Source organism: Phalacrocorax carbo, chromosome 19 (genome assembly GCF_963921805.1).
Source record: "Phalacrocorax carbo chromosome 19, bPhaCar2.1, whole genome shotgun sequence".
Lineage (NCBI taxonomy): Eukaryota > Metazoa > Chordata > Aves > Suliformes > Phalacrocoracidae > Phalacrocorax > Phalacrocorax carbo.
In genome coordinates, this window is record NC_087531.1 from 6,597,358 (window position 1) to 6,659,819 (window position 62,462).

General features: G+C 54.0%; 1 protein-coding gene and 1 long non-coding RNA gene across 3 annotated transcripts; both read left to right on the top strand.

The window, feature by feature from the left end:
* Positions 1–10,089: 10,089 nt before the first annotated feature.
* On the top strand, positions 10,090–12,103 carry LOC135316332 (uncharacterized). The gene is made up of 2 exons (XR_010375719.1): positions 10,090–10,934; positions 11,945–12,103. It is a non-coding gene; the product is annotated as an uncharacterized LOC135316332 (long non-coding RNA).
* A 20,998-nt stretch (positions 12,104–33,101) lies between these two features.
* On the top strand, positions 33,102–59,048 carry LINGO3 (leucine rich repeat and Ig domain containing 3). Of its 2 annotated transcripts, none has more exons than XR_010375723.1 (2): positions 33,102–33,292; positions 44,322–44,419. XR_010375723.1 is itself a non-coding variant. In XM_064469544.1 (2 exons), the coding sequence occupies exon 2, from the start codon at positions 56,524–56,526 to the stop codon at positions 58,339–58,341; it is 1,818 nt and encodes a 605-aa protein (XP_064325614.1). In that variant the 5' UTR covers positions 33,139–33,292; positions 56,490–56,523; the 3' UTR covers positions 58,342–59,048. The 2 variants fall into 2 exon arrangements, 1 of the variants encoding a protein (XP_064325614.1); XM_064469544.1 differs by lacking the exon at positions 44,322–44,419 and adding an exon at positions 56,490–59,048 and having other exon boundaries at positions 33,139–33,292.
* The last annotated feature ends 3,414 nt before the right edge of the window (positions 59,049–62,462 follow it).

A 62,462-nucleotide genomic window follows, 5' to 3' on the forward strand; every position in this document is an offset into this window, starting at 1 on the left:
TCACTGTGTACACCCGACTCGCTGACAGTACTTCTCAGCTGGTTCAAGATTTTCCAATCAAGAGGATTATGGTGTGCTAATAAATTTTGATTGTTAGCAGGGTCCGGTTGAGAGATGACAGGGAAAGCCTGAGCTAACAAATCGGCGGTCTCTAGGTCCCCGTTCTGTAATGCCTCTAACCCGATTTTTCGCCAGTCAACCTGGCTACGCACAGCAGGCACAGAACGGTGACTAGACGTGCTCGGCTTATTTTCCTTCACCGGAGAGACTACATCACATGAATTTTCAATATCTTCACCTCCCTTTCCCAAGCTTATTCCTTCTCCGCTAGTTTCTACAGATGTAGATCTACCAGGAGGGGGAGGAGGAGGAATAAGGGGCCTTCGAGGTACGGTAACTGGGATCCCCGAGAAGGGAGGCGAGGGATTGTCTAAGCCAATTCCAATCTTTCCAGCATTGGGGTCACAGTTGTCTAGCCGATCAGAGGCGGCTGTTGCTAATCTTTTTTCAGTTTTATATTTTTTCATGCAGTTAATCACTTCCCGCCAAGGTTTCATTAGCTTTTTCGCTGTCTTATTGTCATCTATCACCAAATCCCACAAACAATCACCATAGGCTCTCCACTCCTCTACTTCAAAAATCGACTCCGGTTCTTTAAAAAACCCTTTCACTTTGCCCACTGCAACTAGCCCTGACAAGTCCTTTAACTGACTTACTCCCCGCTTTTCTAAAAAGCGCTTTAATAATTCAAAAGCTACCTCGACCTCCATCGCCCGATGTGAGGAAAATCAGCGTCTTTGTACGGCTCTCGCTCCCGGGTTAGCTTCAACTACGGAAAGCGGATCCCCTCTTGAATTCCGAGGTTGGGTCCAGGCCGGAGGGTCGGGACGTATCAGAAATGATGCATAAATCGACTCCTCTTTTGCCCCCTGGCTGCCGTCTGCCAGTGCGTCTCCGTCTCTCGCTGCCGTATCAGAAATAGTCCTTTTCAGGTCCCTGTTCGGGCGCCAAATGCGGCGAGCGAGGAAAGCAAGCGGCCAACTCAATGTGAGTGATAGAGCAAGCTTCAGCTTTATTTTTAAGTCGCAGTGCTTTTATATGCTCTTGTAAACAAGCTTCAATAATTGCTTAATACGGGTTGCGACACCTCCTTAACAAACAGTCTATTTCTGCACTTCGTGCCAAAATTCCTTGTTCTTGTTTATCGTTTGCTCTCAAGGCCGAGATATCCCTCGCCTTTCTTCCTCCTCCTGGTGACTTGCAGATTCTCTGTAATTTTCCATCAGCGGGTCTGACGCCGGGTCTGTAGTCAAGCTAATTCCATCGCATACCCATAATCCTCCAGCCCGCTTTCTATCTCAAACAACTTATCATGGGACCCACATGTTGATTCAAGCCTATAGTTTCCCACACTGAGCAACCTGATCTAGTGGAAGATGTCCCTGCTCACTGCAGGGGGTTAGACTAGATGGCCTCTAAAGGTCCCTTCCAACCCAAACCATTCTGTGATTCTATGATAAACCCCATCTCTAGAGATATTTGAATATATTCAAAGCAAGAGGAGCTGCTTGAAAGTTACTCAGATATGACTCTCAGCTCTTCATGAAGAGCAACAGATGATCACACTGGGGTTTAAAGGAAACCCCAGGGAGGGGAACACAGCCAGTATTCCTCCTAATCGCAACTGGATCAATCTCGCCATGGTTGGCTGATGCTGAGCCAGAGTAGGTAGAAAAGTGGTTTCTCCATGCAAGCGCAGCTGAGCAGAGAGCAGCTGCTGCCATGTGCCTTGCAGAGGCTCACATGGCTCTGCCCGGCAGGAGTGCTGAGCCTTTTCCCTGTGCCCCGTGCAGCTAATGAGCACAGCTTGGCTGACAGATGTTTGCAGTAATGGAAAAAGGCAAACAAATGAGAATAACAGCTAAATCGGACGCAGTCGCTACCTGGTCACAAACAGCCTGCCAGCTGAGGATGTGAAATCTAAACTGCTGGAGAAGTTGTTATTCTTGTAGCATCCAGGCACTGATGAAGCCTGGAGACCAGCCAGGCGCCTGCAGCATGGAGCGGGGTGGTGAGAACCTGCACACTGCTGGCGGGCAGTGGAGGGTGTTTCAGGTGGGGTCAGCAGGGTGACGCACAGGAGGGCCAGGCTCCAGCTGGGCAGGGGGATGCACATGGTTCCCTTTGCTTGAGAAACCAGGTGGGAAAGTGCATTCCCTAATTCCACTGGAGTCAATAGCAGAACATCCCAGTCTCTGGCCCCACTTGCCTCCCTGCTTTCCAAGCTGAGACTCCTAACTGCGGCAGACTGTCTCATAGCTAGAGCTTGACCTTTCCAGCAACAATTAGCTGGGAGAGGAGCCATGCAGCTAATGAGCACATGAAGGGGTTTATCTCACCCAGCAGGCATGGACACTGACTATAAAATTCTTGGCAAAGACAGCAGCTCGGTATTGATCTCGGGAAGGCCAGGTGCTCCATCACACAAAAATCCCATATAGAAATGTTTGTTGCTCCCATCTGACTCCTGCTGCTGCTCAGGGCCTGGTGTCCATGAGACTGACACCGCTCTGTGCCCAGCATGGCAAAGGGCCCTCATCGTGCAATAGGGGATGTTTGTTGCACCCGAGCTTGTCAACAGCGAGAGACTGGCATCCCCTTGGGGGTCTCTGCTCTGCCCCCACAGAGCCTAACGGAGGGCGCCAGCCTGCAGTGCCGATGGGACCGGCAATCATAGCAGCCTGGCCAGGGGCAAGATGGGCTTGTTTGATAAGAAAAGGGATATATCCTGATTTCCACAGGTTGCAGTGGAAATGCTGGAGAATAGGGGAGATGATAATGCTGTCAGAGAGACCTTGACAGATATACTAGATCCACTGAGATCAAAGGGAAGGTCTGTTTATTTTTCTTGATACAGAGTTTGCAGGAATGAGGCATTGGGAAATGCTCTCAGCATCCGCCCAGTTTGTCTGGTTTTCTTTCAAATAAACTGGCCTCTGCAATGTCTGGAGCATCTGACCTTTCAGAAGGGTCAGCGTGGAGGTAAAAAAGGATCTTGGCATCACAGGAGAGAGTCCCAGCTAGGGACAGGGCTGGGGGAGGCTGCGGCATGGTGGGGTGGCAGCGCCTGGCTCTCCAGCTGTGACAGCGGAGACCTGCGGGAGGGTCCCAGGGAAGATGAGACCTGGAGCAGTTTTAGAGAACTGTCACCAGTCCAGCCCCTCACGCTCGGGAGGTTTGAACTGGTTACTTTTCTGATTCCACCTACTTACAGCCAAGCATGGGTAGTGCTGCTAAAACCACTGTACGTGGGATTAAGAGTGGATAATTAGCCCCAAGCTTTTCTGCTGTCTGTACCTGCAGGAGGCTGGAACAAAATTCTGAGTCAGACAAAAACAGCATTTAGAAAATGTACCAGGCCTGCGCAGGATAATCAGACGCTGGAAACAACTTTTTATCTTGCCACGTCAGTGATGTCTGCCATTGTAACGGCCTCTCTGCCTGGTGTGGGGTTTGCAAGGAAAGGGCAGCCCGTAAATCTCAGAAGCACGTTGCTCCAGTGGGAGATATCGTCCTTCCCAATTCACAGGCTGGAGAAATGCCTTGAGCTGTAACCTGGCAGTGAGCAGAAATATGGCAGAGAGGCACAGTTTCACCGCAGAGCACCTTTGCTGTGTTGCAGGGAATTGATGTTTCCTTCCCAGCTTAGCCCCGGCTCCACGCCTGCCACATAGCAATCCCCACTGCAACCATTTTAAACAAACCTTTAATTTGTGATTCTGTCAGGGCTGATACCCCCCATGCTGGCACATCCAGAGGAAATGAGTCTTGTACCACAGCAGGCTGTAATAACATATAATAATATTTTTTCTCCTTGGGAAATCCTGCCAAGGGCACCAGAGATGTCTTGTGAACAAGGATGCAATCCACCTGTGAAGCAAAGCAGATTTATTCCTATTTTGTAGACAGGGTAAGGGGCACAAAAAGGTTCCCAGGAGCTCAGGAAGGTCACCGAGCAGGGAATAAAACCCAGGAGTCCTAGCTCCCGGTCTCCAGGTTTAATTGCTAAATACATCAGGCTCATCATTTCAGTGAGCTTCCATTGAGGATTTGTCCCCATGCTTTCCACAGGTGATGAGGCAGTTAGAGCCACTACTATGTAGTAGCTTAAGCATCAAAAGGAAAAGGAGAGAGGTTTACAGAAGCATGCCTTAATTCACATTTGCCTGTCAGCTTGGAGCATGCGCATGTTCAGATGTCACAACTCAAGTAACTGATAACCACTCATTTATTAATCTCTGGTAACTCAATCTGCTCTCTCAGCCTTAAGTGCTGAACAGAGACGGTGCCCTCAGGAGCTGGAGATCAATTTAAATTTTCAGAAGCATTTGTCCCTGACTCGCTCCATAGTGCCAGTGCTCCTTATAATAACTGTTGAGTAGATTTTCTGTCACATAAGTGATCCCAGCTCCCTTTCTAGCAGCCCTGGCTGTGATATTCTCCTGTGCTGGAGAAAGTGTCTTTAACATCCATGCCATGAGCCATGCAGGAAGAGCATGTATACGCCTGGAGAATTTTGGGGTTTGCACTATGAAAAGCTCCCATCCACCTTTCATGACAACGCCGAAGTCCTCTGGGTACTGGTCCTTTCATGCAGCATCATCTGGAGGAGAGCAGGGGCTCTGGGGCCCCACGTCTTGCTTCTTGCTCATCCTTGTTGCTGGGTGGTGCTCAGACATACTGGGCAAAGCTCCCTTGAAAGTGGCAGTTCCAGCAAAGGGCTTCTCTTCGAACTAGACTGAAGAGATGGTGGAAACCAAGCCACCAAGTTAGAGCAGGATGTGGCCCAGATCACACAGCCAGCCTGGCAGGGATGGGATTCAAACTGAGTTTATTAACTCCTTGTTTAATGGCCCTGATGTAAAACCTGATTGCTGCCTGCTCTGTGTGGTCTCATCACAGGGACCTCAGCTGACTCCTAGGGGCCCCCAGCTGGCTGCACTCCAGCTGCCCACCTGGACTGGGACCAGCCCTCCCAGTTCCACTTCTCAGGGATCCTCATTGAGAATTAAGAGCCCTGAAGTGACTGTGGCAGCAGCCCAGCACCTCTGACCCAGGAGGCTCCGCTCCATTAGCCCCAAAACATTGCTGACCATGACTGCTTTAATTCTGGCATTGCAGGTTGTGCTTCTCAATAAATGCAAAAAGCAATTTATGAGAGCACGGCCAATATTGTGAAACTCACTTTAGCGCAGCTGGTTAAGAGTGGTTGGCAACTGTACCCTGTGGATTGGTGTGGAGTAACTATGTCAGGAAAGCTGCTGTGTCCTGCAAGCAGAGGTCCTGGCTGGGAGAGGGACCCCAGCATGTGCAAACCTCTCACCCTACAGCCACAAAGCTGGAAACTGGCTGTAAAGTGGATGTGATCATCACTCTCCTCTCCTAGCCTGCTGCAGCTCATGTCTTGGGGGGCTCAGACAGTCTCCTGCTCTGTATTTCAGCAGTTTCAGCCCATTGAGAATCTGCTCTCATGTGGAGATAAGCAGCAGGAGCTACTGAGGCTGGGGTTACAATGTGAGGGAGTGCTGGTGTGCACTGAAATATCCTATTGGTACCTAACTGAGACAGGCAAGAAAAAAGGAGAGGTGCACTGTCATTTGCAATGTTTCCATTTTTTATTCAGACACCATATGGTTACAAACCTGCAGCCCCCCCTCCTCCCCAGCCTGCCCCATGCAGCTCCACCACTGCTCCTGTCCCTCCTGCCTCGCGGACGTCCTGCCCCGGCCAGCAAAGCCCCCGGCCCTGCAGGGGTCTCCTGCTGCAGAGCACTTCTGATGCCCCAGCCAACAGCAATGCCATTTTAACATTTGTTTTTCCTCCAGGTACAGTAACATATCTGACGCCCTCATGTTTGAGCCTGGCTCCATGGAAGTCTGAGGCATTTGCAAAGAGTACCTCTTCTGCAAGTCTTGAGGGAACCTCTGTTTCTCAGAGCTGCTTTGCAGGATCAATGGAAGGTGAAATCCATAGGCTGCTGAGGGTGGGCAAGGTGCCTCCTGAGGATCCTCTGGAGCAAGTTCTTCCCTGGCGTCCCAGTGGGGAGCTCCAGGCTGGAGCTGCTCCTCTGATAGCCCACCTCCAGGAGCCTCCTCTCTCTCTTCTCTGCCTCTTTGCTTTCCAGCACATCCATTATCTGGATGTCTCTGAGTGGGCTGGCACATCTCCTGGGCAGGGGAAGCTCTGCTGGAGTCCTGTAGGCCTGGCTGCCTCCGCCATCCTTGTGACTGCTGGCATGGGGACTCAGCTGCTGGCAGTCCCTCAGGCCTCCACCCGTCTGGGAGCCACCACTTCCCCCAGCAACAGGCATCCTGGGAGGTCTGCAGCATCCCAGTTCCTCCTGGGAACTGGGGCGTATCTCAGCAGCAGGACCTCGAGGGGAGCCTGGGCCCGAGTGAAAAAACGACGTCTCTTCACTGATGACCTGCGGGCTCTGCCCCAGGGTGACAAAGCCATATGGGGTGGTGACCTTGGGGAGATGAGGCAGGGACAGAGCTGCCCGAGCAGTGGGGTCTGGGATAGCCTGCACAGTGGCAGTGAGCCCGGCGTTAGAGCAGGATGGGCTAGAGCTGGGCACGTCATGCTCATCCTCCACGGCTAGGTCCGGCCCACTCCTCCAAGCCATTCCCGCTGGCTGCCCTGTCCCCTTGCCTGAGTGCCTGTGCTTCTCGTGGATGTCCAGAGAGGGGATAGTAAACTGTGGGATGCAGTCAGGGGTCACCATGTGGAGGAAGATGGCCCTGGAGCTCTTGCCCTGGAGCACACGGGGACAGAGCATCCCCTCCCAGAGCGACATGGTGGGACTGACAGGGCTTGCAGGAGCAGCGCTGTGTATTTATGCTCTGCGGCCAGCACTGATTGCTCTCCGCACATGTGACGGCAGCTGCCAGGTCCCTGCACCTGCTGCCTCTGGACCAGCAGCAATTCATCACCCACCCAGGCACAGGGGAGACAGATGGAGGGGGTCGGGCAAGGAGACACTCATCCCCAACCTCTGCTCCTGCCCTCCTGCTCACGTGCAGGGCCACTGGTGCCGGCCAGCTCCCATCACCTGTGAGACAGGAGTGGGGGCACCCGAGGAGAAGACCTGCATGAGTGGTGTGAGCCAGGGCTGCAGTGCCCAGGGTGGGCGGGAGCCATGCGCCAGGAGCAAAAGCAGGTACAGCAAGCGGTGGCCTGCGCAGGATGAGCCACCCTCCACGGGCATCAGGTGAAGCTCAGTGGAAGGGGCAGCCGGAGCTAAGAGCAGGAGACAAACACTTCAGCTCTGTCTAGCAAAACTCCCGTCAGGAAAATCTCCACCTTGGCCCATGCAATTACCCAGAGAAACCAGTAATTTCAACCATTGGGGCCCCCAAGTCCCTCCTACCACCTCTGCTATCACTAGGGCTGTGTGCTGGCTTGTCTCTTGCAGCATCCCCATGTTCCTGTCTATGCTGGGCATGGGGCTGTGGGTGGGAATGGTCCCGGGCAGCCCCCAGGCATCCTCCAGGTGGGAGCATGAAACCTCTCTCCCAGCAGAGCCTCAGCCAAAGGCTGCTTTGTCTTTTCTGCCTCTGCAGCCCAGCAGCAGCAGAGCTGGGTTGTTGCCCTGCCACCCTCCCCTTGGCTAAGCCTCCTCCACTAGCAGGTGGATAACAGCTGCTTTATGTTGGTTCCTGCTCTGCAAATGACGCAGAGAGAAAAAGCAGCTGTTTCTGTGTGGTGCAGGCTCTGTCCCTGCAGCAATGCAGCCTGTTGTAATGAGCCATGTTTTCATCCTGTCCCGCACCAGGAACTGAAGAGGCTTTGCCCTGGGTTTCAGCAGGAACAGGAGCAAGGCCAGGCTTGGTTTGGCACAAAGATGGGTTGGGAGCCTGGACAAGCCCAGGAGATCATCTCAGAGCATCATAAACAGCCACATCCCAGCTCTGCTCAGCAGGGCTCATGTCTGTCCCCCAAATGCATGGCCTGTGGAGGGCTACAAGTAAGATCTGCAATGCTGGGTGTGGGTCCCCGTGTCTGCAGGGTCACCTCTGCCACCAGCTGGATGGAGCAGGGAGGTTAGGGCCTGGTCACCCTGACCCTGTGCCCTTCACCCAGAGGGCAATGCCCACACACCACGCCCGCTCCCCAGGCCTCGCCAGCGTTTGCAACAGGGTGTCTGTTACCTTGCAATGGGGAAAAGTGACACCCAAACACTAAATACCCTTCTCCACTCTAAAACCACCTGCTTGGTAGAAATAACAGCTGAAAATCCCTCCTAACAGTCACAAGGCCCAAATCGGTCAGTGACACAACCCCAGCCCATCTGCACATTGCAGTGCCTGGCTTGGTGAAGCACAGAGCTGGGGGAAGGAGTGACACTGAGATGCACACAGGGGTCAACAGGTCTGTCATCCACATGATGCCCAGCACAGCCTTTGGGTGTACAGTCTGCACAAAGTTAAAACCTCAGAGAGTGCCCAGAGCAGGGGCTGAGAGAATCTGCTGTGAAGCAGCTTCTGGAAGGTGCTTCTGGGGACTCAGCTAAGCCTGTTTTACAAAGGGAGCTTGCATGCATGTACGTTCATGTGCACACAGAACTGCTGGCTAATTGAATCAGGCTGGGGTTTCAAAGAAGCAGGCTTACTCCCTTTCATCCTTATTGACTAAAACAAATCCCAGCTCCCATCTCCATCCCCCAGCGTGGGAGCAAGGGGAGGGCATGGACCAGGGGGGATGTTGAGGGACCTCCCCTCACCTGGGGTTTAACTTCTCCCATCACTGGGGGGGCTCAGTGGGGCAAGCTTTCCAGCATCTTGTTACCCTCTGCCTTCAGCTATTTGCATCAGCACAGGGTGAGGGGAGACATCCCAAATTAGAAGCTTGGTTTAGCAAGTTACAACCCCCTGAGAGGAGACAGGTACCCCAAACTGAGAGAAAATAAATACCTAATTGAGAGCTATCAGCCCTTGAGCAAGGCACTAGGACCAACACTCATACCAAGGGAACGCCTACAGGAGGACATAGGGCTGCCCCACTGATTAATGAGACCGGCAGCTCATCAGTGCAATAAGGAGCAGCTGGGCCAGTAGCTACAAGTAGCTTGAGGGCTGCAGGCTGGGCTAAGCTAGGTTTCTCTCTAGACTAAATTTTTAGGCTTTATGGAGCAGCAAATAAGAGCATATACCAGCTCAGAGCAGGTAAAGATTCTCCAGGTGCTAAAAGGGTTGTTTTTGCTGTGGGTACTGTCAGAGCTGGTGTGGTGGATGTCTGACCTTTCTTTCTCTGTATAGGGGAGGCTGGTTACCTGTAAGGAGCCCTATTCCTTCTTTAGCAGGTTCCTGTGTTGGGTTTTTCAGCTGAGTTTTGTCAAGTACCTGGTAGGTGATGTTCTTGCTGCTGGAGAAGTTTGAGACCAAGGGGTTGGGATGATAAAACCTTGAGACTGGTAGTTCCTTTGGCTTCTCTGCCAGATCATCCTCTCTGCTTTTTCAGTCTCTTCTATCTGCACTGTGTTCTGTGTGCTTGTCCTCTGCTTTTCTCCCCATCCTAGCTTTTGCCCTCTGCCTGGTTTGGTCTTGCCTTGTCCCCCTTCTGCTAATGACTGTTGCAGCATTCATGTGTCTCCCCTTCTCTAGGCCAGGAGAGATGGGAGGTCTCTGGGGCAAGGTACAACCTAAGCGGTCCTGTTTTACCTGGCTGAAGTTGGTCCCAACCTCAGCACCACTCTGGGACACAACAGGGTTTAAGGGTTTCACTGAGGACTTTAAATAGCTGGAAGTTATCACATAGCCTAATGTAGGTTTCTCTTGTCTACAGCTGAAGATCCTTCAGAAAGCATCAGTCTGGGTCTCCACAAGGACTACAAGTCCAATCATTATCAGTAAAGTCTACTCTACCCAGCCTCCTACCAGGCCTGGAGGACTTGCCAAGAAGCACCGGGGGAGACTAACGAGGCTCCTCCTCTCTGTTGTCCCCACCAGGATCCAGAAAATCCTGGGCTACCTACCAGCAGATTGGGGCCAGAGCAACATGCCTAAGGGTAAGAGCTGGGGCTTCCTGGAACACCTGAAGGCTTTGCAGCTAAGGAGCAAACAGCATGACATCAAAACACACTAGATCTGGAGCTCCTGTGCTGGGCAGAAAGCTGGGAAACACATGGATGTATGTGGGGTTTTTTTAAACTATGGTAGGGGTTAGAAGGGACCTCTGGAGATCATCTTGTCCAACCCCCTGCTTGAGTAGGCGGGCTCATTCTGTATGGGCTCTGAATCCTTGCAGAGATCCGAGAAGCTCTGATCAACCCATCTAACAAAGCAAACGAGGAAGTGTGATGTAGCTCTGGAGGAGCAGGAGTCCTGGTTGGTGGTACTGGAGAGGGACCTGCCAGATGATGACTCTGAAGACCTCATATATGAGGTATGACATTCTGGCTGCTGAGCAGATTTGTTCCTTGGGGCTGAGCAATTTGGAGATAATTGCCTTTAGTCTCTGTGCCCCTGGTAGATGGGGAATGTCTACATGAATATGCAGAGGAGCCTGTGCAGGGAGCTGTAAAGAGGTCTCCTTTATTGTACATCCTTTGAGGGCTGCAGACTGTCCAAAGATCACTTGAACATCACATCATCAGTGTCTGAAAAGCGTGGGTGCTCTCCTTGTCCCGTAATGCTGAAGTTTCCCTTTGGTTGATTGTTCCTGCAAAGCAGCACCTCTGTCACCCTTGGCTGTGGCTCCCAGTGCTATCAGGAATGGGGCCAGTGAATCCCTCCTCAGACTGCCTCTTCCCCCCCCCCAGCCCTCAGATGTGGAAACAGATAGTGAGGAATACATGTTCCAGAATGACCACAGGAGACCTGGAGCTTGAAGAGCAGGATGACACCATTATGCTGAAGGAACCATCAGACCTCCAGGTGAGTGGCCCTGCCCTGTGCTGGCTGCAGACTCAGTCTTGGGTATGCTTGCAAACACTGGGCTGGAAGGATGTACTTAAGTCCTTCCCTCAGCTACAGAGGGAGAGGTTTCTGTGGTTACTCAGACTACTCTGAACTTCATGAGATCACTCGGGTCTTGTGCTACCCTTCCACAGGGGTGCAGTCTGACCATGGCCCTGTCTCTGCAGGTGGAGGATGTACAACCTGCTGGGGTTAACAATACCCCAGAGCTGCCGGCTGCAAAGACAGAGCTGGGACCAGAGGATCCAGCTGAGCCCAGCAGTGGGGAAGATACCTTGGATGTTGATAGTGCTGATGGAAAGCCAGAAGATGTGAGCAGTGGGAATGGCAGTGAGCAGAAAGTGGCTGCAGACTGTGATGGCAGCAGCAGTTTGTCACAGTAGGGGGTAAGGACTCCTCTGTGCTGAGCTATAATCCCACCCACCCTCCTTTAGTGTGGAGCAGGAGAGGTGTTACAAGCTCAGAGGTATTTCATCCTGGGAGGATATCCCCAGCCTTTGACACAGCTCTCCCTTCTCTTAGCTGCTAAGTGATCTAGGGAAGGGCTATAGGAGGTCTAGTTCTTTTCCCTCAGTCCCTGTATGCTGTTGATGATGCTGGGTGTGCTCAGTGCTGTGGGCATCTTGTGCCTGTGCCCAGAGCAGCCACCTCTGAACCAGAGCCTCTACCAGCATGTCTGTCATGACTCGCTCACCCAGACATCTTGTGCTTTAAAATGGGGAGGATCTGTGGAAGTCTCCAGTGCTAGCAGCTTCACATGGGGCCTCTCACTGCTCTAGACACATCTGCTGCCAAAGTACTGGTGGATACCCTCCCAATTCCCTTGAAGCTGGTGCTCAGCTGCCTGGCTTGGAGGGAAATGGAAGGTGAGAAGAGGTGCAGGGTGGGTTGGTTTGTACTCAGTGGCTCACACCCCCAGTGTCAATGCTGGCTGGCCAGTTACAGGTTAAATGTTCTGTGTTTTCTAGGGCAAGCAGGGACCCTGACGCAAGGACCTGGACCTCTGCTGTGGCTGCAAAGTGCCTGCTTCTCTGGGGTGACTGTGTCCTTGAGTAAGCTGTCTAGTTAAATGCTATGTTGATATTTTTTGAACTTTCTAATAAAACTACCTTATTTTTTCATGTGAATTGGGAGACAATTGGCTTTCAGTACCTGGAGCTGGCAGGTTCTGCTTGTGCACCAGATGGCATGGATATACTGTTGCAGGGAGCCCAGGGTATGGGGCTGCCAGCTAGGCCTTACCCTCTGATCCCTCCTGTGGAGAGGCTTTTCATGGCTCCTGGGAGGGTGATGACTTTGGGAATGCTGAAGTGTGTGATGGGAAGGAGAGGGGTGCAGGCAGTGGAGCTGCAGACTCAGGCTGAGTAGAGCAGGGTTTCCATGTGGCAGCACTGACCACATGCTGACTGGTCCCCAGATGTCCCTGGGCTGGCTGCAGAGGTGCAGGACAGGTGCCTCAGCAGGATCTCCCTCCACATGCATGACACCTGGAAATATAGGAGTAGCAAGTCTCTGCCCTTGGGCTCCACATGAAGGTGGTTGTCTTATCCCATGTTGTGTAGTAAACACTCAGGTCTTTCATCTCCTTTCTGGCTTCTTTATACCCAGATATTTCTGTATAGAGCACTCTCCCACCACACAGATCCTACAGAGGACCTTGGCTCAGTAGAAGAGTTGAGCAAAGGGTGATTCAGGGTCTGAAAAGGCAGGCTGGGATCAGAAAGTGACTGGAGTGACTTGAGATTGGCCAACACTTGATGTGTTCTTTGGAACAAGTCACAGTACCTGAAGCTACAAAGAGCAGTAAATATTCCAAATGTGAGTCTAAAAATGGGAACAGCTCAGGGCATTTGGCTCTCTTGCTTGGGGCTTGCCTGGAGGCTGTGTCTGATGGCACAGCTGCCTTGAGCTGGATTTGTGTGTGTATCAACTTGGACTAACAATGCTCTGACAGTTAAAAATAACTGTGGCATTCTGCAGCAGTGATGCTCTGCTGAATAAGCTGAGCTCTCAGGCAGGTCTAACCTGGATGGGCCAGGGCAGCTCTGCTCTGAACACAGCAGCTGACAGTAATTTCTGCTTACCAGCTTAGTAATATCTGTGCTTGACCCCTGCCACAGGCAAAGCCTCTTAAAAAAAAAAAAAAAAAAAAAAAAATCCTTCCCAGCTCTGAAGGGAGGGAGGTGTTGCGATGCCCTGAAGTTTTGTTCTTGTTTCCCACTTCATTCATATGGGCTGCAAGAAAGAGTGGGAGTTAAACCTGAGGTAGTTCAAAAGCAGGGTGGTAATGAAGATGGAGGTGTCCTTGCTCTCTGTCCCTGCTGTGATCAGGGATGCTAATGTCTTTCTAATTAAAGATAGTTTCTTCTATCAAAAGCAGCTCTGGGGCACATTGTGCTCTGTCCAGCTTTTCCTGCTGGGCTACAGTGATTGTGCAAAGGGCTGCTCTGGCCAGCAGTGAACTGTTTAAAGGAAGAAATGTTTGTGCTTTAAACTCCTGGCTGGGTCAGGACACCTCTCCTCAAGCTGCAGCCCTCAAATGCCTTCCTGGCACTCTAAAGCTGGCTTTCCCTGTACAGATCTGGCCAGAGACCTGGCACTGGCTCCTCATGCCTCTGCTTCAGTGGGATATGTTTTAGACTGGGCAGAGCATTTTTCTCCCAGGTTAGACCAGTTATTTGTACACCATCAATATGTAGAACAGTCCTGAGTCATGAAGCTAAGTAGTTAGAAAGCTGCTCAACATGCTTCCCCATGGCAGTGTCTCTTTAAATGCAGGTGTGCCTCTTATCTGGCATTGTCTGTAGCTGCAATAGCACTGGTTTCATTGCTGCTGAATAATAGCAAGATTTTTCTGAAGATTGGTTAAAAGCTGATATTGCAACTCCTGGATATTATATTGGGCTCTGCATTAATTCAGATGCTCCTTGTTTGTGTTTGATAGCTCTCCCATTCTCTGCAGCCAGAGTTTTCAAAGCAGAGATTAATAAAACATTCTTTAGTGGCACATAGCTAGGTAAGGGCTTTTTCTGAAATCTGTGCAGACTTTTCCTGCTTGCTCCTGAGCTTTAGTGTCACTGGATATGAAGATAAAGAGGAGGCTTTGTTCATTGTCTGGGTGCCAGGCTGCAGAGTGATTATGCCTTAAAATGTGGTGAGGAAACAACTAGCATTAAACCTGGCTCTTTGAGTTCACCTGAAAATTAATTCTGTGTGCACCTGTCTGCAATGAGGGGTATGCCCAAAGCTTCCCAGTGACTTAAGCCCTGATTTAGGAAGAGACCTCCTCAGATAAGCATGGAGGAAGGAAATGGCTTGGTGGACTGAAAACTAGCTGCCGAGCTGCTTTATCCCAAGGTCATCACCTTGAATCCAGCCTGAGTAGGTAGGTATTGCATGTTTGTATTGTCAGCAAGGCAGGGTGAAAAGGAGGGAGTCGATGGTCACACTGCTGTCAGTGTGCAAAGGCTCAGCCCAGAGAGAGACAGATGATCAGCTGGGAGGTGCCTGAATGCTGCTGGTGGCCTGACAGGTGTCACTGCTGCCAGTGGGTAATGGGTTCTGTAAGGATGTGAATGAGCTGCTCTAAATACCTGCTTACACATGGGCTTCATCTAGTTGTAGAAGGATAAGGCTCATGCAGAAATAAACGTTGTACCCCATGTTGGTGGCTAAAAGGCCATTCAGGGTGGATCAGTGGTACTGCAGTCAGCCTGTTTGCTGGGATGTATTACAGAATCTGATGCTTTTTGAGGACTTAGCCCCTTTTTACAGCTGGTTGGAGCAGGGGGATTGAGGGCAGGGCATGGGAGGGATGGGAGAGTCTGTCCTGCTAAAAGGCAAGAATCTGCTAAGCACCTTTAAGCATCTCTTCCCTTCATCTTCATTGTCCCTCTTCTTCCCTGTCCTGGTCTGCAGTGGAGTTTTTTGCCTGTTTTTTCCCCCTGGTGTGGGGAGGTAAAGTGCAGGGACGTGCCCCAGGCCATGCAGGGTGGCTGCAGCCCAGCTCAGTTTGGGGATGGGTGAGGTGAGAAGCAGCCTGATGGAGCAGGTTATTGAACTCCAGTTGGGTGGAGATGCTCTGAGTCCCTCTTAGCATCCTCTGTTCTGGGAAAAGGCCCAAGAGGGGATGTGGGATGTGCCTGGCTGAGCCTCTGCTGTGCTTGGGCACAACACTATGCATCATCCAAGCCCAGCTTTTCTGTTGTTCTCCTTCATCCTTCCCCTGGGTGCCAAAAGCTGGGCAGATAGGGTGGCCGTGGTGAGAAGCAGGGTGCTGAGGCTGTAGTGGAGGGCTGTGGTGAGGAGCAGGTTCCTTCCTCTGCTCTTGCACACACTGGAAATCTCCAGTAGCTGCTGCTTAGGCCAGGTTTCCCTGGCTGCTCCTGCAGACCAGAGGAGTTGGGATGGTGGGAACCACATAGGCTGAGGGCCCTGGAGCTGAAGTCTGCACCTTCCCCAGCCCTGGGGTCCATTTAGTCTCAGTGGCTTTGTAGGTGACACCAGGGCCAGTCCCAGCTCCTTGGAAAGGGCCACCAAAGAGCAAACCAGGTGCTGTGAGAGAAGGGTGGGAAGGAAGGGAATGGGGAGAGGGAGAGACACTGAGGGGTTAATGCGCTGGTAGGGGGATGAAGAGACAAACATGTCCCTTGAGGGAGCCTGAAGGGGTAAGTGAAGGTGACCCTGATGGTCAGGGTCCCCAGAGGACATGTGGACCAAGCAGCATGCAAAGGGCTCTGCTAGACCTATGATGAGGGAGTTGTGTGGGAAACAAATGGCTTAATTGAGGCAAAAATGATCATAATTAGCATGAGCAAATCCAATTAGGAGCCATGGGTAGGTTACCTTGGGCCTGTCATTGGGAGTGTGGGGGGCTGGGGTGGTACAGGAGCAGCCCCGTGGCTGGCACAGGCAGGGAAAGGGGGTGGCGGGTGCTCCCTGGGGCTGGCGCTCATTAGCATCCTCTCCTCCTCTGGCTGTTGGCTCTGTGCCTTGGACAGAGCCTAATTAGGATGGTGAAATGGATTTGCCAGGCTGTGCTCAGCAGAGGGGTGAGCTGTTGGTAACAGGGCTGATGGGCAGAGTTGCAATTGCCTCCTGCAGAGCAGCTTAGTAACAATCACTGTTGGCTGTTCGAAGTGGGTAATCAAGAGGGTCAGAAACCCTATTTTGCTCTTTCCTACAAGGAGCAGAGAAAAATTGTTCTTGTTTGTCTTTTAGGGGTGACTACCGGGTTCCTTGTGTGCCTGGGGGCTGCGGAGGGGGGACGTGCTTGGCTGCAGGGCCTCTGCCCTAGTATGCTGGAAATAATAAGGTTAAATGTTAAATGTGACTTTAAAAATTACTAGGAGGCATTCCTTTTTCATCACATGCACACAACTGCCAGGGACTTAAAACACTCATTTCCAGCAAAATCATCTTTACGGGTTGACGGAAAACCAGCGGGAGACAGGCACCATCCGATGATGATCATCAAGTCTCGTTTATTGGCAATTAGCAAATATCTTTTATACCGTTTGTAAATTAGCTCATACCTATTTGCAAAAGCACAGCTCATCCTTGGCTGGGAGGTAGATGCCAACTCCTCCCATGCTTATCTCTTGTGTTCAGCCTTGCAATTAGCAGTTACTTGTTTCTCACACTCCTTTACCGGTCAACAGCAGCTGGGCTCACACTCCCTTGTAAAACACCAGCTGGCCTCACATTCCTCTGTCGACCAACAGCTGGGCCCAAGGTTGCTCTAACTCTGAGCCTGCTTTTCTACTTCAATGCCCTCTTTCTGCTAGCCATTCCCGGGCTAGGCTCTCCCACATTTCCCCCTTTTTCTTTTGTTCCTTGAGAAAGGAACACGGCACTCATACTTCTTTCCATCATTCGTTGCATACATTGCGATATACAAGGGACACACATTAATATAATAATAAACAGTATAAATATTATTAATCCCATCTGCAAAATACTCTTGATCCCATTGCCAATGCCCATCCATTAAACAAGCTGTTAAACCAATGCCATGGATCATCCTGTCTTACAGAGTCTACATCTAGTAATAAGTCAGATAATGCCTTTGATGTGGCATTTGTTTGCTTAGCTAGCCAACACCCTAGCTTGTTTAATGTCGTGAGGCTTTGAGCAACACCAACTCCAGGAGCCAAGAAGGAAACAGCTATGATCTTTGTAGGATTCCAAAATTCAGCTGTAGAGTCACAGTTATCCTCAAACTTATGAGTGCTCCTTTCGCTTCTCATCTTTCTATGATGTTGATAAATCATTGAAGTGTTAGGGGTAAGAAACGTTAGGCGACCTATAGAGCAAGGCCCTCCCTTTATATGTGACGGGATGCCAGGCCAAGCCCGATCTCCACAAATTAAAAACAAACCTGCAGGTAGCGCAATAGGCATATTGTTAGAGCGTGATATATTTACAGAGGTATAGTTACACCAAGCAGTAGCATTAAGAGAGCCCGCAAGGGCAAGCTCTTGTGGTTCTGGGCCTACGGGGAGTACATCATCCCAGATATCATACTCAACAAACACCGAAGGGGCGTCACGCCACTTAAAGGGAAGCTTCCAAGTTATATTATGCTGCTGTTGCAGCTCTGCTACGGACTGAGTAAAAGTCATAAAGGTTGCATTACTTAAAGGCACTCCAATAAGACATGTGATAAATGGGGAGTCGGGCGTTGCTAGGCTGGCACAAAAGCTAGTTGTATTCAATGATCTAGCTAGCGTGACCCAGATATTTTCTCGTGGGTCAAAAACGTTAGGTACAAAGGCAGTGCTACATACACTTAAAAGGGCTAATACCCATAATTTCTGTTCAGCAGAGCTCATTATCAGTCCGCCTTGTATTCTCGGTCGAAACCAGACCAAACCTCGGGCGCTATGCACCCTCTGGGACCTTTGTTCCTCCTGGACCGTGGTTATTCACTGGTGAGTGCTGCACAGCGCTCCTCTGGGTTCCTTCCGCTGATCCCAACCGTTTGGGTGCCGCTTCGGCTGGTGCCGCGGTGGGCAACTGTTCTGCGTCGCGCTGTGTGGGGGAGGTGGCGGGTCTGGCACATCTAGCTGGAATCCATTGCGGCCCTGTAGGGGTAGAAACACAGAGATACCCCCTCCCCCAATATAAAACCTCCACAGGCCCTGACCATACACCCGTACGCGGGTCTTTGTATTTGACCCAAACTCGGGGTAGCTCCCGTTCGTCTTTTTTCTGTCTATAGTGAACGATGACAGCAGGCACTCCCTCAGAGCCAAATACACACAAATAGTTTAACACAAACAGTGCTTTTACCAGCCGCTCTTGCGGGTCTTTTATATCTGCATACTTTTGAACATAGGTTTTCAGCAACCCATTAGCTCGTTCCACTATTGCTTGACCCGTTGGGTTGTGAGGGATACCTGCAATGTGTTGTACTGACGCACCCACGCAGGAGGGTTATCGTGTTCTGCAAATAGGCATAAGTGATTTAATACAAACAAAACTTTTGCACAAACAAAACTTTTGCCATTCCAACACCCTTATCTTCCCCCCCTTTTTCTTTTTGCACTGAGTAAGTGCACCCAAAATGTGAGTAGAACCATGGAGTATGGGGAGATCGATGGGGAGATCGGGGTCCAGGCGGTCTACTGCTCTCTGGACGATCTCGGAGCTAAGACGTTGTATCGTAGTGTGTTGTTCAGCAGTCGGTCGGACCGGCGCGGCAGGGTCAGTGCCCTTTAACATTGGGTGAAAAACTGAGAGTCACTGATGCGCCACCCGAGGTATTTCCATACCGGTGAACGTTGAACCTTCTCTGCTGCTATTACTAGGTCGTGTAGCTGGAGCTGTTGCTGTAAATATAATTCTTGCTGTGCTGAGAAAGGTTGTACTTGTGCAAACAAGATGTCATCCATGTAATGGTAAATTATAGTGTCCGGCCATTGCTGCCTCACTTCTTTCAATGCAGCATCTACAAAGAGTTGACACAGAGTAGGGCTATTCTTCATGCCTTGTGGCAATACTGTCCACTCGAAGCGTAAGTCAGGACCCTCTCTGTTGATTGCCGGTAACGTAAATGCAAACCGCTGGGTATCCTGAGGATGCAGCTTTGTAGTAAAAAAGCAGTCCTTTAAGTCAATAATTAGTAAATGCCAGTCAGTTGGTAGCATGGCTGGATTTGGAAGGCTAGGCTGTAAAGCTCCCATCGCTTGCATTTGCTGATTCACTGCCCGTAGATCATGTAACAGCTTGAGATGTCCTTTATCTAATTGTTCTTTTATTAATATATGGGCTTGTTGTAGACTTTCCCGTTTGAGCGGTCACTGCCCGACCCATACTGGCTCTGCTGTGAGCCATGTCAGTGGGATTGGGAAAGTCCATGTGGCAGTGACCCTCTTTGGTTACTGTTGAGAGTTTTTGGCTGGACCCAATGGGGTGAGAGCGGCACAAACTTGTTGCTGAACGTGTACCATTCCCTGCCCAACTTCCCTCAATGCTTCAACTAACATAGCTCGGGGGCCGGGAGGTACCCGACTCATGCGTTCAAGCATCACCTCAATGCCTGCGTCTAGGGGAAGTGTAATTAAAATGCTTTTAGTAGCATGGTTGGAGTTTTCCATAACACATTGACACAGCAATGGGCCCTTCATAAAAATTTTCCAATCAAGAGGATTATGGTGTGCGAATAAATTTTGATTGTTAGCAGGGTCCGGTTGATAGATGACAGGGAAAGCCTGAGCTAACAAATCGGCGGTCTCTAGGTCCCCGTTCTGTAATGCCTCTAACCCGATTTTCCGCCAGTCAACCTGGCTACGCACAGCAGGCACAGAACGGTGACTAGACGTGCTCGGCTTATTTTCCTCCACCGGAGAGACTACATCACATAAATTTTCAATATCTTCACCTCCCTTTCCCAAGCTTATTCCTCCTCCGCTAGTTTCTACAGATGTAGATTTATCAGGGGCGGGAGGGGGGGGAATAAGGGGTTTTCGAGGTACGACAACTGGGATCCCCGAGAAGGGAGGAGAGAGATTGTCTAAGCCAATTCCAATCTTTCCAGCATTGGGGTCACAGTTGTCTAGCCGATCAGAGGCGGCTGTTGCTAATCTTTTTTCAGTTTTATATTTTTTCATACAGTTAATCACTTCCCGCCAAGGTTTCATTAGCTTTTTCGCTGTCTTATCGTCATCTATCACCAAATCCCACAAACAATCACCATAGGCTCTCCCCTCCTCTACTTCAAAAATCGACTCCGGTTCTTTAAAAAACCCTTTCGCTTTACCCACTGCAACTAATCCTGACAAGTCTTTTAACTGACTTACTCCCCGCTTTTCTAAAAAGCGCTTTAATAATTCGAAAGCTACCTCGACCTCCATCGCCGATGTGAGGAAAATCAGCGTCTTTGTACGGCTCTCGCTCCCGGGTTAGCTTCAACTGCGGAAAGCGGATCCCCTCTTGAATTCCGAGGTTGGATCCAGGCCGGAGGGTCGGGACGTATCAGAAATGATGCATAAATCGACTCCTCTTTGCCCCCTGGCCGCCGTCTGCCAGTGCATCTCCGTCTCTCGCTGCTGTATCCGAAATAGTCCTTTTCAGGTGTGGGTTACTAAAGTGTCCCTTCTCGCATCCCCAGCTTATGAGCAACGGTAGTTCTTTGCGTAGATCTATACCCTTAATGCTACGCCTTTCTAAGAGGGATGTAAAGAAATCATATGCTGCTTGCCTCTGCTTTGTGCTCGTCGGCGCCGTTGCAGCTCCCAAGGTCTCGGCAGCACGTATCGGCTGAGCCCACCTATGTGGTCGCCCAGGGCACGCAGACTGAGCCCACCTATGTGGTCGCCCAGGGTACGCAGACCAGCTGCGCTGTCTGTTTTGCCGTCCCTCTGCTTGCAGGACCCGAACCCTACGCTGGACCGTCCGTGGTATCACGTCGGGGTCACCATTTGACGGAAAACCAGCGGGAGACAGGCACCATCCGATGATGATCATCAAGTCTCGTTTATTGGCAATTAGCAAATATCTTTTATACCGTTCGTAAATTAGCTCATACCTATTTGCAAAAGCACAGCTCATCCTTGGCTGGGAGGTAGATGCCAACTCCTCCCATGCTTATCTCTTGTGTTCAGCCTTGCAATTAGCAGTTACTTGTTTCTCACACTCCTTTACCGGTCAACAGCAGCTGGGCTCACACTCCCTTGTAAAACACCAGCTGGCCTCACATTCTTCTGTTGACCAACAGCTGGGCCCAAGGTTGCTCTAACTCTGAGCCTGCTTTTCTACTTCAATGCCCTCTTTCTGCTAGCCATTCCCGGGCTAGGGTCTCCCACAACGGGTCATAATTTTGCTTACAAAATTCTTTCCTCTATTTTGGGAAAACATGAAACCACAGTGTTTCTCTTCTTGCCAGGCTTCTCTTTCCTGTTCAGTCTCCTGGTCCCCCCAGAACTGGTTATTCACACCACTCCATCAGTGAGGGGCAGGCACTGCACGCTACCTGAACCCAATCCCTTGCCTTTTCCAGCCTACTCCTGCTGTGCCAGCCCAGGGTGAGCCATCACTCTCCTGTGGGACTGGGACCCCTGGGAGCAGGGACAGGGCTGGGCTTTGCAGCCAAGGGCTGCTGTGACTCTTATCTCTGTGCTGGGGCAGCTGTCAGAGCAAATCTGCACATCAGGGATGGCAGGATGGGTGCTGGGCTTTGGGACACCACTGTTCTTGGCCCAAGAAGTTTCCCTAGCTGCTTCAGCTGAAGGAAATGTTGCTGTGGGAGAGCTGCTGGTGTTACCACAGCTCCTCTGCTCCATGAACCTTTGCAAGGAAATGGCCCAACATTTATTCTGCCTTCCAGCCCCAAGAGTTGAGTTTGCAACAGCTTTTGTGCACAACTGCTCTCTAAGGGACCCTACTGTGTGAAAAGTAAAGTGTGAGCTTATGAGCCCCAGGAGATGTTGGGCTGCGGTGCTGTGCCTGGCATGGTCCCAGCTCTGCCCCAGCGAAACCAGTATCTCTGCCAGTGAGAGGAGCAGGCAGGTGGTACTGCAGTTCCCAGAAAGCATCAGGAGCAATCGAGGCCTGGGAGCCTCCTTCCTCACAGGCAGAGGGGGTTATTCAGGGGTTCCCTCTGCCCGTCCTGCTCAGCCTCCCACCACCTCCGCAGGAGATGAAAGCCCTCAGTGGTGCAGGTGGATGCCTGCTCTGTGCTGCCATTCATGTGAGGCTCCTGCCTGCAACTCCTGGCAGCTTGCAGTGATAATCCTGGCCTTACATTCTCCATGCTGGAACAAGGGAGTCTTTGTGTCCCCGGGGAACTCTATGAGCTCCAGGCAGTGCCAAGGGCTGTGTTGAGGATCTGGCTCTGCTCCATGATGCAGCCAGCAATGTCAAAGCACAGTAGCTGCCCTAAAACCAGCAGGTTTTACAGCTAGTGTTCCAGCTGCATGTCTGCATGGTCAAGAAATAAGCAACTGTCCCCATATCTGCTCATCTCATAAAGCTGTGGCCATTGTCATCACTGGATAAGGTACCTGCTCCTGGGGAATTAATTTATGCCTTTTCTGAGGACACAGTGTGGTCCCAGTCACACACAGTGGTTTGGAGGCAGGGCTGTTGGCAGGCTCTGCTTTGCTCAGGGGTGTGCGTGGTGAGACCCAGGCAGCCTGCCCTGAGGTGCCCTTTGGGGATTTCATTGTTGCCAGTGAGGGTTTTCTGTCAGGGCTGACCGCTGTTCCCAGCAGTTTATCCAGATCTGAAAGTCCAAGGATGCCTTGGACTGACTAATCAGTGGTTTAGCCCTGAGCTGGGCACACAGCCCCCTTGTGAAGAGGGCTGCTTCCAAGTGTATAACTGGGAGCAGATTATCAGTGACACGGTGCTCCTGGCCATCACTGATGCTGCTAGAAACAGAGCCATCACCTAGGAGGTGCACAGTTTCCAGGCCAGATATTTTTGGCTTATGTGTGCTCTGAATGTTGAAGTTTTCCAAAGCCCTTGAGCTGATATTTGTGCTGCTGCCCTTGTAGTCTCCTGAACCAGAGCCAGGCTGTTGGTCACAGCTGGCTGACACAGAGAAACCAGTGCTGTACTGGATTCTGTGGCTGGGCTGATGACCCCCCCTGCTAATGACCACGTTCAGCTGAACTGGGAAATGAGCTGTGCCTCTCCCATGGTGCTTGTGGTGTGTGTCTTTCTAGCTTAACCCCCAGTGAAAGCTCTTGAAAACAAAGATGGGAAGGAGAGCATGCTGCAAGCATTAATATGCACATACATTAGGTGTGTGACTCACACAAGAAAGGAGAGTAATTTTCAGGTCCGATTAGCTTCATCCATGCACTCTCCAAAGCTCTCTGTATTTATTAATATTTCATTTAGGGTGCTGCAAGATATTAGCTTAGAAAAACAGGAGGTGACAGGGAAGGCTGTGAGCCAAGGATGGCTCCCATCCCAACCCCACGGTGGTAAGGAAGGACGAGGTGCTTGCCAGGGAGCTGATCTGCTGGTGCTAACACCTGATTTCCCAGTGGCTGTATGGGGTGCAGAGGAGCCCAAAGGGACCAAGGATTGCACCGAGTTCCTTGGATGGAGTGCCCTAGATCTGTCTGTGGGGGAAGAGGCACCTGCAGCTTCAGTTCAGGGCACCAACAGGGCTGGAGTGTAGATCACCACCCATCCCCTCCTTGTTCTGACAGCCCCTTCTCCCCAGGGACCTCATTGGTAGCTGTGGGTGCTTCTCTGACCACAGCAGGTGACTCATCCTCCTGACGTGTCCCCATATCTCAGGCCCCCCAGGGAGGGGAGATCTGGGCATGGTGCCTGCAGCTCTGCAATGTGAAGGGGCAGGTGAGGCTGCAGGTCGTTGCTTTGTCCCCAGTGGACTTTCTGCTCATCTCATCGTTGCTGGCCGTGCCCCCCTCGCTGCGATCGATTGGTGCTACCACGGGCTCCAGGCACCTGCCCCAGGCTGGCATTCTTGCAGAGCACGGAGGAGGTGGGCAGTCTGACAGGACCTCAGTGCCTCTACTTCTTAGCAGCTCCTGGCTTTATCACCAAAAACACTTTCTCAGGAGGAGCCTACAGCCAAGGAAACTTCATTCCCAGAACAGCTCTGTGCAACCAAGGAACTGCCATGGATTGCATCTTCTACTGCACGTTCCAGCCAGTCCCCCATCAGCCCCAGGGTGTCTGAGAGGGAATCTAAAGACCACCTAGTTTATCACAAGCAAGGAGTAGGTCCTCCCACCTCGTTTTCAGTTTTTAATGTAGCTCACATCAGAGGCAGGAGCATGATCTGCTGATATGAAACCCAGCCCTCCCGCACCTCTGAGGAAGTAGGTGGCTTCTCTTGCTGTTTTCACTCATAAGTTAGTGTTGTCCCTGGCTGTAGCTCACTTGCAGATCAGAGGCTGGGAGCTTTGCACAAAGGATTGAAGCAGTCTGGTTCCTGATGTCCAGGCAGCAAAGGGGTGTCTCGAGGACAGGAATTTCATCCCAGGGTTGAATAGCCTGAGGTGCACACAAGGGCTGGGGACAGTGAGGGAACAGCAGGTGCTGGGCAAGCACCATGTGTTTCTCTTAAATGCAAGCAGCCCAGAGGCAGATGTCCTCCCAACAGCCATGCATCATTCATGCAGGAGTGCTCCCTATCTGATAAATCGTACTAGAGAGACAAGACACAATGGGGCTTTTAATTATAGAAACAATTACCAAGGATTAATGACAGCAGCGGTGTGATGGATTATTGCTACTCCTAAAGTTTAACAAAGCTTTAGTAGCTTTTGTCAGATGCGGACAGCAATGAGACAACACTTTCTTGGGTGTCTGCTTAAGCTGTAGTGCACCTCTGCTGCTTCATCCTGTTCTCTTCCTCTCATCTGCACTGATGAGATATGTTTGGCAGCTTCCAGAAAATGCAGGGGCTTGACTGGATGAAGCCTCTGTGAGGTTCATTATGAGAAGCGACAGGGCACAGGGCTGAGCAAGGCAATGCTGCCCATGGGGAGCCATCGAGGTGGAGCAGAGCCTGGAGGTAGGATGGGCCCTACGAGGTGGAGCAGGGGCAGCTTGGCTCAGCATTACCCAGTCATCGGCTGATGTGGACACGTCCCTCAGGCTCATGTGATCTGAGTGGAGATGCTGCTCCCCACAAACCATGTCCCTTCACAGCCCCCTGTGTGGGTGCAGTGGCCCCTGACACAGCTCCAGCATCAGCTTCTTTGTACCTGGGCCTTTCTGAGCAAAGGATCAGGTCCTCATTAATTATAGAATGGTTTGGCTTGGAAGGGACCTTTAAAGGTCACCTAGGCCAACCCCCCATCCATGAGCAGGGACATCCCCAACTAGATCAGGTTGCTCAGAGACCCGTCCAACCTGACCTGGACTGTTTCCAGGGATGGGGCATCTCCCAGCTCTCTGGGCAGCCTGTACCAGTGTTTCATCATCCTTATCATAAAAAATTTCTTCCTGCTTCCCAGACTCAGAGAAACCCCCGGCCTCCTTTTCTGCCTCCCAGCAGCCTGGTGAGCCGGGCATGGGGCTGCCCTGCCTGGGGTCCAAGTTTAATCTGCTTAGAAGATGCTAACAGAGCCGACGGCTTGGGAAAATGCAGAAGTTGGCAATAGCTTCCCTTTGCCTGCAGACCTAATTATCCCCCCTGCCAAGGAGACTGGTGGGGCAGCGCAGGCAGGGTGGCTGGCACTGACAGCAGCTGCCACCGAGCAGCCTGCCGGCAGCAGGGATGCAAACACAGAGCGACAGGAGGGTGAGAGCTGTGCGGGGGGCATGGGACTGGCCGGAGCTGTCACCAGAGAGGTGAGGTGGAGTGAGCTGTGCCAGCCTGCAACCTCGAGCTGTCCTTCCTCCTCCTTTCCTCTGCAGGATGCTTGAGTGCTTGGTGGTGGAAAATGCAGGTGAGGCTGGGTGCTAGCATGGTCTAGCATGGTCTGCCCTGGGGGACTGACCATCAGTGCTGCAGGGAGAGGAGAGCATTGCCCCGTGGGTGCTGAGCCAGCCTCTTCCCTGCTGAATCACCCCAGGCAGCCCTGGCATTGGTACCTGCCCCACACAATTGCCCTTGTGCTGGGAACTGGGCTTGGGGCCCATGTGCTCTGTGCAACAGCCCCAGGTGCTGCAATGTGCTCCTTGAGCAGCACTGAGTACCCATGCACTGCTGTGCCCCTGGCAGCACCCCTTCTTCCCACAGTACCCCGGCCCTGCGCCCAGGTCTTTCCCAGGAACCCCAGCACACGGCAGGAGGACCCCAAGGTTTGGTCCAGGATTTACCCTGGAGCAAAGCAGAGGACTGGCACAGGGCAAGGGGTGAGAGCAACCTTGAATTCACCGTGATTCGGTGGTGGAGCAGGCAAAGGGACACAGTCTCCTGACAGGCTGGACTGTGCTTGGCCTGGGTCACTCGGTCTCCAGCCGGTTCCCCCAGCAGGGTCTGGACAACCCAGTCCCAGTGTCCCTGTGTGCTGGGGGGCAGCCAGGGGTAGCTGGTGGGGAAGATTTAACAGTCCAACCTGTCTAATGCTGGATTAATAATTCATTGTGCGAGGCAGGGTGCAGCGATCTTCGCCCCCTCTCACATACTAAGTGCTGCAAGGTGCAGAGAGCTGTTGCGAGCATGATGAGCGGGGAAGGGGTCAGGATGGTGGGGGTGGCCATGGTGAAACTGCGGTCCCTGGGGCACAGCTGCCCCTCTCCTGCTGACACTGCAGCGCAGTGTGCCAGGAGCTCGATGCTGCGGGGCGAAACGCCTTCGGGCAGGGAGGCGTGGGGAGATGAACATCCCTGGATCCGAGTGCCAGGTAGAGGTCTTGTTTCCAAACAGTTTTTCCTTCCATCAAGGACGTGGGTGGATCTGTTGCCTGCCAAAGTGAGGCACTAATAACACTGGCCAGGTGCCAGGTGCAGCATCAGTTCTTACTCCAGCACTGATGCTCCGCAAAATGCTCCCACAGCCCCCCCCCCGTGCCAGTCCCCCACCCCGCAGACCCTCTGGGAGCCCCAGAGGGTGCATGAGAGCAGCCCCAATTGCACAGACCCCAGCGCTGAGTTAGCAACAGCTGAAGGAGAGCTTTTCTCCTTCAGACTCTGAGGCACTTGCATCTGGACGAGGCTGCCAGTGGTGCTGTAATTACCTGCCTGGCTGCAGGCAGCCCTTAGTGATGAAGCCAATTCCCACGGTGTCAAGCTTCAAGCCCTGGAGCCGTGTTCAGCTTGCTGTTGGGGCAGCCAGGGCACCCCGGCATATACTCCTGGTCCCTGCAGTGGCCAGAAGGGATGAGGGTTGTTCTGGTGGGTGAAACATGGCCAACACTGTGGAGCTTCATGCATGGGCCAGAAGATACTCTCAACATCTGGAAACACCTGGATTCCCCGGGGGAGAAACTGCCATCTTCAAACTAGTGTTGGCCAATGCCCCTGGAGACCAACACACAGATGGGGGATGATCCTCCTGGCAAATTTTAAGCCATTTCCTATTAAAACATTTCCTCTTTAAAACCTATTTCCTAACCATGACGGCCTCTCTGTCCTGCAGAAGCCCAGCACTTGGATGGGCAGAGCAACGGTGCTAAGCTGGTAGGTAATAATGTGCTCGTCAAAGAAAAGTTAGTTTCCCAAGTCTTCCTGGTTACTAAAGAAGACGTCAGCTATCTTCCATCCCAAATTAGACCTTATAGACCCACCTGGCTTATGAATCAGCTCCACCATCACTGCACACCAGCGTAATTTGTCTTGTCTTTCAACATAATGGCTCCCATCCCACTCAGAGGACGTGGAGCAAAAGTAGGCAGCCAAAAAAAGCAGGACCCTGTCTGCTGGACTCAGCAGAGCAGTAAAAGACAGGGACAGGGGAGTTTCCTCCCTCACCATTTGAGCTCATATCCTGGATGCAGTACATGTGGGAAGATGGAGAAAATTGTGGGGGATTGGCACCTTGTCAGGGAGTGACCTTGAACCATGAAAGGGACTAAAAATGGCATGTCCCTCCCAGCAGCCCTGGTGGGCAGAGACAGGGCAGGGCAGAGCAGAGTGATGAAAACCTTGAAAGCCTCTGATAAGAAAAGGGCCAAAGAAGTGTGTTGTCACCACTGTCACCTGCCAGCTACCGCTGGACACGGCAGTGTGGGAGAGGGGCCGGGCAGCTGCCTGCTGGGAGGGAGGACATCACTGAGCCCAAGCTGGGGTGCGGGTGGTCTCCCCTGCATGTTTGGCGCTTTCAGTCAGCTCCTTCCAGACAAGAGGAAAAGCCTGGCCGTAGCTGGGGACATGTCCCCAAGCGATTGTCTTGTGGAGTAACCAGTGGATCAGAAACACTGCCTAATTGAGAGAGAGACCTAAATGGGTGAGGAGGACGTCCCCTGGCCGATGGTCCCAGCAGCCGCTGGGTCCCCAGCCCAGGCACTGAGCTCCCTCCTGTCTGCGCTGCCAGCACCCAAGTTTAGCGAGCGTGCTGCGTACCTGCAGCACCCCTGTGCAAGAACCTGGCGAGGGCCATCCCGCAGCGGAGACAGGCACAAATTTTGGGGATTTTATTGCCACTGTGCTATGTGCTCCACTTGTGCAATTCTGTTTGGACTGGCTGGGGACAAAACTGCCATGACTTGTCTGCAACGGCCCCATCCCCGACCGGGAACAGGCAGCACACAGAGCTGCGAGCAGACACAGCCATGGCTTGAGCTGATGAATTAAGGAGAGGTGAACCTGGTCTACCTGCATTAAGTGTGAAGGCAGACGCCAGGGTTGCCGGGGCACGGGGCAGAGAAGGCACCAGGGATGGTTTCTGTCTAGCAGGTGCAAATGGTGTGTTTGCTGTCTGTGGCACCGCAGTGCCTGGAATCCTAATTGCCTGCAAAGCAGCTCTAATAATATTTGGAAATGAGCTTGGAGCTGCCAGGAAGGATTCGATGCCGCTCTCAGATAAAGGCAGGCAGGACACGCGCACAGGGAGGGCGAGGGAGGCGGGGAGCGCATTTTCACAATGCAGTGGAGTGAAGGGAAATGTGGGCTGAATTTCATCAAGAGCAATTTCCTAGCGGGGAGGGAGCAAGCAGGCAGTGGAGCAGCCGCCCCCAGCTCTCCAACAGCAGGGAACGCTGGGACCCCACTGGGCACAGCTCAGCATGAATCCCTGCATTTGTTCAGGGATGAAGAGGCTACCTTGGACCCTTCCAGCAGCCTCTGCCACAAAGAGAGGAGGTAAACTAGGTGGCATCTTACAAAAAACTGCTGTGCCAACACTGCTCATCACCCCTTCTCCTGCAGCAGGAGGGCCACACTACCCCGCAATGATGTCCAAACACACCCCAGCCCACATCTTGGCCAGTTCTACTGCAGTGATCGCAGTAGTGCTGCCAGGTCCCCTCCACCCTGTCCTACACCCACTCACAAGTGCAGCCCCAGTGGCTCTGCACAGACCAGAGCAGAGGCTCTGTGGTGTGGGGGCCATCAGGTGGCCTGGCCCAGCACAGTCGTGCTGGGTGGATGTCGTGGTTTAGCGGCAGCTCAGCCCCACACAGCCGCTCGCTCACTCCCCACCGGTAGATGGGGGAGAGAATCAGGAGGGTAACGCTCGTGGGTTGGGATAAGAACAGTTCAATCATTAAAATTAAAAGAAACAACAGAAATGCAATGTAAAGGAGAACAACGAGAGGCGCAAAGCCCCGGGGGGGGGAGGGGAGGGGGGGAACAAACCGCCAAAAAGAACCGCACGCGCCACAACCACCCCCGCAAACTGCCGGCCCCACCCCCACCCCCCCACCCCAATATACTGCTCATGGTGTCACATGGTATGGCACGAACCTGCCATTGGCCAGTCGGGGCCAGCCGCCCCCACCATGGCCCCGCCCCTCCCAGCCCCCCCCCCCCCCGCGGCAGAGCGCGGGAAGCTGGAAAGGCAGCCGCCCCCCCACGGTGAGGAGAATTAACCCCTTCTCAGCCAAAACCAGCACATTCCCCACCCCTTATTCCATACCATTTACACCATGCCCAGGTCCCATATGATGCAATACAACCGTACCAACCACCACCCCTCCCCTTCCCATCCTTTAACATAACACACAGACATCGTTCCCTTAGTTCATGGACCTTCCCTGTAAAATGTCCATTAAAATGTCCATTGAGTTCACCCAGTCCATGACTCTGGGCTCCATCTGCCGTATCAGGCTTTCAGGGTGGGAGAGATGGTGTGTGGCGTTGGGTTGCTGCATACCGAGTCAGTCATCGTTCCATCCCTGCTGCACGGCTTGTTTCACAGTCTGTCTTCCATGGGTTGGGAGGCTCGTACTCTGATATCATTGATACAACACAGAGGTGACACACAATGTTATATAGCAGTTCGCATTGTGCCATTCAGTTCATTGGCTGGTTTCGCCCAAAATCAAATCCCCTTGAGGCACACATCGGATTTCTCCATCCTCCCGCATCACCCACCAAGTGCACCCAGGTCCTCGAGCAAAAGCCATCCCACGAATGGGATTGCCTTTGCCGGAGGCAGGAAGAACCCAGACTGTTTTGCCCAGCATACTTTTTGTGTGCACTACAGGGACTCTATCCCCTTCCACAGTATGTAGGATTTCTGACTGGGCAGGGCCAGCTCGGTTGGCAGATCCCCTCGTGTTGACTAACCACGTGGCTTTTGCTAAATGTGTATCCCAGTGCTTGAATGTCCCACCCCCCCATTGCTCTCAGTGTAGTTTTTAACAGTCCATTGTATCTTTCGATTTTCCCAGAGGCTGGTGCGTGATAGGGGATGTGATACACCCACTCAATGCCGTGCTCTCTGGCCCAGGTGTCTATGAGGCTATTTTGGAAATGAGTCCCGTTGTCTGACTCAATTCTCTCTGGGGTGCCATGTCGCCACAGGACTTGTTTCTCAAGACCCAGGATAGTGTTCCGGGCAGTGGCGTGGGGGACAGGATATGTTTCCAGGCAGCCAGTCGTTGTTTCTACCCTTGTAAGCACATGGCGCTTGCCTTGGCGGGTCTGTGGGAGTGTGATAGAGTCAATTTGCCAGGCCTCCCCATATTTATATTTCTGTTAACCTCAGCCTGGCACCTCCCCCCCCCCCCCCCCCCCCCGGCATCTTTGGTCTGTTCTCATGTTAAAGCCCAAAGTGATGCTAAAGGAGCATCAAAGCTAATGGGAGGAGGGGACAGTGGGGCATACCCGGAAGGGGAGCCGGGCTGAGCTAAAACCCACATCACAGGCTTTAGTCACAACCTGCCTCTTTCCTTATCCTGGGCCAACGACTTGTCTGTGCCTTGGCTTCTCCCAAAGTAAAGTAATGGTATGAAGGGACACAGTGAGACATAAAAAACTTGTTTTTCTGGTGAGGGGCTTGGAAAGGGGACAAGGAGAAGGTGATCTCATCCAACATGGGCTTCCCCAGCTCCCCCACTGCACTGCCAGCACCCTGGCCCCCCAAAATCAACTCTAACCCTGGCCAACAGGCAGGAAAGCATCTTCCATCAGACAAAATCAGATCAGCGCTTGACTCCCAGCAGCAGGAGCATGAGCCGCATGGATGAAGCAATTCCCCCTGTCCCTTGATTAATAACAAGGCAGGCCTGCAGAGCGAGGGGGGGATGCTGTTTAATTGACTCTGTGTTTTTAAAACAGCAGCTTAATGACTACGTTCAAATTAGCCAGAATCACCTTTTCATCCTGGGGAATTGCAATGAAATGTAGATTGCTCTGGCACCCCCTCCCCTCCACTCTGGCCTCTTAAAAATACTTCTCCAACTAAACCAGTTGCATTTCTCATGCTTGGGTTTTTCATTTTTTATTAAGCAGATAAACTGTTATTGTTTAAAACAGCAATGAAATGCCTTTACACCCATGTAAATCTCCTGGTTTTAACTGCAGATCTGGGGATGAAACTCAAATGGGAAAGCCTGAGACACTTGTGCTTGCACTGACATTATAAATCCACATCCCAGAGCAAATGAGCAGTAGGAGGCAGCCAGAAATCTCTATCAGCAGAAGAGCTGGGCTGCAGCAAGGGATGGAAGTTGCAAGTGGAACCAATAAGGCACCCAAGCTAGGAGAGCTGTTGGCATTTCTCCCAGCAACATCCTGCACAAATGGAGCCAATTCAGGCAAGAACATCTAATAGGGGAGCCCATGGCATTAAATCAGCCTGGGATTCAGTGCTGTGCCCTGCTCCTTACCCCTGATTTCTTCCCTCAGTTTCCCCATCTATAAAATGGAGGACATACTGCCAAACTCTGCTTGAAAACTGCTGTCAGATGCAGAAAATGTAACTGAATCACTCAGGTGATGCTTGTTGGCTGTCATGCAACAGATCAAGGGCACAGGACACTGCTTCAGCAGCCCATGTTCCCTAAGCCCTGTGACCAGGAAGGCTCGTGCCAGCCTGGACCAGGCAGTGATGAATAGAGAAGAGCAGCAATTCTGCCCTGGAAGGAAGTCAGCCCTAACAAGGGGATTGGCCTCTCTCATTCTCAAAGCCTAAGTAGCCACATCATCTGCATTTGTGGGAGGCTTTAGCAGGAGCAGAGAGGGGCAAGAAGAGAGCTCTAAGGAGGAATGGCTAACGGTGAGCACTGTCTCCACGTGGGGTGTGCCACGTTATTGCCCTGTGAGCTTGACATACTCTCGACCCTGCTGTAGCTGCCTGTGAGCATGGCACTGCTGCAAGGGACAATGGAGCCCGCTGCGGGGGTGCAAAGGCAAGATCCCTGGCTGGGTTGGGGGCTGTGCTTGTTCCTGGTGTCGTGGTGCTGTTTGTGCCCTGTTTGTCTCAGGTTCCTTGTTGGATGGGGAAAATGGCCATGTTGGTCCCTAAGCACCCCCATGGGGTAAGCCTCTAGGGCAGAGGGGGAAGCTACCAGTGAGGGGGGCACCTGGACCCTGTCCCAGGGCAGGCAGGGTCACATGGGGGGAGAAGGGCGGGATGCAAGCAGGCTGGGGGAGCCCAGGTGGGGTGGGGGTACCCGGCCATGCCAGCATGCTGCTGGGAGAGCCCAGGTGGGGTGGGGGTACCTGGCCATGCCGGTGTGAGACTGGGGGAGCCCAGGTAGGGTAGCCCGGGGCTGGGGGAGCACGGCAAGGCGGGGAGGGGACCCCCGCTCCGTTTCACCGCGGGCTCTGCCCATTCCGCCGCCCGTAGCGCAGCCCCGGGGCCGCGCATCGTCCCCGTCCCTCCCCCGCGCTCACGGGCGGCGCGGCCCGGCGGGGGGCGGCTCAGACGCCCGCTCCGTCGCCACCGCACGGCCGGGCGCGGCGGGCAACGGGGAGAGTCGCCACCGCGCCGCCCCCGGGCTGCGGCTCTGCCCGCGCCGCCGCCGCGCCATGGGCAGCCCCGGAGCCGAGCGGTGAGTGCGGGGTTCCGGCGTGGGGTGGGGAGACACAGGACACACTGGGCCGAGGGGAGGCAGAGCCCGGCGGGGCGCACAGGTGGGTGCTGGGGGGTGCGGGGAAGGTGGCCGCGGAACCCCCGTCGCCCCGGGGGCCACCCTCCTCCACCTGCTCCCGGCACCCCAAGACCGGCTCCCTGGGGTCTGCCCGGCCGGTGCCCACCGCCCGGGGCTGCAAGGCCCCTCCGCTCCCCGCAGCGTCCGGCTGGTGCCCGGGGAGGGGGGCTTAGCCCCGGCTGGGGGGCTTGGCGGAGCGGGCAGGGCTGTGCCCCCCAGGCTGGATCGGCACCGGGGTTTTAAATGGCCTCAAGCAGGCGGAGAGAGCTGCACCGGGAGGTCCAGCCTGAACCTGCCCGGCTCCATCCTCCTCCGCTCTGCCCTCGGCCCCGGCGCTCCGGAGGGTCTGGTACCTGCAGTCTCCCCACCGACAGGGCTGGGGCCCCGGCTCGCAGCCCTGCGTAGCCTTTCCCTGGCAGACCTGAGCGGGTCTGAACATCGCCAGGCGTCCGGAAGGGTCTCTCCCCATCTCGTATCTCTCCTGTTTTCCCCTCAGTCCTGCATGTTCTTGCTCCTTGCCTCCCCAGGGCCCTGCCTTCCCCCTTCTCTCAGCATCCTTGATTTTTAGGGCTAGACAGATCCTCCTGTCAAAAATCCCAGGGCTGGTTTAAATGCAAATGTTACCGGGGTTGTGTTTCTCGGGGAAATGGAGCAGGCAGCAATCGCAGCATACGTGGCTCCTATCACTGTTCTGGAATAGCAGCCTGCCTCTTCCTACTCCAGATCCAGAGTACTTTTGTGCCAGTTTCTTAATCCACTTGCAAAGCGGATTGAGCTAAAACCTGACAAAAGGTGCTCTAATTCCCACGGCATTCATGCAAAGGAGCGATTGCAGAAGAGTAGCTGCTCTTTAAATTCATGCCCAGCCTTACCCTGAGATGAGGTTTTGGGAAGGAGAGGAGAGAGGATAAGAGAAGCAGGCAGAACACCTGCAGAATAGATTGAGAGCAGATCGGTGTGTGGATCTGCAACCTGGCAGCACCCGGAGTATGAGTCTGTCCCTTCAGAGCAAAGTGCATCTGTTGCACCAGCCAGAGAGGCTGGACGCTGGGGATGGGGTTGGGGATGTGCGGTGGCCTGGTGAGGACCAGCCTGGGCCTTCAAAAGAGCTGCCACGTGCTGCTTAGTTTGGTGGCTTGGTCTCGGCTGCCAATGTAGTGCTGCCTGGCTTTGCCCTGGCTGGGACGTGCTGCCTGCGGGCAGGAGGCTGCCCTGCCTGGAGCAGACTGTCCCCGTGTGCACTGGTTTACCCAGGTCCAGCCCCGCTGCTGGGAGACACCATGAGAAAAGCTGCACCCAGAGAGGGAAAGTTCCTACAAATGTCTATCTTAATCAAATCATAAGGAATTAAAAAAAAAAAAACCTGGAAAAGCAGAGTTGCCCAGCAGCTCCCAGCAAGCCGAACAGCTGCTCAGTGCGATATATTCATGTGTGTCTTTAAAGCTGGGGCTGGATCGTTGCTGGCCTTAAAAATGCAGAAATGCAGGCAGTGAACCCCACGATAACCCCTTGGTAAAGGGGTGGCTTGGGGCTCTGCACCCCAAAGCTCTGCCCTTCACCTCTGTTTCGCCTTCCCTTATGCTGTGGGATGGAGACTGGGGGTAAGGAACCTGCTACGTGCACCCAGGGGCACGGCAAGAACTGTGGTGTGTGTCCTTTAGACAGGAGAATAATTCAAGATGTGTTGGGGAGCTGCCAGTTTGACAGTCTGATTGATCCAGTTTAATTTGAGCTAATGTATTTATCATTGGTGTTTCTGTGGCGCTGTGTAAGATGGAGGGGAGGGAGTGGAGCTGCTGCCCCTCGCTGCTGGAGGACTGGCAGTGCCGGGTGAGTTTTGGCCGGAGCAGCTGGGAGAGATGGCTTCTGATTCCCACAAGGCTTCTCATGGTTTACAGAGGTTGCAAAAATCCCGTTTGGACATCTGCAGCCTTCCCCAAAGCTTCTGGTCCTCAGCTGAGCTGAGCTTGGGGAAAGACGCTCTCAAATGGGGCAATGCCCAGCCTGCAAAATAGCCTGAGAGCAGGGAGCGAATGTGTTCCCACCAGCATGGGGAAGCAGGAGGCAAAGTAGCTTCATGTGAGGGTTGTTTTTTCAGCTTAAACATCAGCAGATTTTGCTTTTATCCTGCCCTATTGGAAGGAGGGAGCCGGAGGACTGGAAAAACGGGGGCTAGGTTGTGTTTTACCCCTCTTAGGCTGCCCTTCAGAGCTGCCCCTTGGCATCGATGCCTGGGGTGGGAAGTGGCTGTGCCAGGCTGAGTGAGGGACTTGCTGTGGTGGCAGAGCCCCAGCACCTCCCCGGCATGGCCACATCCTGCACTGCCTCTTGCTGCTGCCAGGCTCAGCCCTTCCCAGGGGGTGCACTTGTGCTGATTCCTTGCTGAAGATAGCAGGGCCAGGGGCTTTTATCTTATTTTTTTTATTGTTTTGAGCTCAGGAGTGTCTGCTTTTATTAGCTGTGTTAATCCTGTATCACAAGATAATGCATCCCTTGCCCCAAGGCCCTAACCTAATCACTGTGCTTTCCCTCCAAGCAACAGCACGGACCTGAATTAAACATTGAATTTGAAGCCCAATGGTACGGACGGGCAAGAGCGCCTGGCTGTATTTGTGCTCAGCATTTAAAGGCTTTAAACTGATGTTGTTGGAATCGATTTTTTTTTTTTTCAACTTCTGGTTGTCGGTTCACCACAGTTTTCCCCCGAGCGTCCCGTCGGGGAGCAGGTGGCCCTTCTCTGCTCAGCGGTGCAGGGAGCCGAAGCTGCCATAAGGCAGAAGGAGCAGGCGGTCGCAGAGGAGCTGGGCTGCTCTTACAGATACGTCGCTGCTGTGTTCACATCCCTGGGATGGGAGCGAGCTGTTGCCGTACCCCTGGAAATAACATCGGGAACGTAAAGCACGTGGATGGATGCGTTTTGCATGGGCAGCAGTAATTCCCACGGCGCCAGCTCGCTGCAGTGTGGGCAGCAGCATCTCCCCAAGCACCAAATCCCACATCTCAGAGCTAAGGAACCCAGGGGCTGAGTGAGGCCATCCTTGAGCTTGTCCCCTGCTGTGCTGAATCACCAGGTGGCTATAAAGCATGAATCCTGTGCCTCAGTTTCCCTGTCTGTAAACAGACATAGTCTGGAGGCCTGGCTTTGTAGGTTCATGTGCTCTCTCAGACAGCCGAAATCCTGTTGCCTGTCTGTGTCAGCAGCTGTAAAGTGATGATTGAATTGGCTGAGAAGGATGGAGGGGGCATCATGCAGCATCTCTCCTGTCCCCGGGCAGGGGCTGCAGCACGAGGGCAGAAGGTGCTGCCAACAAAGGTGCTGCTGGAGCCTAAAGGGCCATTTTTTGAGTCCTGGAAAGACACCAAAACAAACAGGCAAGGGCAGAAATATTCAGAGCAGATTTGAGAGGAGATGAAGGAAAGCAATAAAACCCACAAGAGCATTTGGAAAAGATGCCGAGAGCCGCTCTGATTTGCTGGCCGTAGTAGGGAAATTGATGGGGCATTGGGCATTTTCAGTTGGCTTTTCTGAGAGGCTATTTTTGAATTTCATGTAGGGCTTACCTTGAAAGATGAAGCAGATGCTTCCATGAGGGTTGGCTCCAGAGATGCGGGAGCAAGGGGGCCTGTGCCACAGCATCCTCGGCCATTGGCAGCAGGCGCTGGGCAGCTGTTGGCAACGAGCTGTGCTGGTTTCTTTCTTTTGATCCCTTTGCTTTGTCATGATGCTTTGGGGCTGGAGCTGGACCCCCACGCTGGCCCAGGGGTGCTGCAGGCTCATGGGGTGTTGGAGGTGGGGGCTGAGGCTGGGTGGGACGTGGGCCAGGGCTGGTGTGGGTGGCAGAGTGAGGAAATGGCACTTTATGGAAAGCAGAGCCCTCCCCGGGTCCTCCTCGGCCCCAAGCAGGGGCTGCCCTTCCCTCCTCTTCATAGAAAATGGGCAAACTGAGGACAGGAGCAAACTCACCCCAGCACAGTCCCATAGCAGGGACTTGTGTGGATAATTTGGGCAAGTTGTGAGAAATGTCTTCCCTGTGAATGAGTTGAAAAAGAAAGCTAACCTTTTTTTAAAGGCTACGATCCCCAGGCTGCTGCAGTGCCTTGGTACCCAGCGGCCGGGGTGCCAGGCTGGGGAGCAGAGGCAGCGTCTGTCTCACTGAGCAGCTCAGTCCTGAGTGGTGAAGCCAGCTGCAGCCCCGGCATGTGCCCTGCTCCTTCCCGTACCATCTGGCTCAACCCAGCTCTTTTCTTGCTTTCCTGCCTTCCTCCCTCTGAATTTTTCATGCCACCATGAGCTTTGTTGCAGTTTGCAGCCCCATCCATCCTATGGGTTTGGTTTTTTTTAAAGCTGCATCCCAGCTCTTAATGACTTGGACCTGGAGCGCCGGGGCTCCTTGTTCAGCTCCCAGTGTGCCAGCCAAAATAGCAGCGGCCACATAGTGTAGTGGAGAGGAACAAGTGTCACCGAGAATTAAAATGACAGATCCCAGCATCAAGGTCTCTGAGGGCTTGTGCTTTATTAAGCAACAGTGAATTCATGGGAAAGGACTTTCACCCAAAGCACTGGTTGTGTCTACAAGAAAAGAGAACTGGGGACAATATTTAGGTTCAGCCATGTGATGGGGAGGCAGGGCCAGGCACTGCAGGAGGTGAGCTGGGCATCCTTGGCCCCACAGGGGTGAGCCATATCCCTGCAGAGCCCCAGGAGGATTGGGGGGGGATGCGGGGATAAGGCGATGGGGTCGGCTCAGCTTTGAGGTGCTGCAGAGGGACAACGCACCATGGGGCAGGAGAGCTGGAGGGTTCCCCTGGCCTGTGCAGTGGCTTGTTCGGGGTTTTGCTTGCCCAGATGCACCTCAGCCGTGGCCAAGTGCATGTGGCGTGGCTGGGAAAGCCCCTCTGAGCAGGATTCACCCTGTCTGCAACTTGTTCATGCACAGGATCCATCCTGCCACCAGGTAGGAGAAAAGCAGGGGGCTGTGACCCCAAGCATGAGCAGATGTTTGCACCCATCAGTTCCTGCTTGATGCTGTGTGGTCCCTCAAGCAGTTTGTGCTTCCTAATATGTGACTTCTAAGTGATGGGGGTTATTTAATAGATCAATGCTTTATTTCTTTGCCTTAGGGTCTCCCTCTTCCCACCGCCCCCTCCTATTAAATTCATTGTTTCTCCCAGATACTGTTGCTAGAGGGAGATGTGGAGAAATGAAGGAGGTTCTTGGAAAGGAGGAGAGAAAATATTTAATAGGAAGAGAATAGAAGAAACACTTGAAACAAATATTGTCCCTCTCTCCCTCACTGCCCTGGGCACATCTGAGCCAAGTGCTTCCCTTTTTGTCATATGGGACCTGAGGTAAGCCCGGGTGGTGGGAACGGTACTGTTCCTGCCTGGGGCCAAGGAACACATCACCATGGGGGTGGCAAAGCCCCTGCCGGCTTCAGAGCCGGGAGCATGGGGATGCTGTGGCTGTTTCATGCTGCAAATGCAAGCAGACGCAGGAGGGAAGAAGCAGCAATAACATGGACCTGCAGCAGGGTTGGGGGATGCACCTGACCTCTGACTCATCTGCCATCCTTGGCTTCTCCAGAAAAGTCCCCCCGAGGCCTTGCTCACTTTTCCTGTTCGATTTGGGTGTTGTTTCAGTCCGGGCATGTGAGGTGGTGCATTTGCAGGCTGAAATAATTTAGAGGGGGATTGATGGGCTGCATGCTGCGGGGCCAGCTCACCTGGCCCTGCAACACGAGGTTTGGCTGTAACACGTAGCTGGGTCAGCTCTAAAATAACCAAAGTCAGAGGAACAGCGGTGTGTGCCAGTGGGGATGGACCGTGGCTGGACTGAATAGGACTGAGGTGGGCTTGGGAAGGTGCTTTCCATCTTCAGAAGGCCTCATGAGCACAGTCCTCGTGGTGCTCTTCGTGGGTCAGTAAGCAGCAGAGGTTTGCAGAGCACCGTCCCGCAGCATAGAGCAGGATAACTGAAGCAGTTCTGGCCAAGCATCCCATCCAGACTCCATCAGCTGAGTCTCTGCGGTGACACTGGTTTATGGATACTACAATAGCTCAAATTAAGTGAGTGGTTTTGTTTTCCCTCGGGTATTGTGCTCTCTGCCTGGAGCTGTGCCCTGGCTGCCATTTCGGACCTGGTTCCGGCAGTGCAGCCAGAGGAGAAACCATGAGGGTGGCAGGTGCTTCTGTCCTCTTTTTCCACAGGGTCACCCAGTCTGACCTTCCCCATGCTCGGGACAGCTGGGCACCGACTCTTCAATATTGCCAAAATGAGCTATTTTGTGTTTTTCCATTTAAATCTCATTTGAAGGAAAGTCCATCTGGTTCCATTTGTGCTGCCAGAGAAAAAAGGCTGCTCTCAGGTCAGCTTTCTACAGGGCATCTCCTTGCTGGAGACCCAGGGCAGGTCGCATGGTTGGGACTTCTGTCTCTTCTTTCCATTGCAGCAACAAGGAGGGGTGGAGCAGGGCCCCTGTAATTGAGCACTAACTGGGGATGGAAAATGAGCAGGACCCTGCAAACCAAAGATGAAGTGACATAAATGAGATCTAAATTGTGACCTTTTTCCATAAGCAGGAGTATTAACTAAGTGTGACAAATGGAGGGGGTGGAAAAATAATCCTGCCTTTGTTAGTGCTTGTGCTCAGGGCTGATGTGGAACTGGAGACTTTGGTGGGCTCCCGGGGAAGCACCGCTGGTGATGCTGGACATCCCTCCTAGCTGTGCCTGATGCCCCGGCGGTGTGTTGCTCCAGGGGTTATTTTGGAGGCTGGACACTTTCCATCATCAGTTCAGGGAGCGGTTTCTCTTCTTGCCTTCAGGGTCACTTTTTTTCATCAAGCACCAGCCCCTGGCTGGGGATATCCTTGTGGCAAAGCAATTTCCAGCTTAGGAAGTGTCCTGGGACTGGGGGAGCACCCACCACAGCACGCAGTCCTGCCATCGCTGGGGTTCAGCACTACTGTCTTTCCTCAGCCTCGCACAACATCTGGCCACCTCTGGAAGCTCAGGCCCAAGTTGTTTGTTTGTTTTGGCAAATGGGGTTGTGATCTGATGGATCGGTCTCATCCATCACTGGGCATGCTCCTGTCATGGCTGCCAGGATTTGGGTTTTTCCCCCATGAATTTGCCCTGAAGGTGTCTCTGGGTCGTGGCTGTTGCTGGCCTGTGAGTTACGGTTCACACCAGGACATGGGCAGAGCTGTCCCTAGTGCAGGGACCGCTCAATACTGGGCTGGGCTCCAACTGTGCTGCCGGGGTCCAGCTCAGCTGTCTCCATCTTGGTGACTTCCCACTTTCCCAAGACTCTTAAGAAACAGGTCTTTTTTTCCTTTGTTTCAGTTTTTAATAGCTCTGCTGTGTCTCTCCATTTCTCTCCCTGGGGTCATTTCTGGCTGTGCCCTCCCAGAAGCCAGGAGGCACCGTGTCCTTGCTGGGCTGCTGCTGTGGATGGGTGGAACCGAATTTTTCCTCCTTCCCTGATGATTTTCCAAAATTTCCTGTTTACTTTTGCAGAAAGGTGCTCTTTGGGGGCATGTTGCTAGGAGAAAGGATTTCAAATGAACGGCCCACGACACCCCCTCCAAAATAACCTGTTGGTTTTATTGTTCATATTTCTATAATCAAAGGTCAGCCTGGCCAGCTCAGAAGTCTGATGTTAATTACACTAATGAGCAAAGTCCCTGGCTTACTGTTCCATGCTCTGCTCTCCAGGATGCCGGGGTGACACAGGGCTGGCTTAGCTGGACCCTGGGTACTGTTGGGTGTTCTCTGGCAGCATGGGGGTGTTGAGGGGCTCCTGGGGTCTGGGCCACTTGTGGGTTTGGGGAGGCTGCAGGTCTCTTGTGGGCTGGGATGAGCTGCAGACCTGCTGCTGTGCATGTCTACAGGCTCCAGCTGGGAGAGTTGATATGTGCATCCCAAGGGATGCTCCTGCCCTGGAAGAGCTTGACTTGGGACATCCTGGTCTGGTCCTCTGGAGGTACAAGCGTCTCTGCTGATTTCACAGGACCCCTGGGTCCCATTTGGCCTTTGGCTTTGCTGCCAAATTTCTTTTTCAAAGAGGCTCCCGTGTGCAGAGCTTGCACCAGAGCCTTCTCAGTGGAGAGGCAGGTTCCATGTGTTCCCTGGGGACAGCAGAATCATTTCCCCATCTCATCCATCAAAATGCTCTAGAAAAGAGTTAAAATACAAGGTTTCTAAGTATATGTGCCTTAAAATACAAGGAACGGGCCAGATAGTGACAAGTGCTCTGGCAGTACGAACACACGGAGGGCCAGGGAGTTGTCCAGTCCCACATGCTGTCAGCAGTGGTACGAGGTTTTAGGCCACTTAGCTCACATGCTGGTGGGTCCCGTTTCACAGGGATTAAAATGTTTTTGCAGACAAAAAACATGAAGTAACCTGAAACGGAGGTTGCTAAGTGATGCAGGAGCTGCCAAAAACAAATGCCAAGACCATCAGCTGAGACCCTAATCGTTCAGAGGGCTGGGAATGACGGGCTCACGTAACACGTGCAGGGGTCTGGTAAGCCAAGTTCAGGTGGTCTCTAAAGCAAGCTTAAATGCTGCGTTCACACCACGCAGTCAGGTCCAGAGGCAAAGCCACTCTCTGCTTTGCTGCCTGCAGGGAGTGCAGGAAAGGGGCCAGTAAGCACAGGGGGTTGAGCAGATTTTGGTTTACTGCAGTTTGGTTTCAGCTGGTTTGCAATAAATATATGGGCACGTCCAGCTTGCTGGAATTTGTATTAAATTTTGGTTTATCCATCCCTGGTAGCTGGAGCCTGGCCTTCAGGAGCAGCAAGCCAAGCTGCTGCATCGCAGTTGTACTTAACTTTCGATGGCAATGCCTCTGTGCGTTGCCTGCAGCACCTCCTCCACCCCTACCGAAACGCATGGAGGTGCTGGAGCGTGCAAGGTCCCGCACACATCGCTGCAGTGCAAAACAAATCCACTTCTGTCCCAGTTATCACATCACTTAGGCATTAGGGGAGCCCCACCTGCTCTGCAGCTGCTAGCACCGTGTAGCTGAAGCAGATACATGTGCATTAGTGCCATGAAGGCTGTGATCCCTCGAAGCATGTACACTGGGTTGACGCTCTAAACAAAATCCTTGCTGAGTTGTACCGCATCATAGTTGCTGTTGGTGCCGCAGACTTCCCCCGTGGGCACTGAGGGCAGGCCGAGATGTTTCTAGGTCGTTTCACCATTGCAGGTCTTGGTTTGGATTACTCTCGCCTTTAAGTATTGGGTCTGAGTGACTTTCACACACGTGTGCATTGGCCTGTGCTGCAGGGTCCTGCGTGGGGACATCCCCCAGCTGAGGAGATGCAATGGCACCCGGGATCTCTGCTGGGCTTTCCTCATCCTCCCACCAGCCCCAGAGCATTCCCTGTGCCTGTTGTCCCAGCCCTGCCGTGCTGCTGCAGCCTCGGGCCGGCCCAGAGAGGCTGGTACATCCCCTGGCTCTCCCAGCAAACCCCAGCATGTCCATGGCAGGAGATTTCCTTGCTGCAGTTGCTTACGGGGGAATTGTTAGCGCAGTTTGTTCTTTGTTGGCATGCATCCCTGTCGGGGCTCTGCAAAACACGGGCTGAATTGTGTGCAGGGCATCCCTGCCATTGACCGCAAAACGGGAGCGGGGGGGGGGGGGCGGGGGGTGAAGGGCTGGCTGGGGAAGCAGAGCCCCTGCGTGGTGCCTACACAGCTGAACCTGAGTCGGTGGGTTTTAGAGGAATCCCTTTGCCTTTTGCTTTGGGGTAGTGGTGCTTACTTGGAGGAATTTTATCTTTTCTGGAGCGTTGTATGCTGTCAGTTCTCCAGGGACCCCAAAAGTGAGGTTCTGCCCATCCATAAGCAGCACCCAGACGGCGCCGGGGCTTGCAGGAGCACATGAGGAGGCTGCAGCGGGCAGCCCTGTCTGGGCAGGGGACCCCCACCCTCCTGGGGTCGACTCTTGGCTCCCCCAAGTGCTAGGGGGGTGCGAGCCCAGTGCCACCAGCTGCCGCTGCAGATCGGCTCCTTGTTTCTCTGCCGTTCTCCAGCAAATCCCTGCGAGGGAAAGCTCCTTTGGCGAGGGCTCTCCAAGCCTCTCTCAGCAGGAATTAACCTCCCCAGCTGCTGCTCCTGCCCTTGGGTGGCCCTGGGGGACCTCAGCCAGGCCAGAGCAGGGGGCAGATGAGTCGGGGCCTGAGCGGGGTCTCGAGCAGAGGTCAGAGCAGCTGCTGAGCTGTAACAGCAGCATCTCTGTGCGGATGTAGCTGAACAGGACCTGAGTCTGCGACCGTTTGTGGTCTGTTAATGAGGAGGAGCTGGGTTTCCCCCAAAAAAGGAACTATTTAGATTCCCTCTTTTTTGTTACAGGGAAATTAAACCTGATCCAGAGAACTCAAAACGCTTTAGCAAAACTGTAGCAAATAATTTCCTTGCAGGTTGGTGTCCTGTATCCTCTGCATTGACCGTCAGGGCTGGGAGCCTGTTGCTTGACCCCACAAAGCACCCACGGGGAGGGATGCTGGATGGGGGGGCCGACCAGCGGCACTTCTGCTTCCAAGTTTGGGTCAAATTTTCCCAAATGAGAGGAATCCCAGAGGTCTGGCCATGAGCACCTGCTGCGTGGGTGCCATCTCCTCCTGAAATCCCCACACATGGTTGCTGAGGTGCTGTGGTGGTGCTGGGCTTGGACACGCTCCTGTTTGTAAGAGAATCCTTCAGGGTATAAAGTGCTATATATTTTGTATATATATAACTAGGCAACCCGCAATAGTCAGGTCACACATCAGGCTCGAGCAAGGCGGAAGATGCTTCCCCTCTCTGGGTGGTGCCAATGTGCTGTGTCCTTGGGCTTTTGGGGGCGTTTATTTGGGATTTCTGTGCTGGATGCTGTGGAAAGGTGATTTACATTTGTCTCCTTGTGCTGTTTTGTCCAGAGGAGCTGAGGCTGGCCGTGCCAGACACTTTGCCATGTAAATATCCCCGGTCTCAGATGCCACGGCAGACCCAGATGTTGGTGCAGCCCCAGACCTGCAGAACGGTGAGCGCTCCCTGGGCGTGAGGAGGGGGGAGTCAGCATCATCATTGCCCTTGTACCTGGTGGGGTTTGTGCTGGGATGCTTGAAATCCAGCTCATTTTTAGCTCGTGGCCATTTTTAGCTGCTGGTCATGCAACCTAATGCTTGGTGGCATTAGCTCCCTCCCTCCTCCTGCAGTGTGAAGCGCTCAGTACCAGCGAGCCAGAGGTTTATCCCATGTAATGGCTGAGAAATCTCCTGCCTGTTGCCACGACCCCGAAAATGAGCAGAAAGTAGCTCAAGTGGGGGTGTGATGCAAAGCTCAGGGCTGTTAAGCTCTGGTACTTGCTCTGAGGTTGCTGGCAGGCAGCAGCGGGGACCCCAGCTTTGGCTGTGCCAGGATGCATGTGCGGCATTGGTTTGAAGAGCAGCAGTTTGGGGTTCAGAGGGGGATTTTCAAGTCTACCAGCTCCATCCTGGGTGAGGGGTTCTGGAGGCTTTGCCCCTGCTCTGCTGTCAAGATGCCAGCCAGGGAGTTAAGTGATACAGCCCTTCTGTCCCCTTCCCCTCCTGCCACAGAGACTTCTGACTTTCGGGAGCCTCTGGGGCTGCATGTGGGAAAGGAGATGTTCTCCTGGTGCCACAGCCACAGCTGATGCCTGGAAGCTGTAGATCTGGGGACTGATGCCAGCGTGTCTCGCTCCAAATGTCACTGCTTGCTGCAGTCTCCAGCCTGGAGGAGATGTGGGGGAGGCGCAGCTGGACCCCCCGAGGCCTGGCCAGCCCCCTCTGAAATCTGAGCGGTGAGGCTGGGAGGGTTCTGCTCTCCATAGGGCTCAGGCAGGGCTGGGATGAGTCCCCTGTCCCCTTCCCCTGTCAGAGGCTTATTACAACAGGGGGATTGGTCTCACTCACGCCTGGCAGGACAAGGTATATATTGCAATGTGTCAAGCATTACTTTACCCTGTAATGGTATTTTGCTTTCTTTGCTCGCTGTTCCCATGATCATAATTGGGACGGCAATAAAATTTCCAATGCAGCAGCTGTAGGCAGGTCTTAAAAAATTCATTCAGCCCAGGATTGATGCTGAACAGAGCTGAAAGGCAGAGGGAAGGCTGCTTTTCCTCACTCCCTTCACCTGGGATTCCCATTCCAAAGAGGGTTTCCAGCAGATCCAGGGCTTCATATCTGCACCTCTCATCCCTCTGCACCCACAGATGTTCACTTGCAATGCTTTGAGCTTGTTTTCCTGCAGAAAGCCAAGCAGTCCTGCTGGGACTGGGTTGTCTTCCACCCATGGCTGTCTCTCCCACCCTGTCCTCAGAGCAGACATCTGTCTAAGTCTCTGGCCTGTCAGTCTGTTCATCCTGCCCACGAGTCCAGCCATCTGGTCAAATTAAAGCCCCCAGAATGATGTGTCACCCTCCCGAGGCACAGTGCCCATGGGCTGGCAGCAGCCTGCCCCGGGGCTCCAGGCTCCCTCTCCAGAGGGAAGCCAGGCTCACCAGTATGGCAGGGACCCCTGCATCCCCTGCCGTGGGTGAAGGCACCCCATGGGGCCAAATCCTCAGGAACAGGGTCCTCTCTGAGGGTCAAGTCTGGAAACAGCTGTCATTTTATCCGTGAGCCTCAGAGAGGTGGCCGGGACTGCCTTGACTTTGTTTTGTGCAGCACCTGGCACCGCAGTGGTTCAGGTAAGGAATTAAGAGTAGACTTTGCTGTCAAAGGTCCAGTGCTGGCAGCTAGAGGCATTGATCACAGTGTGATTTATGTGCCAGCCCCCTGAGGGGCCCAGGCCAGCATCGCTGAGATGCTGAGCTTAATGAACGACCTAATCTAACAAGGGTTGGTGTGCCAGACCAGGTGTACAAATGAGGTCATTTGCTGGGGCAAAGCCTGCGGGGAAGCAGCTGGCACTCAGGCCACTGTGAAGCCCTCGGCCACGGCATGGGGAGGGCTCTGCCAGGTGCTGGGGCCGGGGGGCGGCTGCGCCTGTGCCAGCTCCGCACGCCCCCGAGCAGCGTCATCAATCAGCTTTCTGAAAGGTGGCTAATTACAGCGTATGCTTTTCTGTTATGATTATTAATCATCCTGCTCCTGTACTTCATTTATTACGGAGCTGCCTGGGTTAGAGGAGCGAAGACACAGGGTCCCTTCATGTGACGAGGTGGCAAGTTCTCCCTGCTGCTTGGGAGCTCCTTTGGGTGATGTGTCTGCAGGACATGGGGGGACAGCATGGGGTGGCCCCAGCACAGCCTGAGCTCTGCCTGGGGACATCCTTCTCAGTCAGACTGCAGCAAGCTCCCTCTGTCTCCTTCCACGTGGTTCCAGCCAAGCGTGGCACACTGGCTTTGAAGCTCTCCTCCACTGAGGTTTTGCTACCAGGATGTTGCTCCCAGGCTGCATTTCGGCAGCCCTGGTGCAGAAGGTAAGTGATGAGCTCGTAAAGCGGCTGTGTGCCCCGGGAGGCCGGAGGGGAGGCAGCTGCAGGAGAAGGAGCAAATTCCCCTCTCTCATTTAATGATTTTTATTTGTGTCTCCGTTGGGGCAGGAGCCATTTGCAGGAGCATAGCCCTGTTTTCCAAGATGCTCTGCTCATAGCCAGGATATGTGCATGTCTGACTGTCACGTCTGTGCCAGCTGGGGCTGTTATGGGCTTGTGTTTTGTAAATCTCTGTGTCGTGGTTTAGCGGCAGCTCAGCCCCACACAGCCGCTCGCTCACTCCCCACCGGTAGATGGGGGGGAGAATCAGGAGGGTAACGCTCGTGGGTTGGGATAAGAACAGTTTAATAATTAAAATTAAAAGAAAACAACAGTAGAAATGCAATGTAAAGGAGAACAACGAGAGGCGCAAAGCCCCGGGGGAGGGGGGAAGGGAGGGGAGGGGGGGAACGAACCGCCGGAACAAACTGCCCGCGCCGCAGCAGCCCGCCGACCCGACGCCGCGCCGCCTCCACGCTCGCGCTGCAACTGCCCCCCCCTCAATATACTGCTCATGGTGTCACATGGTATGGCACGAACCTGCCATTGGCCAGTCGGGGCCAGCCGCCCCCACCATGGCCCCGCCCCTCCCAGCCCCCCCCCCCCCCCCCCCCGCGGCAGAGCGCGGGAAGCTGGAAAGGCAGCCGCCCCCCCACAGTGAGGAGAATTAACCCCTTCTCAGCCAAATCCAGCACACTCAGCAACATTGTGGCGTGGGCTTTAAAACTGACAGATGCCAGGAGGATGTTTTCTGGGGGCTCAGATTCCCCGTCCCTGCTCCCAGTGCTTAGCTGGGAAGAAACCCAGGCACAGGCAAACCTTGGGCCCTGGGTTGGTTCGCATGGGGCAGCTTTGGTTCAGATGGGGAGCTTTGCAAAGCCCCTGGGCTGTATCCTGCCCTTCAGTGGGAGAGGAGGAAGGTAGTTTTCCAAGGGGAGTCTCCTAGACCCGGGCTGCCTCTGAGCTCATTGCTGGGTCCTCCCCCAGCTGGGTGGGTGCTCAGGGACAAGGACACCACGGGGATGTGACCAGCATCTGGTCCCAGTGACAGACAACAATGGCAAAACACCACGGGGAAGTCCCAGGGACGTGAGCTGTCAGCCTGCATTTGCCTTCCAGACCCTTGTCATCCTACCCGCAATGTTAACGGGCTTTTCTGCAAATTAATAGTTCTCACTGCACAGCAGAAACTTGCTGGGAATCCTCAAAAAATAACCCCCAGTGCCTGTCTGGGGACCTCTGCCACTGCCTCAAGCCAAGTTCAGTCAAGTGTTTCTGGCAGGTGGTGGTAGAACAGCTCGCTTGCAACAAGGCGGTTTTGGGCACAGTTGAAGATGGGGAGTCAAGCTCAGCCTTAGTTCCCATGTGGTCTGGCAGGTACTGAAGTTGTTGAGATCCGGCTCAGGTTTGCTCTCAGCCAACATTTCCTAGTAGCAGTTGAAATTCAGATCTGGCTGGAGGAAAAGGTGGTTCGGTCCAACTGCTTGGGATGAAATAAGAGTATAACACCCATTTGTCCTGCTCCCCTTTCCCTCAGTTTAGAGGAGTTATTCACCTTGGTAGAGAAATAAAGAGGCTTGTGGAATATTAAATACCTCCCCAAAGCCCCTGTTGCTGATGAGTGGCTTCTGCACCTTGTTCCCCAGTACACGCAGTGACCTTTTAAAAATGTTGTACATTGTGGTCGTATCTAAATGTCATCTCCCCTGGGAGCATCTTGTGGAGATAGAGATTCAGACAAGATGTCTATCAAGAAGAAAAGCAGATTGTGGCTAATCTGTGGCTGCCTGCACAGTATTGCCTGGGCCACATGCTCAAGAATCATAAGGTTGTCTCTAAAAATAAGCAGTGGCTTCTTTTGAGTTGTCTCCTTGGCATCTTAGCTCATTAGGGAATCCTTGTTTCTGGGTTTTCGCAGCATTTGCAAGGGCTGGGAGTTTCCATGTGGGAGGAAAGTGGAGAGTCCTGTGGTCACGGCTGTTAAGGACTTGGCTAGGACTCAGGATGGGATCACGGGGTGGGAAAACAGCTCCATGAAGACGTCAGTCATGGCTTTTGCTGGGTAGAAAGGGTAAATGCTGCCTCCACTGAAAGCTCACACAATCTTACTGTTCCAGCATCATCTTGGCTGGCCCCAAGACCCGGGGCTGTTGAGCGGGGGAGACGCGTGAGATGCAGCAGCTGCCAGTCACCAAAATAACTCCCTTCTATAAAAGGTTTTCATGTTTTTCAAGCAGTCCCTTCAGGTCATGCTTTGGGACATTTTTCTGCAGTGACCCGGCAGGAACCTGTCTCCTCACACAGGCATCTCTCCTTTCATGCTTTCTTTCTCCATTTCTGCAAGTCATCAGGAAAATCTGCTTCTGTCTGAGCAGCCTCGAGCAGGACACAAGGGTGACTGTCTAGAGCATGGCCACCACGGGTCCCAGCCCTGCAGCTGGGCTCTGCCATAGCTGTTGGGTGCAGTCATTTGGCCACCTGGAACCCCGGGGAGCCCTGGCCTCAGGGCATTTGCCAGGTCCTGTAGGCATGAGCCACAGCAGTATGGGGGGACCCACTGTATGGAGCCTGCCAGGTGCCCCTCTGCCACCGGGGCTGCCCTGCCGCTCACCCAGCTGCTCGGTTCTCCCCTCTGCTCCTCCAGCCCTGCCCTCGTGCCTGCCCCAGCCTGGCTTTGCTGGGAAATGAACTGACCCAGAAAAACACACTCTGGGTGCACTGAGAGCGGCAGAGCTGGGAGAATTTGTTTCCCAGCCACTCTGATGGGATTAGGAATAACTCTCTGCTAGATAATTCTACATTAGGTCTGGTGATTGATTTTCTTCCTTCCTACCCCCAGCTCTCTCCTCCTCTCCCTGTTTCAACTGGATTATTCTCATGCTTGGTTTGCTAATTGCCTGATCACTAGAGCCTCGTCAGAGCGAGGCACGGGGACATCACTGGCCGCCTCTGACCCTCCGAGTTTTCTGCCTTTTAGTTTATACCTCAGCTCTGATTTAATCTCCTCCATGGCCCAGCAGAAGCTGGGTTGTTTCTGCTGCCCTAATCAGAGGGAGAAACCTGCTGGTGTCACCCCTGGAGCCAGGGAAGGTCCTGGGGATGCCCCTTCAGCTCCTCCCCATCACCTCCATCCTCCCAGTGTTCCCAGTCTTTTCTGGGGCTTTTCCAAGCTCAGTGTGGCCACAAACCCACTGGTTTTGCAGGCTCAAGACAATGGATAAAATAAAGCTGGAACAGCAACAGGTTTATTTGTGGGTGGTGGCATGAGAAACCCCAGAGATGTTGAGGGGCACAGGTCACCTTTGGTCCTCATTTCAGTGCCCCCAGAAAATGTCCCCAGTGACTACGCTCTGCTGTGAGCAAAGCCACCCGCAGCAGCAGATGGAAGAACACAGTTCAAAACCCTGACTTCATCTTCAGGCGTGGAAGTTTGCTCTGTGAGCTCTGAAAAACGCCTAAAAGCCCCCTGGGGACCCACATCAGCCCGTGGGTGACACAGGTTGATGCCAGTGGCATCACCAGTGAGAGCTGAGCACGAAGCAGACTTCCCAGGGACCCTTTTTTTTTTTTTTTTTCTCCCTTTGCAGCCCAAAAACCATATGGGGGTGTCTTGGTTTTTGCTAGTTATTGCATGGCATAATTGAGTGTTTGGGGTTTTCCAGCAGGGAGGAAGGAGCCAACATCTGGATGGGCTGTGGCACAGAACTGGGGAGCTGGGCTCATTTTCTGGTCTTGAAGAGCTCTGTCCTGCCGCAGCTCTGGCTCTGGGCTTCCCCTGAGACCTGGGCCAAGGCTCCCAGCGCAGGGGTAGAGCTTGGGGCCAGAGCTCAGCCTGGCACCTGCCCGTGGGAGTTGTTGGCATCTGCATTCAGGGTGCACGTCCTCTGCTCCAAGCCCATGCCAGCAGCTCCGTGTTCGAGTCCCAGATGAGCCATCGAGCCTGCTTGATGCAGCCATACTCCCATTCCTGGTAATCAAGATCTTGTCTAGTTGATACCCTGGGACCAGGGAGCACACAGAGCTCATGCTGACAGAGAGTCCAGCACTATCCCCTGATGGCAAGCTGTAAATACTAGGGGAAAAAATATTGGGATGCTCAGCCCCTCTGTCTGCCTCCCAAATCCAGCCTAAGCCCCAGCGGGGGGGCTGAGCGGGGCAGTTGTGTCTGTGAGGATGCTGGCAGGGCCCCTGGCGAGCGCGGAGGTGCCGCCGTCTGCGTGGCAGAGCCATGGTTGGCACTACCTCCTCTGCAGAGCTGCTGGCACAGAGCCTGGTGCAGGCTGGAGATAGCAGCCAGGGAGCGAGGGCTGCCGTGGGCAGGCAGCTGGGATGCTTCGCTGCCAGGGCAGGGCTGGCTGCCAGCTCTTGGGTGGGCAGCAGCAAATGGGCATCACTCGGGGTGTTTCCAGCAGTGTTTGCCTGCCATTGGTGTTTGTAGGAGCCCTCTCCTGTCTCATGCTGAATTTGGGACTTGCTGGTACTGGCACGAGTCACTGGCACTGCCACCTCCCTGTCACCTGTACGTTGGGGTGCAGATATTATCCCCTGTCGTTGTTTAAGGATGAGCTTTTCCAAAATGTATGGGGGTCCCAGCATCACTTTCTGCCCCATTTGCTCCTTCCCTACCTGGGGATCTCCACCCTCACTTGGGGTCCCCTGCATCCCCTGGAAAGATGGAGCAACATCCTGTATTCTGAGCATGTAACCTCCCCTGGGTGCTCCTGGCCTCCCCAGGCAGAGCCCATGAAGGAGGGGTAGCACAGGCTTGGTCTCAAGCAGCAGCAGTGGGATTCTTGAAGGAAAAGGTCTCAGCAGGTCCATTTTGCATCCTGTAAGTCAATGGAAGAACAAAACAGGACGTTGCTTTGACAGAAGTATTTGTACTTGCACGATGTCAAAACAGGGGAACCTAGAAATGTCAACCTTGGCTTATTTTCTGGTCTTTATTCAGAAAAGTGGAGAAGTGGCAGCTGAGGAGCTATTGCTCTCGGAGGAGCTGGCTGTGCCAACCATGTGCCACTGAAGCGCAAGCCATTCAAAGGGGGTGGAAGAGACCTTGCCATCTCCTTTTCTCCAAGAAGTGGGTGCTGCAAGGGAGTGAAAACCCTCCTGCAAGCCCGGTCGGCTGGTGGCTGAGCATCCGAGAGCCAGGCAGTCAGAGAGCATTGGTTCCTCTGTGCTCTGGCCTCTGCCTGCCGGGAAGCACCACAGTGCCAATGGCTGGGATAAAACAGGCTTGGTGGCCACAAGTCCTGGCAGGGAGGGAGGGAAGGAGGGGGTTGCTCCCAGAGGCTCAGAAGTGGCCAAAGGTGGTCTGCTCTGCTTCCCCCCGCTGTGCCGCAGCCCCTCAGCCTCTGTCTTCCCTGGCTCTGTTCCCCAGCCCTGCATGCAGCAGGCATGTTATTTTTAAAAATAAATTAAATGTGCAGAAGAGCCTCTATCTAGGCCTTCAACTAAAGTCATAATTGGCCTCACTCCCTAGGGACTAGGTGAGCCCCGGAGAATGCCACACTATTGGAGTAATGAGCTATTGATAAACGGCGCTGCTCTGCTTGGCTCAGCTCTGTGCTCAGCTCTGCCCGGGCTGGATGGGGACTGCAGGGTCCTGGTTGTCACTGCAGGGGACATGGGGTCTCTGCAGCGGGGGCGGCAGAGACCCAGAGGGGCAGAGCTGGCCTCGGCCGCCTTGGCTCCTTGCTCTGGAGCTCGTATCTGCCTGGGTTGCTGCGAGGGGGCTTATCCAGCACCCATTAATCCCCTCCATAGGTTTGCTGAGGGTGTCAGGGCTGTGTTCTGCTCCACTGGGGCACCCATGGGTGGGGGCTGTGGGGCAGCAGGGGCAGCTGATACTCTGCTTCGGCTGCGGAGAGGGAAGGAGAGCCTGGAGCTGCGGCTCCTGCTCTCTGGCTGCCGGGTAAAACAACGCCAGCGGGTTCATACCTTTGCTTAGCAGATTAGGTGGTCGAAGTAGTAACCAAAAGTGGAGTATGGTTACCCTGGGCTCATTCATAATGAACGTGGCGGAGATCTGGTGTGCTCGTGGGCTGCCTCGGCGCAGTGGCTGTGGGCAGGGAGGGGACAGGGCCAGATCCCCCCCAGCCCCTGGCAGGAGGTGATGGAGGGCACAGGTTATGGCCAAGCATGGGAGATCGTTAGCCTGGCAGCAGTGCCTGGGCATATTTAGCGTAGAGACACTAAATAAAAAAAGTGTCAACAATAAATTGGGAGCATTTTTTTCCTGTGGGTTTGCAGGTCACACCTGGGCACATCCTTCAAGTCCAGCCCCGCAGCAGAGCAGGAGCAGAGCCTTCTGAACCGGGGGGACCAAGCAAAGCCATTCCCCCCCTCACCCTAGAGCCAGCTCAGGTTCCCAAGGCCACCAGCCAGGCAGAGCTGATTGCAAAATGTCTCTTGGCACAGCTGTGAGCAGCCTCCTTGAAGGCAGAGGCTGCCAAGCAGCTCCAGCCACATCCCCACTCCAGTGCCCAGGTGGCATTTGGGGACCCCCAGTCACTGGACATGGGGGGTCAGGTGCCACAGGTGGAGCCTGAGCAGTGCTGGAGAGGGGCTGCATGGCTGGGAAGGGGGGAGGAAGGGGCTGGGATGCTTGGTGGGGCAGCAGTGGGGTCTCTGGTCCTACCCCACTGCCCCCAGCAAAGAAAGGTGATGCTGCATCCTGCCTGGCTGTTAATCCCCTCCCTGCAGCTGTGTGAAGAATGATAACACTTCCCTCTTGGTTTGACTCGTTGGAAGAAAAAGGGAAATGTGGCAAAATTAAGGCATGCACCAAAAAAAAAAAGTCTGTAAAAGATAATTTCCTGCAGCTCTTAAATTGCACTGAGCAATAGGTTTATTGACAGAGAACTCAGCTTGGATAACAGGATCAGGGTGGGAAATTATCTGTGGAGATTGCGTCATTCCCCATGATGTGGGCATAGAGAGGGTTGGGAGCCCGCCCGGCTCCCGGAGGCCATCCCCACACAAAGCCAGCCCCTCGGGGACAGGAGGGAGGGCGACACCGGCCTTTGGTGTCCTTCATCAGCATGGTGGACCTGTGGTGCAGGAGATGCTGGGCAAAGGCACTGGGATGGGCCAGTTCCTGCTGCCCCCACTCCATCAGTGTCACCTCTCTGGGTGGAGGGGGTGGGGTCCAGGGTCCTCATCGCTCATCCTGGTGGTGTGACCCCGGGGCAGGGCTGCTCTGAGCCAAGCACTCTGGGAGTGCAATGAAGGATGGGGAAAGGGGTGACAGGGACTGGGAGCATGGCAAAACCTTCAGTCTCCTTCTGGTCTGTCCTGCCGAGCCTCCCTGGGGCTGGGGTGCGAATGGGATGGGCTCAGGGCATGGGGTGAAGCTGGGGGAGGCCAGGGGCTGCAGGAGAGGGGGTTTGGGCAAAGGGTGGCAACTTGGTAGGAAGCAGGGGATGATTCAGCACCCCAGGATGGGGATCCGCACGTCCTGCCCCACCATCTCTGTGGCCCTGGCTGCTCCCTCCTCTGCAGTGCCCCTTAGCAAAGGGGGAGAAGTGGGGGATGTGAGGGGACTTGATGGCTCGTCCACTCCCCACTGGGAGCCTGCCCAGCGGCTCTCACCATCTCATCTGGTGACAAGCAGCAGCTCCTCCTTTCTCCCATCATCACCCCCTAAACCAAGCACCAGCTGCCTTAAGTCCAGCCTGAAAAGGTCTTGGGCAATGAGGACATGCGGTGTCACCATGATGGGCTTGAGCAGCCACAGACATCTTGTCCTGTCAGCCCATCCCGTCCCCTCTCCCCACACCCTACCAGGCTCCAACAGCCACTTTTAGGGCCCCCAACAGGCCCAGAGGGAGACAAGGGAGCGTGCATGGGGAGCTTGGGAAAAAAAACCCTGAAGCGAGGTCCAGCACTCCCCAGGGCTGGAGCCCCTTGGGTAGTGCATGCCAGTTTGTCCCAGTGCTGTGGGGGTGATGGGACGTGGCCCCTCCCCACGCTGGAGGGGTCAGTGCCCCTCTGCCTCTTCGAGCCATCAGTCTGGCCATGCTGGGATGTTGAAAAATTGGAAAATGGCAAAGGTGGGGGTCTGAGACTGCAAATGGAGATGTCCCATGGTTAGGCAGGTTTTGCCATAAGAAACAGAGCTGGCATGGCGAGAGCAGCCAGAATGCGTATAAATGCTATCGATAGAGAGCAGATGGGAAGAGGGATGCTCTAGAGCATGCTCCTGCCTATGAGGTGCAGCGGCCAGGAGACACCTGGGAAGGTGCAAAGCAAATAAATCCTGGCAACAAGGAGGTGGAGGACTTGGAGGAGGGAGAGGAGGAGGAGGGGGCTGCCGAAACATGGTGAGCAGCTTGCGGTGGAGGCAGGTGTGCCAGATCGGTGCCCCATGTTGCTTTGGTGGGTACCCTGCTGTGGTGATGCTCTGCCCAGGTTCTCACCTCCATGCTGCTTTGGGGACCTGGGGTGAGGGTCCAACCCCAGGAGATGTTGAACCAATTCAGGTCACATCAGTCAGCTCATCTGGGATATTGTCTCATTGTGCCTTTCACCACCAGCATTGGGCTGAGACCTGTCCCGCTCGCTGCACCTCTGCAGGTATGTCTGGAGGGGCTGCCTTTGCTCTCGGTACCCTCCCAAATTGCCCATGTTCCCTTGCCAGGCCCAGAAACACCCTGCAGCGCCCTGACCAAGCAGCTCTGCCATTTAATTAGGTTAATGACAGTGCTTGGTTGTGGAAAGGTGGCTGACGAGTTTGCGCTGGCCCTGGGAGGTGCATTTCCAGGAGTGGTGGCAGCCCGGCAGATCTGGGGCACAGAACGGGGAAGGGGAAGCAGAGAAAAGGGAAAGTGGCAGCAAAGTGCTAATCTCTGGAAAGCAGGACAGCCAGGGCACCATGCCACGCAAGGGCAGTGTTAATCCCTCATCTGCAAAGATTGTGCTCGTGGCCACCTTAATCTCTGCTTCAAGAGAGCGACGCTGAGGATGGGGACAGGAGGACCGGTCCCTGTGTGTGGCTCTGAGCATCCCCACATCCCCCATCCTGCGGGACCTCACTGAGCCTGGGAAGGCTTTGTACCACCAGACGAGACCGCACTGCAGCCACATGGGGAGCAGAGGGGATGTGACATCCCACCTGTGTCACAAGGTTGCAAGGCCTCTGGCTGCATCTCTTTGCTCCTACACTGCCCTGGGGGTCTGTGTCCCCCATTATCCCAGGGTGCTCGTGCGCACGGTCCCCTATGCCTGTGTGTGCACCATCAGTGGCACAGAGCTGGTGCGAGCTGCTGCAGGGGCAAAGACTGAGATGTGGGTCTGCAGCTGTCTGTCCTCTTGCAACTATCTCCCCATGCCTTAGTTTCCCTGCTCTCCTAATGGTGCATGCAGGTGGCGAGGCTTGTTTACCACAGGTTTGCATAGAGCACAGTTACCAGGTCACATGCTAGGTGCTAAGAAGGGGGGTCCAGAGGGTTGCCTGGAGGAGCTGGGACCTTATCAGGGCCATGGGCCATGGTTTGGGGAGCATTTTGCAGTCTCAGCCCACAGATGGGTGATCTGGGGCAGGGTAGGCCTTATGTTAGCCTCCCTTGGGCTCGCCGCTGACTCGGCATCTCTCTCCCTTCCAGGCGCATGGGAGAATGGTAGTGAGCCCATAAGACCATGCTCTACACAATGACATGTTGGCTCCCAGTCCTGGTCCTCCACCTGGTCCTCCTGAGCCCCCTGCGAGTGGCAGCCTGCCCTGCCCGCTGTGAGTGTGCCCCACAGATCAAGTCAGTGATGTGTCACCGCAAGTGGCTCACCTCCATCCCCGAGGGCATCCCCACCGAGACCAAGATCCTGGAGCTCAACAAGAACCGCATCCGCTGCCTGAACCCGGGGGACCTCGCCCCGTACCCGCTGCTGGAGGAGCTGGATTTCAGCGAGAACATCATCTCCAACGTGGAGCCAGGCGCCTTCAGCAACCTGTTCAACCTGCAGACCTTGAGGCTGCGGGGGAACCAGCTGAAGCTCATCCCCCCAGGGGTCTTCACCAAGCTGACCAACCTCACCCTCCTGGACATCAGCGAGAACAAACTCGTCATCCTGCTGGACTACATGTTCCAGGACCTGCGAAACCTGAAGAGCCTGGAGGTGGGGGATAATGACCTGGTGTATATCTCCCAGCGGGCCTTCTCAGGGCTGCTTGGCCTGGAGCAGCTGACCATCGAGAAGTGCAACCTGACCTCCATCTCAGCCGAGTCGCTCTCCTACCTCCAGAACATGGAAGTGCTGCGGCTCCGGCACCTCAGCATCTCCACGCTGGAGAACCAAAACTTCAAGAAGCTCTACAACCTCCTGCAGCTGGAGATCGACAACTGGCCGCTGCTGGAAGACATCTCCCCCACCAGCTTCCAGGGCCTGAACCTCACCTCACTCTCCATCACCTATACCAACATCACAGCCGTGCCCGCTGCTGCCTTGAGGAACCTGGTATACCTCCGGTACCTGAACTTGTCCTACAACCCCATTAGCACTGTGCTGAAGGGCTCCTTTAAAGACCTCATTCGGCTCCAGGAGCTCCACATTGTGGGTGCTCTCTTGGTGTCCGTGGAGCCACAGGCTTTCTCTGGCCTGAGACAAATCCGGCTGCTCAACCTCTCCAGCAACTTTCTCTCCACGCTGGAGGAGAGCACGTTCCACTCTGTCAACACACTGGAGACTCTACGGGTGGACAGGAACCCCCTGGCCTGCGACTGCCGCCTCCTCTGGATCCTGCAGCGACGGAAGACACTCAACTTTGACAGGCAGCAGCCCATGTGCTCCTCACCACCTGAAATCCGGGGCAACGCCCTGCACGACTTCCCGGACTCCGTGCTCTTTGAGTACTTCACCTGCCAGAAGCCCAAGATAAGGGATCGCAAGCTGCAGCACGTGACAGCCTGGGAAGGGCAGTCCGTGTCCTTCCTTTGCCGGGCAGATGGGGAGCCGGACCCCTCCATCGCCTGGGTGTCCCCCCAGCACCGCATGATCACCACCCGCAGCATGGGGCGGGCGACAGTGCTGCCCGGGGGCACCCTGGAGATCCGCTTTGCCCAGGTGCAGGACAGTGGCACCTACATCTGCATCGCCAGCAACGCGGGAGGCAACGACACCTATTTCGCCACCCTGACAGTCAAGGGGCGGCCCGCCGACGGCTCCCACTACACAAACCGAACTTTGTACCTCAGTGAGTTCAACGACACCTCCCACAATGACACACAAGTCTTCTTGAAGTTTACGTTGGACCTCAAGACCATCCTAGTCTCCACGGCCATGGGCTGCATCACCTTCCTGGGCGTGGTGCTCTTCTGCTTCCTCCTCCTCTTCGTCTGGAGCCGGGGCCGGGGGCAGCACAAGAACAACTTCTCAGTGGAGTACTCCTTCCGCAAGGTGGATGGTCCCACCACCACCACTGGCCAAGGAGGAGCCAGGAAGTTCAACATGAAGATGATCTGAGCCTCTCCCAGAGGAGAACCATTGTCTGCTGCCTGCCCTGGGCACAGCTAGGGCAGCATGGGAGCACCGGTGACGTCCCGGGGCTGGTGGCGGGACCTGTCTGTGCTGGGATGCAGCCAGAGACATGCTGGAGGTGCCATGGGTCAGAACCATGTGAACCTCAGGGTCAGGGAGCGATGACCTTGGCTGTCTCGGCCCCACAGAAAGCCCTCGGGGTACAATGGCTCAGGGGCCATCCTGGCTCCAGGGGCTCCAAATGTAGCCAATATTTTTGCTACCAACTATTTCTCTAGCCAAGAGATCAGCAGCATTTGGGCCTGGAAAAAAAAAAAACTGCTTCCTTTTTTTCCCCCTTTCCTTTTTTTTTAAGACACTCTCCAGAAAACTTTCCTGGTGGTTGTTTATGGTTCTTCTCTTTTCTTGTAGTTGGGTTGGGTTTTTTGGCCCAACGATTTATTTTTTTTATGACTTTCCAAGAGAAAAGTCTTCTGGGACAATGTGGGTCTGGGGTGCTGAGTTGGGGGTCTCCCCCAGCCCCTCAGCAAAGCTGGACCCCCTGGGGCATGGCCATGCCTTGAATGCTTCCCATTGGCAGATTTAAGATGCAGCATCTGCAAACGCAGGTGCCTGGGGATGCTCCTGCACAAGCAATAATAACCCACCCAAGGCCAGGCTCTGAGGAGGTGTCAGCAAGAAAAAGGGGGGGGGGGAGGCAAATTGAGACCAAGGTCATTAAAATCAGGAGGAGCAGTGGCGATGCAAGGCCCCGTCTTTGCATCCACCCAATCCACCAGGGCAGCAGTGGGGGTGAAGGGGTGGGGGGGTTGGTATTTGTATGGGTAAAAAAGGCACTTTTGGATTCATTTTCTTCAGTTTGCAAAGTCAAAGTCTGTGGGAGAGCAGGAGCTGGCTCATCCTGTGCAGGGAGGCCAAACAGCCCAGGAAAGAAGAGGCGAGAAAGGCTTGGAATAAGCAGCTCGGGAACCAATGGCAAAAACAAGCACTGGGAGAAGGTCCCGGCTGGCACCTCCATCGTGTCCACTGGATCCTGCACCCTCTGGTGCTGGGGACCGCAGGTCGGTGTCCTGGATGCCGCTCCATGCTGCCACAGCTTCCCCTCCCACCCCTGCCCACAGCAGCGCCGGCTGCAGCTCAGGGTGTAGGGGTTTGGGTGGGAGAAGGAGCAGAGCTGGCACAACTAGAAGGGAAGAGCCTGGATGGGATCTAGATAGGCCAGGGAGACCATCTCTTCCTCTTCCTCCTCCTCCTCCTCCCACCATGTGCACCCCCAGGGGTTGCTGCAGGTCCCAGCTCTGTCCCCATTCCTGTGAGCACATTTCCCCGCCTGGATGTCCCTTCTTCAGCCAGCGGCGGTCAGGCTGGGCACACTCCGAGAGCTGGAGAAGGCAGCTGCCCATCTCCTGCCAGGCATCCCCAGGCCTTTGGGGCTGTGCTGGAGGCAGGAGCTCCCAAGCGGTTGGGGCTATGGCCCCCCTGTCAGCTTCACTGCATGGGGCACAAGTGGGAATGGCTGCTTGGGTTGTCCCCTGCACCCTGTCCCACAGCCCCCGTCCTGCTCTCACACCCATGGGCATTGGGTGCCCCCCAACGTCGGTCTGAGCCCCGGGGGGGAGAGGGGTGAAGGAGCCAGCAGGCTCAGCACCCAACCCTCCTCCCCAAGGTGCTCCCTGGGCTGCAGCCAGTCACTGCCAGGATCTGGCCCCTGACCCGGGGGTGGGTGCTGCCCATCTCTCCCCTTCCATCCCCTGCCATGGGTCCAGCCAGTGCCCTCTCGCTCCCCAAGCCGTGCATGCCATGTCGTACCATGGGTCCCACTGGCATCACCTGCATGCCCTAGTTCAGTGTCTGGGGCTTTTTCACCTGGGGGGTGGGGGCCAGGCCAGACCCTTGCAGCCAGGAGCAAAGGCAAGTTCGGGCAGTGCAGACCTGGCACTGTTTTATATGTAACAAGCATGTGAAATGTATTTGCAGGGGAAAAAAGAAAAAAAAAGGGACTTTTGTGGCTCATTTGCTTTTTTCCCCCCTTTCCTTCTCCATGTGGCCCTCTCAGTCCCCATCCCATCAGCCCCAGGGGACACTCCACCCCATCCCTGCCCTTGGCCAAGCTTCCATTGCCCAAAAGGTGCTTGGCCATCGTGGTGCCCCTTGCCCAGTTGGCTGGACACCATCTGTCCTTGTATCCCCAGCAAAGGGGCTGCTATGCCTCCCTGAAACCCCCCATTTCCCTCCTTCCAGGCTCAGTGGCTGGCCTGTCCCCATGCCAGCCCTCAGCCTTCCCAGCACGGGACTGGGAGCCTGCGGGGTGGTCGAAGCAAAGCAACACCTCCATCTGCTGGAGGAAAGGGCTCTGGGACTGTTCCCAGCCTCTGCACCCCAAAATTCCACACCCCACTGCTTCCCACGGACCCGGGGAGGCTCCCGGCACCTGGAGGAGGGTAGCCCCTGTTGCAAAATAACCTGGGTGCTGCCGGCACCCTGGGCCTCCCACAGCCCCCACAACTAGGGCAAGAGCTCTTGTGGGCATAAAAGAGGAAATTGGGGTTTTTCCTCTCATTTCCTGCATGAAAAAAATATTGCATGGCACAAGAGCACCCAGGAGGTTAAGGGTCAGGGTTACAATTCGTGCCTGTGCAGAAGGGCCTGGATGCACCGTGGCCTCAGGGACACCCATGGGAACCAGGGCTGAGCCCACCTGCTCCTTCGGCAGCTTTTGGGGGATGAGAGTTGCTGGGACCAAAGATGTTGAGAAACCGGTTCAGGTGGTTTCAGTGCTGGCTGCTCCCAGCCCATGTGCCCACGCCAGCCCAGTGGCTACCACCCCGACCTGCCTGAGCCGAGAGTCCCCGCAGCAGTGATGTACTGAGAATAACAATGGAAAAAAAAAAAAAAAAAACAAAACCAAAAAGCAAAGACAATTTGAAAAATGCAATTTTCCAGCGGGTTCATTTCAAGATCGTATCTTCCACTGGGAAGAGGAACTAATTTCTTTACAAATTAAAAAGACTTTGGCTAAGTAAAACTTCTCTGTGGTCCCCAAATCCTACCCTTGCGTAGCTCAGAGTGGAGTGAAGGGCTTGGCACCCCCTGGATCAGAGACTGCAATTGCCATCGGTGTCCTGCAGCTGCTTTATCAGCCTGGGACAGGCAGAGGAACCCACCAAAGCATTCATGGGTGCCCCGTAGCTCAGACAAGCAAATCAGCATTTGCTTACTAGCCCTAGCAAGCTTAGGCTTACTAGGACTAGGCTTAGCAATACACAACCGCAGTCCTTTTTAAGGGCTCCAGTTGCTTTTAAACTTGGCATTGTCTCCTTTATTATAATGAGGCATCAAGAAATTTGCAGCTAATACTTCTGCGAAAGGCAGTTCTTGCCTGCCCCGCTCATGCTACCTCTCTAGCTTGGTAGAGTCACATTCATTGCATTAATGCTATAATTTTATTCTTAATGGCCTCTGGTTTATCTTGAAGGTAACATTACTCATCAGGAAAAATATCAATGCTTCTAATACATTTACTGTTGCTTAAAGACAGTTGGTTGTACAGTCATTAACATAAATTACTTACTGGGATGAGGGCCATACATTGACCTCTTTACTAAACAACATCAATAAGCCCAGTATCCCACTGAATCTTAAATGCGCCATTTATATTCTTCATTTTTACAGCATTATAGCCCTAGATGATGTGTTGAGGGAGCAACACAAATCCAAGCTCCTGGGCAGGGACGGGCTGCAGTCCCTGCTGGAGCTGGGTGGATGTCGTGGTTTAGCGGCAGCTCAGCCCCACACAGCCGCTCGCTCACTGCCCCACCGGTAGATGGGGGAGAGAATCAGGAGGGTAACGCTCGTGGGTTGGGATAAGAACAGTTCAATCATTAAAATTAAAAGAAACAACAGAAATGCAATGTAAAGGAGAACAACGAGAGGCGCAAAGCCCCGGGGGAGGGGGAAGGGGAGAGGGGGAATGAACCACCGAAACAAACCACACGCAACACGACAACCCGACGCCACGCCACCTCCGCGCTGCCGCTGCCCCCCCTTAATACACTGGTCATGGTGTCACGTGGTACGGAACGAACCTGCCATTGGCCAGTCGGGGC

Excerpts from the sequence above, each read along its gene's own strand:
- LINGO3 (XM_064469544.1), top strand. The coding sequence starts at position 56,524 with ATGCTCTACACAATGACATGTTGGCTCCCAGTCCTGGTCCTCCACCTG.